At 39.9% G+C, this 72,089-nt stretch overlaps 3 protein-coding genes across 4 annotated transcripts in view; 1 reads left to right on the top strand and 2 right to left on the bottom strand.

The window, feature by feature from the left end:
- Window positions 1-10,619, bottom strand: part of zgc:112183 (uncharacterized protein LOC550410 homolog) — a 17,842-nt gene extending 7,223 nt beyond the window's left edge. Inside the window, exons 1-3 of the mRNA XM_053674311.1 lie at window positions 10,139-10,619; window positions 9,300-9,410; window positions 941-982 (exon numbers count right to left, since the gene is read on the bottom strand). Coding sequence (XP_053530286.1) covers window positions 941-982; window positions 9,300-9,410; window positions 10,139-10,249 — 264 coding nt within the window. The 5' untranslated portion in view covers window positions 10,250-10,619. The remainder of the gene's footprint in view (window positions 1-940; window positions 983-9,299; window positions 9,411-10,138) is intronic.
- Window positions 10,620-18,507: 7,888 nt separating this feature from the next.
- On the bottom strand, window positions 18,508-51,392 carry xylt2 (xylosyltransferase II). Of its 2 annotated transcripts, none has more exons than XM_017456490.3 (11): window positions 51,203-51,392; window positions 38,732-39,239; window positions 38,430-38,605; window positions 37,035-37,237; window positions 34,459-34,539; window positions 32,056-32,272; window positions 31,332-31,508; window positions 29,259-29,506; window positions 25,760-25,955; window positions 24,401-24,734; window positions 18,508-21,666 (listed from the first exon to the last, which is right to left on the bottom strand). In XM_017456490.3, exons 1-11 carry the CDS (start codon window positions 51,332-51,334, stop codon window positions 21,344-21,346), a joined length of 2,595 nt encoding a protein of 864 aa, XP_017311979.1. In that variant the 5' UTR covers window positions 51,335-51,392; the 3' UTR covers window positions 18,508-21,343. The 2 variants fall into 2 exon arrangements, with proteins under 2 accessions (XP_017311979.1, XP_053530266.1); XM_053674291.1 differs by having other exon boundaries at window positions 38,732-39,234; window positions 51,203-51,331.
- A 9,070-nt stretch (window positions 51,393-60,462) lies between these two features.
- On the top strand, window positions 60,463-69,765 carry si:ch73-364h19.1 (homeobox protein 4). Its single transcript, XM_017456513.3, has 5 exons — window positions 60,463-61,023; window positions 62,632-62,741; window positions 66,901-67,002; window positions 67,107-67,277; window positions 68,807-69,765. The coding sequence occupies exons 1-5, from the start codon at window positions 60,939-60,941 to the stop codon at window positions 69,065-69,067; spliced, it is 729 nt and encodes a 242-aa protein (XP_017312002.1). The 5' UTR covers window positions 60,463-60,938; the 3' UTR covers window positions 69,068-69,765.
- Window positions 69,766-72,089: the final 2,324 nt, after the last annotated feature.

Genomic DNA, 72,089 nt, shown 5'->3' with positions numbered 1-72,089 from the left:
TTGGATGCACAAAAGCAAAAATAATCCACTTTACAGCATTAGGGTAATAAAGCCTTGCACACGGTCTGTGTTCCTGTTCACCTCAAAGGTGTTCAGTGCGGTTGAGGTCAGGGTTCTGTGCAAGCCACTCAAGTTCTTCTAGTCTAACCTTGGCAAACCATGTCTTCATCGAGCTTGTTTTGTGTATAGGAGCATGGTCATGCCGGAACAGGTTTGGGCCATTTAGTTCCAGTGAAGGGAAATTGTACTGATACAGTACACAAAGACATCCTATACAATATTGTGCTTCCAAATTTGTCCAAATAGTTTGGTTAAGGCCTACATATGGGTGTGATGGTCAGGTGTCCATAAACTTTTGGCTGTATAGTGTAAGGCAAAAAATTCCATCAACAACAACAAAAAAATTACACCATAAACTAAATGTACGATTATTACCCATTTCTAGACATTTGTACTACTTTCAAGTTTGAAATTTTCAACTTGCCAATAATTTTGTATCAAGAAATAAATTCTTAAAATGGTAAAATGATCTACCAATAGAGCAAGATTATATCAGGTTGTAGAAATAGGATTAATAATCTTATATTTGGATCATTGTAGCCTTATAGGAAATAATGCAAACAAATTTGACTATATTCAAGATATGTTCACTTGATAAGATGTCTCTTTTTTTGTAGAGCTGGTATATCCATCACCATTTACAGTATTATTACAAATGCTAGATGTTAAAAGATGGTACTTTGAATATGGTCGTTTTTGTGTCAATACACAATGTTTATACTTGCGGAACAAATGCACAATTACACCGAATAACTAAGCAGCTGCTTTCTTTATGAAATGTTTTATATTATGCATGTTAACGATCAAGATTATGACCACATGACTACCTTGGATTATGGACAAGTGGTAGAATGATGCAAATGATGGACAACTCACTTACCTGGAGCTTGACTTTCATGTTATCCACAGTCACCACCTTGTTCTGAGAGAAAAAATAAAGATAAAGAAAAGAAAAGAGAAACAGTAGCCAGATATAAATTTGGTGAAACGCAATAAAAAGATTTGTCATTTTCCAGTCACAAGAATAAATCACATTTAACAGTTTATCAAGTGTAATATATATATATATATATATATATATATATATATATATATATATATATATATATATATATATATATATATATATATAAAATATATATACACATAAACACACACACACATGCAGTCTCACACCAATTCAGTTCCGTGTAAAGCATAGGCCCTTTAAAGTACAGCTCTCCGCTTAGACTTAATTACCCAGGGGAGAAGAAAGATGGCAATCAAAAATAACAGCCAGTCTCCCTGTTCCTTGCCTGACGACGTGTCTGGTCAGCATGTGCTGAACAAAATGTTTCAAAATTACACCTCCTGCCCTGAAAACATGACGCTTATTAAAAATCATTTCACACGTCACTGCCAAATGGCTCAATGAACTTGGGAAAAAAACAGAGAAATGCTTCACGCTGACAGGCGTTAGAAATGACAGATTCAAGCTGAGACACACTGTTAATGGTGAGGCTCAAAAACTACGGGTGGCTTGATAACATGGAGATTCGCCAAGTAAAAAACACTTCATTAAACCTCATAATATAAACCAACGTCTTTGATTTGTCTTAGACAGCATAAAACAATCTGTTTCAACAAACAACAAAACAAAAGCAAACCACGGACCATGTATGTGTGTTAGAAAAGTAAAATATGTAGGTACCTTGTGCTGCTTCTATCCAAGTGATGTCAAACTAGCTAGTAAAGTTCTTATGTTGGGAGAGAACCTTAGAAATTTATAGATGATATGGATTTCACAAGGTGTCAGAAATTCGTGCTATGAATCTTCCGTTCTTTCACATCCTAAAGGTGCTCCAATGGATTCAAATCTGGTGACTGGGGAGACGACTGATGAACACTGAGCTCATTGTCATTTCAGTTTCAGATGACTTGTAGTTTGTGACATGGTGCATTATAATGCTGGAAGTAGCCATTGTAAGATGCATGTAGTCAACAATACTGTGGCATTCAAAAAATGCTTAACTGGCATGAGGGCCAGAATGTGCCAAGAAAAAACTTTCCCTATACCGCTACACCACCACCACCACCACCCGCTGCCTGAACTTTTGGCAGGTTGGGTCCATGAAATCATCTTGTTGATGTCAAATTCTGACCCAACCATCTGTATGTCGCATCAGAAATCAAGATTCATCAGACCAGGTAACATTTTTGGAAAATTCAGCTGTCCAGTATCAGTGAGCCTCTGCTCACAGTAGCCTCAGAGTCCTGTTCTTGGATGATAGGAGTCAAACCCAGTGTGGTTTATTGGTGTTGTAGCCCATCCACCTCAAGCTTCAATGTGTTGTGCATTCTGGGCAGTGGATAATTCCACCCGCAGAACTGCTGCTCACTGGATTTTACACTATTCTGTGTAAGATCTACAGACAGTTAGGCATGAATATTAGACATTTATAACACATTTCAATCAGATATTTTGCCATTGCCAAATGACCCAAGTACCACAGAATCCATGTTGTAACCAAGTATCTGTGTTGAATTTGGTTAGTTTTCTTTCCAAGATAAAAGAGTATCACATGGGGACCCAGGGATTGAGTTAGAAATAGTACATATGATGGATTGGTCAGAATTGTCAAATGTGTCCCATTTGGCATTCTACCATGGTAAAGAGCATGGATTAAAGTTAGCTGGAACGATCTGGAAAGGTGTTCTGGCACAATCAGTAACTTAGCTGCTAGATGCACAAAAACAGCTAGCTAAATTAAAAAAAAAAAAAAAATTTATTTTTATTTGCCTTCCATGTTATCCCAGTCAATTTGTCCCAATTAATGTACCACATGAAGTCATGTGATAAAGGAAATCATTGCTTAATAAAACTGCTACTCTGGCAGATGGTATTGACTAATCTAAATTAAAATAAAATCTTTCATAAAAGAAAAATAGAAAGAAATAGGATCACATGATGCAAACCATGCCTAAAGCGATAGAAACAAAGCAGGCATCCAGAAGTAAGGTGGCAATTAGGGCAATCTAAACTGAAAACAGAACTGGCAACCAACGCACATTCTGCACCAAGAGCTTTGTATTTTAACACCCTAGTAAAGTGCTATGAGTTATTAAACATATACCAAAATACACCAAGAGAGTTCTTTTTTCCTCCAGTAAAAACAGCACACGAGCCAGTCGACAGTGGACTCTGGAATGATTGATAGGTGTTTGAACAGGTGTTTTCAACACTGATATTAACTGACTGGAAGCCCCACCCCCTTCCCCCATCTCACTTTACTAATCTTTTGGCCAGAGCACTCTGGTTTCATTTTCTCACTTGAAAAATGCCTTCATCTGGCACCTTTACTTTTTGTCAAGGTAAATGGAGAATGTTTCAAATTTACTAACGTGAAATAAAAATCGATCAACGTACACCATATGGGCAAACACTCAAATGTGCTTTTCATGGAGCTCGCTTTGTGCACGGGGCATTGTCATGCTGAAACAGGTTTGGGTCCCTTAATTCTAGTTAAATCTTAATGTTAACACATACACAGATATCCTTTAGTTTTTGGATCCACACAAGTAAATATAATCCATGTTACAGCATTAGGGTATGAAGGCCTTGCACACGGTCTGTGTTCCTATTCATCTCAAAGATGTTCAGTGAGGTTGAGTTCAGGGTTCTGTGCAAGCCACTCAAGTTCTTCTATTCTAACCTTGGCAAACCATGTCTTCATGGAGCTTGTTTTTGTGTACAGGGGCATTGTCATGCTGGAACAGGTTTGGGCCATTTAGTTCCACTGAAGGAAAATTGTACTGCTACAGTACACAAAGACATCCTATAATTGTGTGCTTCCGACTTTGTGGCAGTTTGGGGAAGAACCACATACGGGTGTGATGGTCAGGTGTCCACTTACTTTTGGCCACACAGTGTATGTTTGACTTCGTTAACATTAGTCAAATATATAGTTGAAATTAGTCAACCATCACTAAAGACAAATGCATATCCAGTTCTTCAGGCAGGAAGACATGTACTGCAATAATGCTCTCTCTCAGACATGGTTTTCCGGCACTTACATCATCACAACCTGACAAATAACTGCTTCTTTTCGAATAGTACAGCTCGTCATTACTACTGTTGACTCAATTTTATACTGCTACATATCAAGGCATTAATTTCTAAATACTTACAACAATCTCAAGCTTTTTTTTAGTGCAAACTAGTCAGTCGTGCAACCTGACAAAGTTCTCTGAGCTACACACACTGTAACCCACACTGCCTGTTAACAAAATCATTAATGTCCTTGCCTAGTGCGAAGAGTCTGACCTATAACTGCAGCAATGCACTCATGTGTACCACAAAATAGCAAGAAGTTTTCACATCTGCAGCCATACACACAACTCTGCAATAGTCATTGTCCTTCTGGGTTTAGTATAAATCATGAGCTTGACTCATACTGACACAGTGAGATTTTTAGTCACCTTTTTTTTTTTTTTTTTTTTTTAATGAGCTTGCATACATCCCTCTACCTACAGTTCTAAGAAAAAACACACACCTTCCAGACCTAATTTAGTATAATAGAAATCATGATCTGCCAAGTGAACCAGAGACAAAACCTAAAACATTTTACAACCCAATATTCATTCTAAACTCAAGTATGCCCAAATTATTTTCTTTTGATCATATACGTACAGAGCTACTTAACAGAACATAAATTTTCCAACCCAACTGAATTACTTTCTGTCAGAGTGTGTGTCAGATAGTTTGCCACTCAGTGGTGAATCATCAGTCTTGGAGGGTTGAAGGGGGACATAATTAGCTTTGGAGACATGTGATCCATGCCATCTCAAATCACCAGTGTGTCATAACCATGTGCCTCCAGAATATAACCCATACGGTGATGGCTGGTCGCATACTAGATGGGAGACCTAAAATCTTTAGCTCTACAACAAAATGATTATGATTGAACAATGAATTATATCATGAGGTCTCATTTATGGCATAAAAAGAATGATGTGTGCCACACATACACTTAAAATTAGAAATTATGTATGCAACAGTCGATCTGCTTTTAAGTCTTTTATTTAAGTTTGTAATGGTCTACTGGGTTCATGCCGTGTTTCCTACAAATACCAAAACATAGGAAATAGAAAAAGTTGGAACCTTTGCTTTCAAATAAAAAACAAAAATATACTAAACTTAAGATTTTTCATTTTGTGTAATTTATACTTTGTTTGGACAATATGTGCCTAGTCTATCTACTATCGTCTATCTAGACAGAATAACTAAATCAGCGTGTTCACTTGTGACTGTATTTAATGTTTGCTTTTTCAATCACTACTGATGATGTGATACGGCGTTGTCAGCAGCATGGGCTAATATTTTTTCAAATCTAAAGGGTCTTTCACAACTGACATGACCGTCACCATGAATCGGAGTCTGGGCTAGAATGAAATCATCCTGAGCCTCAATTCTTCATTCCATCTGGTGTATTTTTCCAACTGATGGTGCTGTTACGCTTGGTTCCATAAACATCCAAACCTATTCCACCTTACGATATTTGTTAATAGCAACTAGATAATTTATATCAGTTGTCTATGATGATGGCTGAATTCCTCCTTCGTTTGAAGTACAGCAAATTGTACTGGAATCAAGTCCAAAGCAGGAACATGACCATATATTTTAAATGAAGTGTTGGTCAACAACTATGTTAGCCAAGTATGCAAGTTGAAGCCATTGTAACAGACCACACTTTCTGCAAGATCTCATGACGCATGATGCAACTGGCTGAAATGTATGGTTGTTATTTACAACTCACCAATAAACCATGGAAGAAGTAGCAGAAGACACATGAGGAGGAGGAGAGCTCAGTGAACATCTTATTGAGTGGCAGTATTTGTGACCATCTCTGGCAGGCCACAGCTGCAGCTTGACTTCCAAACTGACCAGTTCATGCAACACCATCTATTTATTTTAGTTAAATTTAATTTTAACATTCATATTTTTCTAGTTACTCAGACAAAACTCTAACCATATTTACATCTCTACAAACATTGAGTCACCATATATGAAAAAGCACTTGTAAACCAGCCATTATTTCCACATGCACTTACCATCCACTTTATTAATAATACCTGTACATGTGCACATTAATGCAATTATCCAATCATCCAATCATGTAGCAGCAGTTCAAGGCTCAGGTCAAGTGCTTTACTTATTGTTCACAACAAACGTCAAAGAAAAGTGTGACTTTGACAATAAAATAGTTGTTGATGCCAGATGTACTGGTTTGAATATATCATAAACTTCTCTTATACTTTACTTTAATCTCCTGGAATTTTCATGCACAACAGTCTCTAAAGTTTACACAGAGTGGTGCAAAGAACATCTGATCAGCAGCCATTCTGCAGGTGGAAACACCTTGTTGATGAGAGAGGTCAGAGGAGAATGACACTCTTTACAACTGTGGTGAGCAGAAAAGTGTCTCAGAATGGAAAATCTGTCACCCTCAGGCAGCTGGGCCACAACAGCAGAAGGCCACATCACGTTCCACTTGTTTCAGAAGCCAAGAACAGGCGTCACAGCTACAGCAGGCAGAAATTCACCGAAACTGGACAGCTGAAAGCTGGCAAAAAGACCAGTCGACATTTTATTATCTTCAACTGTGCCCAATTTGCTCCGACCTCTCACATCAGCAAGGCATTTTCAGCCACAGAACTGTTCCTCAGTGGATTTTTTTTTGTACAATTCTGTGTAAACTCTAGAGACTGTTGCGATGTTTGATCTGAATATTAACTGAAGCGCTTGACCTGTATTTGCATGGTTTTATGCACCGTGTGCCAACACATGATTGGCTGATTGGACAACTGCATGATTGGGCAGGTATACAAGTGTTCCTAATAAAGTGGACCCGGAATTTATTTTGGTTCAGTGCTAATCAGTCCAGCTTGTCATGACACTGAAAGGTTAAATCATTTTAGACCTCAGTGAGCTTTCATTTCATGGTACTACTCAACTGCGTTTTCTTTGGGTGATAAAAGAAAATTCTGCTGTACTGAAACAGAACCATTTTAAAAGACTATTCACAGACATGCTCCAGCCTCCCCAATTAGTTATAATGGGTTCCTGTTTTTCTCCACCAACATTGGCCTTTAGATGGCCCTACTCTCTCTTACTCAGCATGTGGGAGTGTGGGAGGAACTGCTACAAAGATGAGGAAGTGTTCCCAAAATAAAACTGCCATGTTCCAGTGCGCTAGTGTACTTTGCCATTCAGCTACTAGCAGTAAAAGAAAAACCTCACTGCCTTATTTATAGGGAGCAAACATGGTGTTAAATTAAAACTGGTTGATGTTATAGGCTCTTTGAATTAGAATACTACAAATAAAATGAACTAATAGCAGCAGTGTGGCTTCTAGAGTGTGCAGGTTGGCACATTTATTAGAATAAACAGTATTGCTTTCAGCATGTCTAGTCCAAATGGTTCAGCAGCATACCACAAACTACTAAGTACTGAAACTAAGTTCTTAATTAGATGTTATGTGCTTATAATATGTTTAATGAGTAGTCTGTACACACTCACCCTGTCTTGCTGAATACAATGCAAAAAATGCAAAAAAGTCCTTCAGCAAATTTGAACTAAAATGAAGCATATATTTCAAGGGATGTACTAACAACATTTCTACGTGTCCTGATGCATCAAGACTGCAGGTGGAAAGTAGGTACAAACCAAAACAGCATCTAAATGATGACTGGTTAATACTGTGAAAGCAAAACATGATGGTATACTTTTATTTGGATAAAATGTGGCTTGTGATATGAACAAAATTCTGTACATTCATTTATCTTAAGATGTTTATCCCAGTCAGGGGTGTGGTGGATCTAAAGGCTATCTCAGGAACACTGAGCTTGAGGAAAAAAATACATCCTGAATGAGCACCATCACGCATACAATCATTCACACCTAGAGGCAATTCAGTCTATCAGCATGTTCTCAGGAGGTGGGAGAACTTTAAGAAAAATCAAACAGACAAAGGGAGACTGTGTGAAACTCTGCACTGACAGTAATCTGAGCTCAGACTCGAACAAAACACTAACCTTTGACTGTTTTGTCAGAGCTTGGTATGATGAGATTATACACATACACACATTATATATACACACACACACAGAAGATGGATGGATAGATAGAAATATATATATATATCCCCATCTCCTATACCACTTATCCTTTCTTCAGGGTCACAGGAAACCTGGAGCCTATCCCAGGGAGCATTGGGCACAAGGCAGGGTACACATCGCAGGGCACATTCACACACACATTCACACACACATTCACACACACATTCACTTTGGACATGCCAATCAGTCTACCATGCATGGTAGGCTCATGGTAGGCTTTGCAAGCTTTGCAGCCTCCCCTGCAACACGAGGAGAACACCGCACACACAGGGCTACCGTGGGAACCGAGCCCCCAACCCTGGAGGTGTGAGGCAAATGTGCTAACCACTAAGCCACCGTGCGCCTTTTTTATATATTATATATTATATTATATGAGAGAGAGAGAGAGAGATATATGTAAATGGTGCATAGAGTATATGTATAAATGTCTGATGCAACAAGGTTATGTTCGTTTACATTTGTTGAAAGACGTGAATTTCAGATCAATTACTAAGGTTTTTTTTTTTTCTTCTTGCAATTCCTTTTTATATATATATATATATATATATATATATATATATATATATATATATATATATATATATATATATATATATATATATATATATATATATATATTACACACACACACATATACATACATATACACACACACACTTATTTTTTCTAAAAGCAAAGCCCATACATTTAGACAATTTTCTACAGTAATGCACTGGCAGGCTGCAGCCACACACTTAAATAGTCCGCTCTTGTTAAACTTGAGAGCATCAGGTCTCTGGGGCACACTGGTAATCGTTTAGCCTGACTGAAACGTGAATGGGCATCAGGCACTCCTTTTATTGAGAGAAGCCTGAAGTGGTTTGTTAGATTTAGACAAGACAGTTGGTGGACATACTGTGCTCTCTGTACCAGCTGCTTCTGCAAGCTATGGTGTATCACAAAAAAAGGCAAGATAATAAGAATCTAAGAATCGATTAGAGAAAACAAGAACACCATCTCAGCACGTTGACCAAAATAAGAGAAGTGTGTTTGTGTACAGCATGTGTTGTGTGGAACACTGGCTTTGACCAGTTCTTGCTCACCCTAAAGTCTATTCCGACGGTGGCAATGAAGTTGCCTCCCAGAAATGCCCCATCTTTAAAACGCACCAGGACACAAGTCTTCCCAACAGCAGAGTCTCCAAGCAGCATCACCTACAGGTGTCAGGGTCAAAGAGAACCGTTAGTGCTACATTCATTTAACTTACGAGTGCATTGCAGAACATTATCCGGCCTTATGTATTACATCTGTCCGTTTGTAAAGGTCATGGGACATGAATTTAAATCTACGGAAGCTCAGTGCATCTCAGAACCTTCATGTCTTGATTGCATATTGAGACTGGATGCTAGTTCTCATGTTTGTTTAAGCTCTTTTCTAGTTCTTGTTTAGGTTCAAATTGATGCGAATTAAATGTGAAGTTGTGAAAAGACTACAAACCATTATCAGCTTACTTGAAAGTCACAGTTCTGCACAATGATGCCATGCATCACAGGATATGTATCATTATGCCTTAATTCAAGTTCAGTGGTTGAGACTGGATATCAAGGAATCCCACCTTAAGTAAACATTTACCAACTGCTGAGAGGAAAAAGTTAAACTGATCTACAGATCAATTTGAGATCCGCTGCAGCACAGACCAAACAGGAAACAGACTACTGAAACTCAGTGGTTTCATCAGGCAATAAACTTTCATATGCAAAGCAACACTGCTAGTGAAAAGAAAAAAAAAAGAAAAAAAAAAGTGTTCCATATCTGATCTTGTAAACCGTGTGTCAGAGAAAAGTGCTTGATTCCAGAAACAGCCTGACAACCAACTAGGAACAGAGTGTGCTCCCGTAATAATAATAATAATAATAATAATAATAATAATAATAATACACACCTTGAAGGAAATGTCAAAATATTCATTAACCGAGGCGCATCGTTCCAGCATGCTTCTCGACGTTCCATTTTTAACCTCATTATCCGACATGGGCGCCTTTTTAGTAGACATAATGAGCAAAAATAGCTACCAACAATGCAGATGTGTCTTCAGTATTCGTCCCAAGACACCAGTGACTGAATTGCAGGTGCCACATGCAGTGCGCCCATCAACGATCACATGCCATCGCCAGAACGCCACTGATCGGTCGCCATTAAGAGGAGGACAGGAGAACGCTAGAATACCAAACTCCCAAACGCTCCCTTGAGAATGAAAGGCTGCGTTAACGCAAACGCACAACAGGCACTTCTCCGGTCCGCCGCGCCGCCCATCCACCCCATCATCAGTGCCGCGGAAAAGCAGGAAGCGGCGTGTTCATCATCTGCATGCACAGATCATTATCAGCGACAGGACACGCACGCGCGCGCACACACACACCCATATACAAGCTCCAGATAGAGCCAAAAAGTAGCGTGAGCAACAGGCGCGAGACAAACACGCCAGGTGGGCACGCCAGAAGGAGGGGTCTGACAAACAGAACAAAAAATGGCAACGTTTACACGAAACGTCAAATATATATATATATATATATATATATATATATATATATATATATATATATATATATATATATACTGCTAAATAGTGCGCCTTAAGACTACCTCATCATATATAGGTAGTGGATAGTGTCAAAGCTTTGTGCGCGAGACTGCAGGTGTAAGCGTCGTGCTTTACTTCCGCTTTGGGTTTGTTTTTGTTTTTGTTTTACATAGCCTATCTGCTTAGAAACATATTTAAAACAGATAAAGATAAAATAGATAAGTGTTCAAAAGGTTGCTTTAAGCGATTTGTCGCTTCCTGGTCTAGAAACCCTGAACATTTGAATGTTTTCTCTGCTCTAACACACCTGAAGCAGTACAGTAGCTTCGGGTTTGAACCCCGCTTGCTTGTTTATAGGCTATTACAAGTCCTTCTACCGGTATGAATCCTGTAACTGCAGTAGCAATGTCGGACAGTGACGTCAGCGTGGCACACAAAGTGCTGACGTCTCACAGGAATAATGACAATCCAACACCAACCAGCAAATTAGCACCAGAACTGCTTAAACACATCGCCGATATTTCAACATAAGCATGTTTAATGTGGCTCAGGGAGGACGTTTTATTTAATGACGAACTGAAGAGTTCAATGAAGTGTGTTGAGGAGAGAAAAAGTAGGCTAGAGAAAACCCCAAAAGGTGAACGCTGTCGGGGAAAACAGAGCTATTAGTGAAAGTATGTCCACGTCGTCCATCATTTTGTGCGGGTTTGTCTCCACCCTCTGACCAAGAGTTTAAACAGTGCAGACTGATACACGCATTAATGCAAATCTAAACATCATTTGTTGCACAAAAAAGAGAGACTTCAGTAAATTCTACAATCCCAGAAAAAAAAATCCTTTACGAAAATCTTCCACTGCCCCTTTCTGTTAGGGAAACACTCAGTTGAATGGTTCTGTATAGAACACTTAAGGATTCCCTCCAAAGGGATATCCGAAGAACCCTTCGTTTCTAGATTTAAGAGTATACTAATGCTGATGTGATCTGTTCCCAGTATATGTTAATGTTCCGGTCTATATGCCTTTATTTTTCTTCCTTCCTACTGCCTGTGAACTGAGTGGGCAGATCTTGTTACAATGGATCATGATGTTCACACAGCATTTCAACACAGCACTGTCTCACCAGTCATTTCCTAGACCTGTTAACCGAGTATTCTTTCTGTCCACCTACAGACATGCCAGGTTTTTTGGGGGGGTTTTTTGAGAGAGAGAGAGAGAGAGAGAGAGAGAGAGAGAGAGAGAGAGAGAGAGAGAGAGAGAGAGAGAGATATTGATTTAAAGGTAGCATTCTCATTCTCACAATTTTCTTTGAAATTCTCATTAAGAGCCCCAATCATTCGAATGGAATCATTACATGAGTGTCACTGGAGTTAAGTTTATTATCATATCTCTTGTTCTTATTTCTAAACAAACTGGTGTATCTCTTCTCAACTTTGGAAAATAAAATAAGGCAACATGATGCCTATGATTATAGTCATAGGCGTTCTGGGGACTCTTATTCTGCTCTTTTACAGTCCTGGGCTTAACTCAAGGATCAGCACCATGTAATTCAAAACAATATGTGTGCAATCCATTCAAGCTCAGATGGAAGCCTGTATAATTACAATTAGAGTAAGTAGTAGCATTCTCATTATCTTATTACTGTAATCAGACACCTCAATGGTGAGTCTCTCCTGGAACATCCAAACCTGTGTTATATACATGTGTGATTGGTACAATAACAGCCCCTGAAGAAATCATCACTGAATGTTTCCTGTTGATCAGTATGATCACCATGTGGAAAAAATAGAGGCTGTTGGGATTGATCACACAAGGCAATCACTATTCATGATTTTCTGTTACGTGCATAGGCTCAGCTTTCTACACAGTGATTACATACAACCGTCAGATCAGATGGCAGATCGTTTGTCATTCCTTATCCATTTCAGACATAACGCTGAAACCCAGTAGCTGTACTTGTATGAAGCTTGTTTTTGAGTTCTCCCCAAGGTGTGAAGTTATGACATCTAGTGGTGTTTGGCTTTGACAGCCAGTAGCAGCCCACACAGTTCTGTGCTGTCAAGCTGCATACTCACTGTGAAGCCAGTGATGACAGTAGCAAGGAAGGAACCAGGGATGAATTTGCCCTGGTCAAACTGCACCAGTAGTGAAGTTTTCCCATCTCCACTACATCCATCCAGGATGGTCTATGGAAGGAGAAATAAGCCAGCCAGATTTTTATAACAATCTGAGAAAGACTGGCATATATATTACATGTTATTAGTACATAATGTTATGTTGTGCGAATAAAAAGAATGAGATTTCTGATTGTGCTGATTGTGTGAACAGATTAGCCAGTTTGCCATGTCTTGGGTGAAAATGGCTGAACATGGCAAGCAGGTTCCTCCCAGTGCTGTCATAGTAGTGACATAAATAGACACAAATTGGATGTTAACGTTTGTCATGGTCCACAGCCTACACACTCTCTCTCTCTCTCTCTCTCTCTCTCTCTCTCTCTCTCTCTCTCTCTGAGAAAGAGGTTCTCTAGATAAGCATTTCACAGCAGGTCATGGCCTGGCTCAATGGGGGAGCAGGAGCCCTACGTGGGCGTGTTCTAGCATATGTTGCCATGGTTATGCCATCCACATGCAGCACCAGTGACCGGCCTAAGGGCTGAAGACGCACTCGCTGTTCTTCTATGACCTCTGAGAGTTGAGCGTCGTCTCAACTCTTTGCAGCTTTATCTGCCAACGCTGAGACACTTTCCTCTCTCAGATTTCTGACCCGGAATCTTCTTTAATCCCTGCATAGTGTAGGAGTTTCATTTCCTTGGTGTTTCTGACCATCGCCTGCAAGGAAGATGCATTATTTTTAGCATCACTTCCGTTTTTGTTAGAACATGTGGGCACAATTCATGTGTAAACTGTAAACTGTTGAACAAGTGGGTGCAGTTCATGAATAAACTGTGATGGGGAGGGGTGTGATTAAAGGCTGGAATTGTAAGATCACGTTCAATAGCTGTAGAACCAACACAAATTAGTGTAACTGGAGCAGGGGAGAGTTGCACTGTATCTGAAAACAGAAAGTTCCTCAAAAGGACATTGACTTTGAGTTATTCAATGCCTAAGCTGGTCCTAATCACAACAGGCAAACAAGCACTATTCCCTTTTCATATGAAATGCATTGTAACACTAAATAGAAGTCCTTATCATGCACCTTGCAGGAGAACATATGATGGGGGAAGGGGAAGACGAAGTGGATGGTTACCATAGCAGCACATCAGTCTCCAGGCAAGACCTCCAGCACAGAGATTTCTGAATTTCAGCACTCCATCACATAAACATGACAAACAGGCTCCTTGAGCGGCAGATAACATGAACCATCACCCTTTTGGCTGTCTTCTATAAAAAAATATATAATTTTTGGGCTTAATGAACATCTGTCTCCCATGTAATCCTCACAGATTTAAGTAATGGCTCATTATTCAGCACTGTATTCAGAAGCCACATGGAAGCTAAACAGAAATGTTTGAAGAAAAGGCAACACTATGGACATTAACCCCCCCACCACCACCACCCCCAAATGCTGTGATCTAGCTCAGAATGCTAAAAACATAAATACTGCACAAAGAAATGTATTATATTACAGTAAAGCCCAGCAGCAATGCATTGTGCCGATTTTATAGGGCATTGCACATGCAGTTACGGATATTTATTACCCATTGCTCCGATGAAGAAAACAGGAGTGGCAGGAGGGAAAGCCCAGGGCCTTGAGCTCATCTTTATGTATTTATTTGATGTATAACTTGTAAATGATGACAGACTTCAAGACTAATATTGCGTATACAATACTATGCAAAGGTTTAGGCATATGCAAAGAAATGCTGTAGAGCAAAGATGCCTTCAAAAATAATGAAATTAAATGTTTCTACATTAAAAAAAGAAAAATACTATAAAGAGCAGTAAACAGTAGTATATGAAACAAAGTCAATATTTTGTGTGACAAAAAAAATACAAATAAAAATAGTAGTCTCAGGTACACTTAGTGCAGTTTTATAAGGAAATGAGCTTTAATAACTTTTATTGAGCATCTTGCAGATCCAGTCACGCTTGTTCTGGACACTTTGACTGTTGCACTTGCTTCTTATTTTTACACCAAAACCCTGCAGCCTTCATTGTGTCTTTTGTCTTAAAAGTGGTCTCAACATTTTTCTGTAACATTTCATTTTGTGCTAGAAAACTAATCTTTGGGAATCTAAAATGTTTTTTGTACTGAAATGTACTGATATTGTAGAAGTCATTCAATAAAAAAATCTATAACAAAGTTTGTGCTAAAAAATAGGGTGGCTAAAACTTTTGCACAGTACTGTATGTATATGTAAAATCAGTCCAAACCTGAAGGACACAGTAGTACATTAGAATTTGTGTAACATTATATCAGCAGATGGCACTGCAGTCTCTCAAGGCTAATAAAGCATAACAACAGTGCTGAATAGCTTGGAAGCATGTGGTGGCTGTGCCTGGTCATTTACTCTGTTATAGTAAACATGGTAGTATGTTTGCCTTGCACCTCTGGGTTTTGGGGCTCGAATACTGCCTCTGCCGTATGTGTGCAGAGTCTGCATGTTAAATTTGGAAATGCTGATTGGCATTTCCAAATTGTCCGTAGTGTGTGAATGGGTGTGTGATTGTGCCCTGTGATGGGTTGGAACTCGGTACCTTGAGTTCGATAGAGTTCTGAGTGGGATAGGCTCCAGGCTCCTTCATGACCCTGTGGTAGGATAAGTGGTTTGGAAAATGGATGGATGGATGGCTTCCATATTGCTGGACCAGTAATATACTGTATAACTATCCTCCCCATGTTGGCTGTAATAACACTGTCATTGTTTGTTTCACATGGTAACGGTTACAGTAGTGTGCAGTACTGTTACAGGTGCACCTCCACTTTACCTTTTTTGGGATTATCTCATCTGTATTTAAGCTCCAGGGTCTTATCAACTCCAGGGTCCCTGGTTTGTTTTGTATGTTATCCACATGTCCATCTGGGTTTTCCCCAGCTTCTCTAGTTTCCTCCCATCTCTGAAAAATATGCCAGTAGGTCAGGTGTGTCCAAAGGGCTGGTGTGGATGCAGGTTTTCATTCTAATCAAGCAGGAGCTACACCTGATTCCACCTGTTTAATGAGGTGATATTGACTTTCAGTAGACTATCAGGTGTAGTTTCAGTTTGGATGGAATGAAAACCAGCTTTTGCTGGATAAGATTGGACACCCCTGAATGTGGTGGAGTGGCTACAATAAATTGCACCTGTGGTGGAATGGTGACCCATCCAGGATGCATTCCCTCCTTGTGCTCAGTGTTCCTGGGATAGGCTCCGGATCCACTACTAACCTGACTAGGATAAACTTCACTTACCTTTACCCTAACCCTAAGATGAATGAATGAATACCCCTACCCCATAAATAAAAGACAAACAAACAAACAAACAAAACAAAACAAAAAAACCCCACATTTGCCTAGGATTGACCCTCGCCTTGCTCTGCTGAGAAATCACTGATATTGTAGGACTGATGTTAGCTGACTTTTCAGCTATTATTTCTAGTAGTGCTTTTGACTTCTTCTCTTTTATTTCCTGAGGTTCAGAGTCATTTAACATTTCCAGAGTTCCCCCTACAAGCCAAATGGAATGGCTTCAATTAATTAGGAAAGACAGTTCTCAAATATTTCCTTCAAACTGCTCAATTAAATCCTTTGACAGTGGCCTGATATATAACAACTTTTACCTACTACTCTTACTGTCATTTGTCTTGTTTGAGCATCCCATACATCCACAGGCAACAATCCAACAGGAAAGAAAGAAAAACTCTACACCAATAGCTGTCTTGGTGTATGGCTTTCAAAATTCAAATATACAACTTTGGTAAACATTCACAAACAAGCTGCTCCCTCGCTTACACCTTACTCACCTGTGCTTTAAATTCCACTAGAAAGCAATATGATTAGGATACAGCATGCAGAACTCCACAGAGAGAGAAACCCATGCTGAGATCAAACTGGTAACCCTGGGTCTGTAAGGCGGTAATGCTATCTGTGCACCCAGGAATAAGCAAGAAAAACTGTATTTGCCAAATTCTGACTAAAGCATCTCAGGCAAAAATGTTAAGGGATCAGGGATAACAGTGGAGAAGGAGGATGGTCGCATTGGATGCATGTTCATATATTCTTTTCCCTCAAACACTAGGTTCAAACAATTTTTCAGCTTGGAATCAGTGATCACCACATAACTGCCAAAAAAAAAAATTGGTGCATGTCAAGATTAAAGCTCATGTTCTAGTGTCTTCATTTGTGATTTTTCATTTAACACAATGCAATATATCAAGATCAATATATGCACAGACTATTTTTTATTGAGACCAAACCTATTATGTGAGAATATACAACAAATGGTCTTTATCAAAGTAAATGGGGCACATACACAGAAAAGCACTTATTCCAGATAAATCAATTTATATCTCATTAGATTATGTTGACACTCTAAAGTTCTACACAGAGTGAAGAACCCAGAGTGTTACTCTCTTCAGAGACAGATAGCAGCCTTTAAGTGTGGTATAATGCTTCATTAATGTAAGCTGCTTTGGCAGAGAATCTTACTTTAGTGGCTAAATGCACTCTGTGACTGCTGTTTGTTCCTCCTCCACTCTATGCACTTTGATGGGTTTTGTACCTAAAACTGCCCCTTGACCTTTTCTTTTTGTGTGTTGGTTATTGAATCCGTTTTCAAACCAATACCAGAATTTTTACATACCAAAACACTCATCATTGGCTTACTAAAACTGGACTACTGAAGACTGGAAAAACACCAGGTGATAACTCCAGTTTCCTGATCCTGTGCCTAGTGTAGCCTCAGATTCCTGTTCTTGGCTGACAGGACTGGAACCTGATGTGGTGTTCTGCTTTTGTAGCCGATCCATCTCAAGGTTTGATGTGATCAGAGATGCTTTTCTGTCCACCACAGTTCTAAAGAATGGTTCTTTGAGTTACCATAGCCTTTAGCCATAACCTCCATTAAGATATTTCTCCCCTCACTGAATATTATTTTGGTTTTTCACACCAATCTTTGTAAACTCTAGACCATGTACGTACGTGCGTGCGTGCGTGCGTGCGTGCGTAGATCACAGGAGCTCAGCAATTTCTGAAATGATCAAACCAGCCGATCTGACACCAACAAGCACGGCACAGTCCCTAAGATTGTGCTACCTGAAATAACAGCTCAATGTGTTATTATTGCACTTTTTTCCATGGTCGATAATTTCTGCCTGTTCATCTAAATCCAGGTTATACAATACAAAGAATGAAGAAAGGTTTATATGTTTTCTAGGTACAGCAGGGACTTATTGCAGTGATCTATTACACAACAATTTCAATAGAGAACTTGAGACCTTTTCAGTTAACATCTAGAGACTCTGCATATAAATAAAATGATCTTGGCTTTATTAGGTTAGATTAGTGTAAAAGACCAGTGTGTCTTAGCCTAGGCGTACTTGCGTTCTTTGTCATTGTAGACACGTTACCGTGACAAATGCTTTCACAATGGAACAAAAGTGTAGATGCATATTCAGAAAAGATATTTACATCTTTACTGCAAGTCGTAAATCAAAGTATTTCCAAGTCGTTCAGACACAAACGTTAAAATGAAAACACTGAAATCTGGAGCAAGGGATAGTTGAGGCAATAACGGCAAACAAACAATCACAGTGTACCATTGAGTTCATATTTATTGTGCCTGGAACAGAAACATCTCTGCTCTTCAACTTCACCATATTTCTCCAAACACTTGAATTGACAGTGAAGCGATCTCTGCCACTCAACACAATGTCTTTTAAAACTCTAGAAAACAACTCCAATCGAGGTCCCATTTCATGACACACAGATAATGCACAACAAGGTTCATGAAACATTAGAGTGAAGCAGCGATCCTGACATGACTAACACAAAAATATGACCTCCCTCTCCAGGAGGAATTATAAATACAAAAATAATCCATTGATTCGGACAATGCACCACTTTATATAGATATGTATGTATACATTTACACACACAGACCATTTATTGTTCTAAAACAATAGGCTTCTCTGAAGCAAGTGTGTAAAGACAGAAAGTCACAACCAATTGAAATATTAGTCTAGAAGAAGAAGAAGAAAAAAAAAAAAACTATTATTAGCATTATTGGCTTGGCAAAAAAAGCCAGTTAGACCCATTCAGTAATGCATCTCATAGGTGGACAAATCACAAGCCTGTGTTCCCAGAAGATGATGATTATGATGACGTGTAGGCTATTAGTTTTTGTTCATACCGGCCACTAGTGTTTTTTTTTTCCCCTTCTCATTCCAACAACTAGAGGAAAAAATCCAAAACAAAAACACTTGATTTTCGCAAAACAAATGTTTTTATTTGGTATGTTTATTTAAACAAAATGTAATCGGTGGCATGAAGTTAGTAGTTGAATAAATTAGTATACATGGATGATATACGGATGGTCTCTTCAGAACCAGAAACGTGCAGATCTGTGGAAACCCTGATAAAATCATTCAAATAGAAAAATGCAGCATAACTCTCCTGCTTACTACACGCAGTCGAGTCTCAAATAATATCTTTTATGTGCGACATGAAGAGAAAACACTGACCAAACAACTTGCTGACTTTTTGATGTGCCTCTTCAGACATAATTACCAGGATAAGGATGATTACTATGGGCGAGTTGGAGTTTATATATTCTCGTTTGTGTTTGGATTAATGCACTTAACTAGTTGGCCATACTTTATTAGATTACGTTGGCTACCTATTTTTAGCAGTGTCATTCACACAATTGGACCAAATCATAGGTCTATTCATCACATTAGAACTTTCACTTGCCTGCTGGGCTAGCTAAAGGATTTATGATTTGTCCACCACTGGATTCCCATCTCAGAACCAAAAGCTTGTGCAAACATTGAAGAAAATTAAAATACCATATGACACGATAGGACAAATGAACAATGCCATACTTCATTGATATGCTTAACTGTGAACCATGAGGATGCACTGCATTGCAGGCTGAAACAGAAACCTATATGCACATAACTAAGATTTAGAAACAGTAATAAACTGTGTTACTCAGGAGCCTCCTTTTATAACTCTGCAATAAAACGGGCACATACCAAGGCGCCGGTGTGATCGTCCGTGTCTAGGACAATGTGACCTTTAGGAATTACAGATGAGATGGCCAACGATCATGAAGTAGTGGAAGATCTGGCCTTCATGGCATTTACATCTAGAGGGCAAGACAATGAAAAAGCTGTCTTTCCACTAATCATCAGAAGGGTCAGCTCATTCAGCTGCTAGTGATGCCACCCGTGTGCTTGTGCGGCACCTTTAGCTTTTAAACGAGAAAAAAAAATTCTAACAATAATAAAACACAACGCAGTGGTAAACTATATAAAATCTATACAGCATCGTTTCAAAAGAAGCCATACCAAAACACACATAGGAGTCAGTCACAGCATTACCAAACACATACACGCAACAGTTTTTTTTTCTTCTGATGGACGGATATTTGGTGGTGTTTGTTCGCTTTGCTCATTTCCCAAACTACATGATCCACATAGTGAAAGTGTGACTCTATGAGCAGCACTTGAAATATCCTTAAATGGAGCCACTGATCATTTGATCTCCAGAGTGACTGCATAAGCTCCACCTAGTCTGTAATTCAGACAGTTCTCTTACAGTAAAGTGCACTTAATCAGTCGGCATCTGAAGTTTGGATATCAAAACAATTAAAAAAAATAATAAAAAAATTACAGGCTAGAATTTTTGCAGCCAGGGAACCCTGTAACACACATTAGGTCTTTGCTAACATTAGGTATAGACCTACTTGTTTTTGAGTTCTTGAGAATGGATTAAAACCTACTTAATTAATCTAACCAATCAAACTGGCTAAGAACAATAAGAACACAGTTATAATGTATACAAACAGCTTTCATAATGCTGGGTTGTGATTTCCAACACAAAATAAAACAAAATAATAGAAGTGACTCACTGACCCCCTGGCTACGCTTCACACACCTTAACTATGAGAACCACTGGGCTGCACGACTCCATACATTGACCTTCAACAGGTAGTAAAACTTACATTTAAAAAAGGCGACAATTACTGTATACATAGAAGAAAATGTGCACTTTTCTGATTTTTTTTTCTGAAAATAGGAGAAAAAAAAATAATAAAGAAAGAAGAAAAAAAAAAAAGAAAAAGAAAAATTAAGAAGTTGAGGTTAAGGGCTTTGTATCATCAATCCAGTCAAATCAAGACTGCCTATGGACACACGTTTATGAACAATGATTCTCTAAAATTATAAAAAAGTTCTCATGTGCAAATGTCAATTAATTCTTCTCTTAGATTGTCTCCAACACCAATCCTCAAGACAAAGGTGCCTTGAGCAGAAAACAGTGGGATGATCCGAGAGACCCATATTCCGTAAACATCACTCCCAGGGGCTCCTCCTCTCCCCTGTGATTCACTTTAGTGTTCTCACCCTTGTTCAGTCCAAATCTTTCGGGCTACCTGATGCGGCCGTTGCTTTTGACCGCACCAAGTTCAGATTTAGGATCTGGGGACAAAGAGCTCCAGCTAGTCTTGGCACACAGCTGTACGCTGGGACAGAGGGAGGTCTGAGTGGAACACATACCTCCAGTTACCCAGAAGGCACCCACTAAGCTGTCCACCCAACCCTCCAGAGCCTTGCCCACCAGAGAGGCCTTCTTCTGAGACTCTTCCAGGGCAGACTCCATGGAAGGCAGCTTCAGAACTTGAGCAAGCTGCTGGAAGCCCTGGTCCAGGTAAATGTTGCCTGCAGGACCTGCGTGCAGCCAGCTGTGTTCCTCTAACAGAGAGACAACAACCAGGAAAAGAGGTTATATGAAGTTGTGAGATGGAGAAAAAAAAATAGAACACAACTCAAAAGCACATATCTTGACAAACTTTTAAAAACATCAGTATATATCTGCTTGCCTGGGAAAAACTCACACATGGACAATTTTGAAAACTACAAGGTTTCCAGAACTGAAACCTCTCTTTTTTGCATGCATTTCAAACACATGTCAAATTAATTTAAAATATGATTTACCCCAAAAGTGAAATGGGAGAAAATCACATTTGATGATTACCCCGAGTTTCACAATCTACTTACAGAAGTTTTTTATTTTTTTTTTATTTTTACAGAATTCCAAATTAACAATGGGAAACAAAACATAATTCATCATCATCATCATCATCATCATTATAATCCACCACCTGGGGTCAAAGTCATTCACAGCATTTAAACACAAGCCATACTGTTGTTTCTTCTGATTACAAACTGATTAGGACTATTGTCTGTTTCACTAAGGCACATATTTGTCCAACAACTTAATCAAATCGAGACATTCACTGGCTGAGAAAAGCATACTTAACCAGCAAGGTTTTAGACATTTCTTAGGCAGATTGGCTGCATTTATCGATGTGTTTTTTGTAAACTGGCTTCTTCATATCCATCATAATCTTTGTGGGCAGATAGTCAAGATTAGAAAGTAGCCCAAAGCCTAAAAAGTAACCTTGTCATTTTTTTCTTAAAGTATAGATGCCAAAGCATACTAGGCTGCATTCACATTACAAGCTCCATTACACAAATCTGATTTTGTGCTCAAATAGGATCAGTCTACCTTTAACGGCTTATAACTGTAACTGTCCATATCAGTCTTTTAATGTAGATGCACCTGTCCCCTGAAACACCGTGTGCGCGCACGTGGATTTTGCACGACTCACATGCGTCACGAACTACAATAAACATTTATGAGACAATCCATCATAGTAACATCAAAGCAACAAGTGAATGCAATATTAGCTCAAGTCTGCATTGCAGTTTGCTTTGGAGGTGGGCGAACAGCTCGTTAGTCGTACTCGATCAGGTCGAGAAGGCGAAAAATGGCCAGATGGCTAGCTTTTGCAGATATATGTTGGCAATACTGCACCGAATGATGTGTGGGTACAGGAGAGGAGGCAGCAATGGTAGGACTGCACTGTGGAAGAATTCACTATTTACACCTAAGAGTATGTCATTGGCATCGTATCCACATTGGTTTTTGGCCACGCTTTGCCATTTGTTTCAAACAGTATAATAAGTTTCCGCAGCAATCAATTCATTTCTTTAAATATCAAGTAAATCACCAATTTCCCCATGCTTCCACTGAATATAGTCACTGATGCTGCAGTTCCTGTCCTCCATTGTTGTTTTGCTGTGTGCTTCTGACACAGAACGATGACAATGACAGTGAAATGCACATTCTGCTGCAATCGACTAAAAATAATAACTTTCCAACCCCCGACTAAGGGGGGGGGGAGGGGGGGAAGAAAGAAAAGAAAACCAATCAGAATTCCTTCGGGGTGGTACCCTCAACCCTGAGTTCAACAAGTGATGTCAAATCAACATGGCAGCTTATAGCATGAACAGTATTCAAATTAACACTTCTTTCCTTTAAATCAGTTGTGATGTATACAGTATTCTAATGTTTTCTTCAGATCAAATCAACATACAGACATATCTGCTTATCAGATATGTACAATACCACATGCAAAAGTGGCTCAGGTCTGATTTGAGAAGATGTGTCCACACAGTCCAGAAACATCAGATGTCAAACCCATTAGGGCAGAATATCAGATTTGGGTGATGTCAATCTGGTAATATGAACGTAGACTTACTGCCAGAATTCCAAAATCTGTTTTTTTTGTCGTCATTGTGGGCTGTTTTTACCTGCAGCAACATCCAACAGGTTTCCCCAGACCACCATACATATGTGCTTGTTGAATATCCCATTCCAAATTTATTCGCCACTTGATGTTAACGTCCAATTCTCTGGGAAGGCCTTCCACAAGATTTTGGAGCGTGGCTGTGGGGATTTGCCCCTTCAGCTACAAGAACATCCCAAAACTGTTCAGTGGGTTGAGGTCAGAGCACTTGAGCTCAGCCACTCCAACCTTGGCAAACCATGTCTTTATGGATGTGCATAGGGGCATTGTCATGCTGGAACATGTTTCAACCACTTCGTTTGTGTGAAGGGAAATCTTAATGCTACAGCTTACAAAGACATTCTAGACAGTTGTGTGCTTCCAATGTTGTGGCAACAGTTTAGGGAAGGCCCACAAGTGTGTGTGAAGGTCAGGTGTCCACAAATTTTTGACTAAAGTGTGTATCAGTGAAGCTCATTTTTATAATGAGCCCATATCTTTCATACATTAGGAATCTCAAGAGTTCTCGATGAAAAACATAAAATATTGAAATGTTTATCCAAAACATTTTTCTGTATGTGACAGACTATTTGAGATTTTTTTTGTATTTTACATTCATTCTAATAAGTCCTTATAATTGACTGATTCACCACTTTTTAAAATGCATACAAGAGAGATCTTATACAGTATAGGAGACTAACGGTATCAACAGTGGTGATGGACCCACCAACAGTAAACAGCAAAGACAATGTGGACTTATATCATGCCACACCTAATTACCTCAACATTACTTCAATATATACTGGCATTTAAACCGCTTTATTGTACAAGTTCTTTAACCTGAGCCCTCTCACCTTTGCGAAACGGCTCCTTTCCTTTAAAAGCCAGAGGCATGACCAGAAAGTGAGCTTCGGCCACACGCTCCCATAGCTTCAGCACACGGACCGTCCATGCTCCCGGCCTGAGAGGACGCTGCAGCGGCGGCTTGTACTGTGTAAACTCCGCCTCTACATCCACGCTGATGTCGTAAGACGCTGCTACCACCTGAGCAGGATCAATCCACACTATGGTGGCTGTGAGGTTGGGGCCACGAGCCCATTTCTGCACCGCCACTGGCTCGTCCAAAGGGCCCATCACGCCACCAAAGTTCCGGAAAATTCTCTCCTTGGGATCCCACTCTGTTCCCACCTGAGGGACGACAAGGTACAAAGCAGGCTTAACTTCCCCCCTACTATACTCCGAAACAAATACTTGTTTAAAACCTATCTTCTTTTTTTAAAGGGAACATTTATGACTATAACTGTGAAATGTTTGACAGAATTCAGTATTTAATGCAATATTGCATTAAAAAAAAAAAAAAAACATGTTTAACAAACTGAGTGACATTTTAAGCAAAAACGAACCGTGGCATTAAAATGAAAATGTTAATAAAGCTAAAAATGTTAACTACAAGAGACAATATTCTCCAATGTTTTACCTTCCAGTACACAGAATTATGGGATTGCTGTGGATCTGGAGCAGGATGTAATTCAATCCTACCTGGCCAAAATAAAATTTAGAAACTGCAGCGTTCTAAACGGGGCGGCCTGTTTCTCAGTAGTGCGCAAATTATGTAAACCCAGGCCGCTGTGCATCAAATGCAAGTCAGGCATAGAGACGATATTTGAAAATCTCACAGTAACGATATTTATGGGTCTATTTAAGTCAGACTGGAGCTGTCATGGACGCCCAAGGATGTTTGTGGTCAGTTCATGTTCACTGGGAAGGTAATGCTAAACTCAGTCTTCCACAGATTTACCTGGGACCTGTGGAAACACTGATCTTGCACATAATAATAAAACACTAAGGATTTTTTTTTTAAAAAAACAGCACTGTTGAATTCTCAAAATCTGATCGGTCAGAAGGTTCTATAACAGCATTTCTGTCTGTCTTATTAGATGCAGATGTTATCGTTTCTACACAGGGACTCTACAATACAAGAGTTACAAAGCATGCACAATTGTTTATTTAGCATTTTTGCAAAAAGTCCTCAATGTCAGTCAGAGGAAAAGCTGTTCCTTTACATTTTCAAACAAAAGAAAGTCTAAGGATGGGTAGTGTTGAGTGATAGGAAACAGACAAAGATACACCAGGGTATAGATAGTTCTGGCTTTGGAATAGTGCTAGAACAGATTGTATACTCCCATGCAGGTTTAATTACTGCCTTCTCTCACCTCAAGGTTCTTTAGCCTCTCAAACTCATTCAGGTTGCTCTCTAGCTGTAGTGTGGCCTGAGGTACAACCCACACCTCCAGCATTTCCTTCTTCCCAGATGCCATGCTCTTCGCCTCCTGGCGCACCAGGTAACCCTGGAAACGGTCATCATAGAAATAGAGGAGGACAGATACGGGGTATCCAACAGGCACAAACCTGTGGGAAATTTTAAAAAAGGAGCACATTTAAGGTCGGATCATGTCATTTTGGGTAACTAAAGGAAACTCGTATCAAGAATTGAGGCTGGTTTCAAACAGCTACACGAACTATGTCACTGTAGGATGCGTGCAGGTTCGCACCAGTGCACCACACCGCAACTAGGCCCGCCATGTAATTACGTTATCGACTTAATGTACGACTTTGATAATTTTTGCTGACCTCAATATTGCCCATTGTGTTTACATAAGGATGAATGTCACCAGCATTTTAGCCCTTCACACTGCTTGTCCCTGGTCTCATCTGCTCTATGGCTGTCAAATTAAAATTCGAACTTCGAACATTTGCAAGCACTAGCACCGATTTTAACTAAAACATACTGCTGAAAAAATTACACGCAAGATATTAACAATGCATTACTGTTTTCTAAAGAAGAAAAATCTAGAAAGAATAGTTCTAGTGTGAAACAATTCAGTCATAGACGATAACGTCGGAGATTCAGCCGCTTAATCTGAAGCTGAAGAATGAATGAACACCGTTAAACTGAAGTGCTTTACTAGCGGGTTAATTAACTCACGCAAACGCATACACACCTATACACACACACACGAGTAATCAGACATATACACTACATAAAGCTAATAATAAAATTGCTTCTGCACAAAATGACACGAAAGCACAAGTGAACTTAAACGCAAGTAAGACGCTGGGTAGAATGGTAAGTCATGTTGTGAATACGCTCTTTCCATAACAACGCACTACAACATGAACAAAAAAAAAACAACTAAAGCATAAAGAATTCACATTACTGTACTTGTTGTATTGTTATTTCAGGAGATCAAGTTTTCACATGTTTTGTCGATACAAGTTTAGTATAGAAAACGTGAGAAAATTTGGTTTAATTTTTGCATTTTCTCATCTACTAAAATGTGGCTAATTGTTAGACGTTCCAATTCCAATAAGTGAATTTTAGGACAAAAAGGATAAGAAGTTCATTTCTCGTTTAAAGGATGTACTTGTATTATTATGCCATTATATTATCATTCTATCAGTGGCATAAAATGGTCTTTAAATGACAATCAAAATGACATTTTTGCAATTATTTCTGGGAAAATATATTGTTCGACAAAAGTAGTTACCGTGACAGCCCTAACCAGAACCTCTGCAACATGCAAAATGTTGTTGTGATTGAGTCAGCAGTAGTCACCCGTGATGCGTCAGAGAATGCTGTATAATCTTGGTCAGAGACGAGGGACCTCAATATTGCATTCTCTGACTCGCACTGACTCAACTATAACAAAGCATGGCATGAAGTTTTTATTAGCATATTTTACTTATTTGAAACCCGAATTGGAAAGAACGTTCAGTCCTGTACGCTCTGAGGTACTGAAACTCGAATAACACATTTATATTAATGGTAAATCAGTTCACAACCAAATTTATTTTTTACAATTAGTTTTTTATGCATTTTTTGAGGAAAATGACTTGAATTGGCAAAAGTACAATTGCACAAAATTATTTTGCACAATCTTTCGCAGTGATGTTTGTTGGTAAATGGGACTTTTAGATGTACTCATGTTCGATGACCGTGAATCGAAGAGGGTTTTGACTGAATGTTTGTTGTAATGATGTCACATGATGCATCTTCTCCCAAATATGCAGTAATTTTGAAAAATGGCAAACTTCTCCGAATATTGCGGAGTTTGCTTGATTTTGCGCTCATTTCTGCAATTGCAAAATCCCGAAATCCTGGAGGGACTGGGTATCATCTTGAAATATGGGCAAGAGCAGCTTCAATTTGAATACTTATGTAATAACCTATTCAATTAAAACAAAAAAGCTTGAAATTTTGCTAAATTATTTGCTTTGGCATAATGCAAAAATAAACAGAATTTAAAGAAAATTACACATAAGCCTGTTTGGATCAAAGTATGAATTGATGCTGTGGCACTGTTGTTCATCTACAGAACTAACTCACGAGGCTGCTGGATTGCAAAAGTTGAACATGCTACTGTGTGTGTTCAATCGCTCAATTTTCTTTCCTGAGAGGAAAGCATTACTGTGGATGAATAAATAAAAACAAAGCTGAAACATTAAACTTCATAATTATTCATCAATTTTATGATTTATTTTTTAACAGAGTTAAAGCTTTACCAAGGCTTAGTGTTATGAATGCATAAGGTAGCACTACTGCTAGTGTTTGCTCCATCTGAGGCAGTGTAGCTTGCACATCAATATTAAATTGAATTTACAGCATTTATTCAATAAGCGGTCTAGTTTTAGTTAAAAAGTAAAATGTCTGCTCTGACTATGGCCGGAAAAAAAAAAGAAGTTATAGACTCCATGAAATAGTTTCTTAGCTGTTACTTGATTCCATATATTGACATAGAGCAAACAGAAATACACTGGAGAATATAACACTGTGCCATTTGTGTGTCTATGTCGGAGCCTACTGTATGCGTCACATTCCGGCTTGCCACTGGATGATCACATCTTGTCCACGCCTGCTCCAGCCTTGTGCAATAGGATTGGTTGGCTGCATGTATCAAAAGTGTACTTAAGCCTCGTCACTCTCCATCCCGTGGCAGCCCATTGCCGTTGCTTTGTGTAGTGAGAAGTGCTTTTCGTATGTTGATTTTGCCTATGTATGACCATCTGCCTGTTATTGACTTTATGCTCTGCCCCATTAAGAATCGAGTGGTACACTTGTGTATAAATGTACATATTTTTTTGGTTAACTAACACACTAATAGTCACCTTTGTAAATAGTTATTGTGTGTTGTGGCCCGATCTAGACTGGGTAGTAACACATAGTTCCTTCTGAAACAGAAAGTAAGAGTGAAGAACTGTCGTTTTGAACCGCTTGCCTGGCTTACACAACAGCCAATAGCATTCGAGAAGCTAAACAAACCTGACGGCACCTTAGAGAGCTAGCTACATATGGAGAACAGTGAAAAGAATAATGAGAACCTTTTACTTATTCTGTACGAGTATAATATTGTGCAGGAAGGCACACAGCCAAAAACACACCAACAATCCATGGGCTGAATACAAGCTACTACTGTAGAGCAAGACCCACCTCAGGGGGGTCTGAACATACAGGATAGTACTAGAGAGCATTGATTTGGACAATCATGCCTAGGTATAAATAATTTTTTGGTTTCCCCCGAAGTGATCAAACAAAAGGACTACAAAATTTTTTTTAAAAGCTATACAACCGTATGGATGTCCATAACACTAAACACCAATTTTGATTTCAGGAGCACTTTAAGTAGCTCGGAGTTCGTTGTCTGGGAGTCTCACCTGCAGGCCTCATGCATGATTTTCTGACTGATGAGACCAAGTCTGAAGAAAGACATATAGGCTGTGAGTGCCACGTCGCTGAGAGTACCCACACCTTCCTCCCGCTCAAACAGGCTTTCCCAATAGGCCTTGAGTGCCGCAGTGCCTGGAGGGTAGTGCCCATACAGGTGGCTATCAAGAATATCAATGGCCTCCTGGTTGACTGTGGATTCAAATTTGCGGGCGAAGAACGTGGGCCGTGTCAGCTGCTGCAGGGGGGAAAAGACAGCAGTGTGCGATCGACAACATTTCACTACTAAATGGAATCTTAGATACATAATAGGGGTGTAACGATTCGATTCATGATACTGGCTTCATGTTTCGAATTCTCCGCATATTTTCAACAAAATTTAAATGAAGAAAAATGATTGACTGAAAAAAACTCCTTTTATTATGATTAAATCTCTGATTTATCATCCCTGATCATTAAACACAGATTTAATATTGTAAACAAAATGCAGTACAGGTTCATATATCCTAAAAATAAATATCTATAAATTCTTCCAGAAATTGGACTGAATAAGCAAAGTCTCAGACCTGCGGAAAATGATCGATTAAAAACACAACGAACTCTGTAGCATCGTCCGAGGTGTGCAGAATGGGACCTCTGGTGTTCAAACAGCATAATTGCATTAGATGCATAATTACTAGAATGCTGATTCCCCTGATGTGAATTGCACATTCCCACTACATCAAATTTTTGCATTACAACCCTATTAAATAATCTAATAAAAAAAAAAAACAGCATGCACACCCTACAATTGTACATGTACGATGTTTACTATCAAGTTATAGTTGCTATGTGCTTTTCCGCCAGAAAGTACAAGTCGGATGGGCAAAATTAACCGTGATATTTTACACTAGCGTGCAAGCTATGCCATAATTAAATACCTGTGGGGAACTCGGTGACCTTTCTTGCCCCTGTACCATGTGAGCCACTGCCTTCTCAAGCACAATCATTATAGAATCATCCTGATTCAAGTGTCTAGCAATTTAAGTAGTAATATTGATTGCCAAGTTACATTCTTGAAAAAATTTGGCCACATAAAATTTCAAACTGTTCACTGTGTTTGCATCGCTCTGGATAAAGACATCGCAAATGTTCCCTACACAGGGTATAACAACATTTAAAAAAGTGCACCCTACCTTACCTACGTTTAGCCACAAACACAAATGCACGGCTATTTTTGTTCCAGATTAATGTCATCTGAAAGTTTTCACACTTTCTGCCTTTTTAACTAAGATCAAATTATTGGCAGGCTTGGCTTCCTTTGGGCCGCTTGCCGCCAGTAAAACTGTCACATCTTCAATAGTGCATGCTGTGAGAGGGACACGTGGTGATTATAGGATGCATGAGGGAAGGGAAGAAAGAGGAGTACAGGAGTGTGATGGACAGCTTTGTTGGCTGGGGTAAAGATAATCACGTCCAGCTTAATGTCAGTTAGACAAAAGCGGATGGTGAACTCCTCCCCCCCCCCCCCCCCCCACCCCAAAAAAAAAAAAAATCCACCACCACCCATTTCCATCTATGGAACAGATGCAGAGTGCACGTATGTGACATAATTCAGAGATGCTCCTCCAGCTGTTCCAGCAGACCACAGTAGCCAGTGTGCTGTTCTTCATAGCTTCATACTGGGGTGCGAGCTTAACTGATGAATCTTGTCATGATGGCAGCACATAGCAAGACAACAGTTGCACTCTATGGAGATGCTAATGGAGAAGAGGATGATGGACTGGACTTTAATTCTTGCTAATGTTAGTCCACTACAGATATTACTGGAACAGCTCAGGACCACTTTTCATCCCACGGTGCATTAGTCCAAAAAGCTCTCAGCTATTCTCATTCTTGATGCCACTGTTACTACCCCGGTTGGCTAATATACATCTATCCACTGTTGCAGTTTGTAACATTTTCAATGCTTATGAAAGTGCAATATAAAATACTTAATTGTACACCATAGTGCCATATTTTTGTGATGCTTTCTTCATTCAACAAGCACAATACTAATGGTATTCTACTTTCACCACACTGACCTGAATTCGGATGAGATCGGCAGGTTTGAAGTCATTGGGAGAGCATCCGCACCAGTCCACTATATGCTTGTACTGGCACTTGCAGCCCAGCTTGCGGTTCCAGTTAGTAACTCGCAGGTTGTTGTCCACTAGCGTGTCGCACATGTGGCTGTTGCCCAACACTGTGTGAAAGAAAGACTGAAAAACCAAAGAGGCAAGATTGGAAAGGGTTAGCTTTGGCTAGTTGCACTCTAGCCTATAAAATGAATTTGAAAATACACAGAGAAAGAAACTTGGAGCCAGATATGGAATTGCTATCAGGACGAATGCATACCTTCTCTATACTAGCACAAGACCTCAGTAAATTTGTGATTTCTCATTTTCTTCTGTAACAAACTATAATATAAAGCAAGCTTTACCACACCGTGTTCTGCATAAAATCTACTACTTGCTGTGGCATTATTGCATGTAAATGCTACAACTTTAAGCTGAATGTTAAACAATGAATACTGATGTATTTAAAGTCTATACTGAGAAGTCACACTACTGTAGCTTGTATACAAATAACTGTGGTGCAACAGGAATGACAAACAGTCAGGTTACTGAATGTAGCACGCAGCTTAAGATGAAAATGTTGCACTGGTAGTGCATTTCTCGAGCACCCAGTTCAACAGACTGCACTTTTTAAACCAAAACAGTAGTTGAGTTTTTAGTTTTATTTTTTCAGTACGAAAGACTAAAGCACCTCAGCAGGGAGCAGGGCGTAGGTGTAGAACTGCTTCAGCCCAGTGACCAGCTCGTCCTTGGAGCTGACCACATACTCCACAAAGCGGCGCGTGAGTGAAAACCAGTCGGAGCCACCAGACACCTCCAGGCCCTCTGGGATGGTGCGCTCGCCCAGCCGCCACATGTGATTATCACACTCGTGGAAGAGTCTGTCCAGCCCCTGTTTCTTAATGAACCTTGTGAACAAGCAGAGATGATACAGATTAACAGAGCCGCGTTTCGCTGTACTGAGAAAAGAACAGAAAACATGCTGACTTCAAACTTGCTTACAATGGAAGTCTATAGGCAGTAGTTGAGCTGAATAAATGATTAAAATATGGCAGAATGTAACAGGAAATCTAAAACATTACAACTATACGCTCACAGGGAACTGTGTACACTCACAGGGAACACCTGTACCCCTGCTAATTCATGCAACTATCCATTCGATCAATCACACGGCAGCAGTGCAACACATCCAACCATGAAGACCAGGTGACGTTTTCCCATCTTCAACGGTGCGATTTTGTTGATTCCTCAGATTCCTGTTCTTGACTATCAGGAGTGGATTCTGATCAGGAGTGGATTCTGATCAGGAATGGTCTTCTGCTGTTGTAGGTTTGACGTTTTGAGCATTTGGACATGATTTTCTGCTCACCATGGATGTAAAAGATGGGTTATTTAAGTTACCATAGACTTCCTGACAGCTCGAAGCAGTCTGGCCATTCTCCTTTGACCTCTCTCATCATCAAGGTGTTTCCACTCACAGGTGTTTTTGGACCGTTCTGTATAAACTCTAGAGACTGTTGTGTGTGTGAAAATCCCAGGAGCTCAGCAGTTTCTAATATACTCAACCCAGACCTTCTGTCATTGTCAAAGTCACTCTAATCACATTATTTTCCATATTCTGATGTTCGATGAACTCTGAAACCGGAGCTCTTGACCTGTATATGTATGATTTTATGTATTGCACTGCTGCCACATGATTAGCTGATGAGGAGTAGTAGACCCTACTTCCAAACAGTGGAACAACAGAGTAAAAGGTAATTTGATTACTTATGCCGTACCAGAGGTTTTGTAGTATCCACACACCATCAGACCCGCACTACATTAGTATCACATAACCACTCTCTATAAAAATGCAGTCCCACCTCTAAAATTTCAACTTAGACGAACTTGAAGCTTCATTAACAGACACCTTTAACTGAAGAATTCATGAAAGCACTTAAACATTTTGCATTAAAGTTTAGCGACTTCCCTAACAGCTCCCCTTAGACTTTCGAATACATTGGTTCCCTTTTCTATTTCCTGTTTTTCTGTCAAGGGAAATTTTTTTCCTCCCCATGGAGATTCTTGACCAGGGTAATCATGATCACAATAGAGTAACAGAGATTAGGTCATAAAACACTGATTTACTGTTTAAAATCAGAGTTTCCAATCATGATTATAAACTTTTTATCCAATGGTTACTGTCATAGTTGCAATGAACTACTTTTTCTGTTAACTTTATGTTACTATATTACAGTAGCATAAAATGCACCAGCATATCCGCATATGAAAATTACATTTCTATAACACAGAGAGGACCTAAATGTTTATAAATACAGTATATAAAAGCTATTACTGAAAAAAAGTAAGCTACTGGACAGGAAACTATGTGCAAGAGCAATATATATATATATATATATATATATATATATATATATATATTTTTAAACTATTCTGAAGTAATGCAAGTGTTGACAATTCATGTTGACTAAGAATGATTGAAATGTGATGATTCAGCAATTATATCCAGAAATTAACTGAGAACTAATGGTGTGTTTACTGATTAGCAGTATTTATATGGAAACATAATTGTGGCTCCTGAGTGACGCAACAGAAAAGCATTCACCCCATCACCTACTGGATCCCGAGTTTGAGTCCCGAGCCCAGCATCCGTGGCTGGGACTCCAAGAGAGTCAAACTGGCCTTGCCCTCAGGGAGGGAGGGTGGCATCTCTCTCCCCATCAATCACAGTGGCCATGTGAACTCATGCATGCGGAAGTTAGCAGATAACGCTTTACTCCGAATATGTTACACCGCTGCATGAGCAGCAGTTCGAAAAGATGCGATCAAGTGGCTTCACGTGCCTCGGAAGATGCACGCGATAGCCTTCTCCCTCCCTAGTTGGTAGCTGATGGGGTGTGACGTGTGACAAGCTGAGCTTCCTGATGGGTGGGAATTGGCCATACATAAATTATGGAGAAAATCTGGGAAGAATGTGACATCCCTAGCTTTGGGATTCTAGCTTCTAACAGAATCTAGTACATGGTTTTATACAGATAGTATCTGCATGTTTGAGAGGAAAGAAATAAAAAATTTTAAAAAAAGAAGCAGATACCTTGCATTCTCTCTGCCATGAGACTTCAAGAAGTTCTTGTCACGGTTCTGTGAGAGGAAAGCCACCAGCTCATCGTTGGTCCTGTTTCACAGCGATATGAGAAAAGAAAGAGGGATGGAAGGTAAGAGAGCTGACTAGAAGGTGAATATGATGACTTCCCCTAAATGGATTTATCTTCTGCTGACAGGATTTAGTGCTCATCAATGTCTCTGTGTGCATCGAGCTAGAAAATTTTTTATTTTTTTTTGGAACAGCAGTCGGCTGTGGGGATTATATCACGCTCCGGAAAGCCTCTGATGGGTCCGGGGGGGGGGATAACTACACCCAAAGTCACTTCACAAATACAACATGCAAATACAATTCACAAAACACAAACATTATTATAAAAACACACACACACACACACACACACACACACACACACAACACTATATTATACATAAAACACATTATAATTAAGTATTATTATGTAACAATGTTATAGAAAATATGCAGGCCTGAAGAGGTGAGATTTTAAAGAATCTTGAAATGGATTCACAGTTGCGATGTGACGGGGAAGTGAATTCCAGCGCTTAGGAGCAATGTGACTAAAGGTTCTTCCAGCCATGGTGGTAAAGTTCATGTCCGGTATTGCTAGTAGACCTGCTGAGGAGGATGGCATTTCTCCAAGAGGTTAGTGAGGTAAGTGGAAGCATAATTATGTAGGGCCTTAAAACGTGAGAAGCAGAAATTTGAATTTAATTCGATAGGCAACAGGAAGTCAGTGAAGCTGGATGAGTAGAGGTGTTACATGGCTGGTTGATTTGGAGCATATAATGACCCTTGCTGCAGAGGTTTGGATTATTTGGAGCCGGTCGAGTAGTTTATTAGGGATGCCACGACAGGATGGAATTGCAGTAGTCAATGCGGGATGAACGTGGAGATGATCGGTGAAATGTGAACTAGGGAGAGATCTGCCAGCTTCACTGCACAACAGCACAAAGACAGCTTTCACACCAATGCATCTCATGGCCAAGAGCTTCAGCCATAAAATACCCCTGCGCTTCCTTTTCAGAAATATGCCGCACCTGTCTAAAGAAAACTTCCGCTCACTGAATTCCAGTGGAGTCCGTAAGGACTGTCTACGCTACTTAAACGCCTATTATATACAATATAAATCATAGAAAATGTTTGGGTGAATTCCTTAAACTCACTCTAAACCTTGGTAATTGTTGTTTTAAGAAACAAGGGAGCTGAAAATCCCATTAGAAAATGTGACCTGCGGGTACAAGCGTTGCAAAATAAAAGAGCCAATCATGTTCCAGTATTTTTTTCCAGGGTTTTTTTTTTTTCCTTTCTGAAATTCGCATAGAAGATGTTTGTTTTTGTTTGATGAGAATCTGCTGTTTACATTTAGGCCATTTAAGCTTTTAAGTTTAAAAAAAGTTTGTTTTTGTGTTGTTTTAGTATTTAATATAACATTTATTGTTAAAATATAACATACCAACAAGGTGCCATTTCTGGACCAATGGATTAACATTATTAACATTTTGTTAGCTAGCATTAACATTGTGGCACTTTTTTTGTTATTTATTTAGTTTGTGGCAATGGACATAATGATATATAAAAAATATATATAACACATAATATATAACCTCCACATTAAAGATGTAGTCAGTGATAGTGTGCAATATGTTCCCTGATCGCGATTTTAAAATATCGAAATAAACAATGTCCACAGCCTGAAAACAGAAGGAAAAGGAGTGGCTACCGGTACTGTTTTACTATAGTGAACTAAAGAACAACAACAACAACAACAGCGGACAATATAGAGTAGATTAGTGACAAGCCAGCCAGCAGATAATAGCGAGCAGCTTAGCAACAAGCTAGCTGGCTAGCGTTAGTGATAACGATAATGTTGATGATTAACTTCTCAAAACAGTGATTATGGTCAGTGTTATAGATTTAACCAAGTACTGTGTCTGTATATTAACTGATCTAAAGCCAATACTGCTATAAACTCATTTGAAAGTGGTTTTTACACTGCTCACAGTGTGAGCGACAATGTTGATTTAAAGTCACTCTGTAAATGGGGAAGGCACTGGTAGCAGAGAGGACAACCCTAAGTTGACGAGTAGAAGTGTCAGTGTTTTTTCTTTTAAATCAGTTATACATGAGGAATTACAAGTTCTTTGTAACTGCAACTTCGCCGCAAATGCAGTTCGAGCACTTCAAAGCTACACTACACTCATTTGGGGAGGGGGGGGGGGGGGGGGTTAACGCACCCATAATTCCCACCTTCTGATTGGGAAAAGCAGTTTACACCAACCTCTGAGCTGCAATTATGAGTTTGGTTTTTTGGGAGTTTTCCAATAGCCCCAATTTATCCCATTTAACATAGCCTGGGGCACCACAGACACCAGCGCTTTATCTCTGAGCACATATTTGATTGACAGCTTCCAGAAAGTTAGGTGAACTTTGCAAAAAAGTACAAAATGTGTCAAATGTCAGATGTCAAAACAAAATCAATTACGGATTACAACTTTCGAATAATCTAATCCTTAAAACATTTGTGCAGTGTGTGCTTGGTGACTGACCTGGTGGGGAAGTCTGTGGCACTGAGGTTGATGAAGTAGTCCCATTTCCAGTCGAGCATGGACAGCAGGTCCTGCATGCAGCGCAAGTAGGCCTTTAGCAGACTGGCCCCACCCCAGATAGTGACCATGCGCCAGGGGGTGGCCCTCACGTTGGAGTAAAGCTCAGCCATGTGCACAACTTCACGATGCAGGTAGTTGGAGCGCTGTAGGAGATACGGTGGTTAGACATGGTTGCGTAGTGCACTAGGCATGCAGCGGTGCTTACATCTGCTTTAACTTTTCTGCGGTTTCAGAACATGCAGCCCACTCCAACACTGCTTTTTTTCTGCTGCCAGAAAGTAGTCAGCTATCACTTGCTATCTAACAGCCTTATTCAAAAAATTCTACAAAGCAGCAGCCACTGATACTCAGATTGAAAACTGTATAGTTAGATCTGTATCATTAGAAGCCTATATACTTTACACTACAAAAGGTAGGCATAGTTTGGTCCTTGCTGAAAAAAAGAAAAAAAAAAACCCCCACAGATCTTAATACAGCCGTCCTACTAGCTACATGTTAATGGTGTAGAAACAGTAGGCCTCATTTATCAAGCGGGATATGAACTGATTTTATTCGTAAAATTGTTCGTACGAGCATTTCATTACATTTTGAAAACCTATCCTTTTCATGCTCCTGAGTGTGTGTAAGTTTAAGCATAAGAAAACCAACTAATGTAAACCTCGACATGATGACTGACTTCAAATCATATAATTTGCATGGATTACTGCTCTTTCATAAATATGGAATACACTGTCGCTTAATTTTGTTCCATTTACATCATTTAGCAGACTCACAGAAGTGCTTTGTCATGCTGTCACAAGACTACCACTGAGAATATTTTGTGAAAACCAGTCATTTTATATTATTGACAATAATTGAAAATTGAATTTTTTTTTTTTTTTTTTTTTTTTAAATAAACAAGCCGAGCCAATGCAAACCCATAAGCTATAACCAAATGCCTCAGCTAACTGAAGAGTTGGTGTTTTTCAGGTTTCATCCTGATCTCCCTAGAACCACGAGAACTTTGAAAAAGCAGCTGGCAGACAACAGTATACCAAGGTGCAAAAAACAGACGTCTCCATAGCGATGAACCAGGAACTCCTAGACCCGAAACTATTGCACATCTATTTCTCTCTGTGAGAACCGCAGATTTTCTCTGACACTAACTTTTCAACTGGGAGGTGCTCTGAAAGAACCCTTACATCCATTCAGGTACATATAAACACTAACGTCTAATTCACAATTTTATTGCCTATCTATCTCAGGTATCTCAGTGTAGCAATGAAGACAGCTGTTCTGATTTCAAGCAACAACTTCTTCAAAACAGAAAGTGGGGAATAGAATCGGAGAACTTACTTTATCCACATGGATGTAGTAGAAATGGTCTTTGTGATAAATGGCTTTGAGGAGCCGTTTCAGCTGCCGCACGGCGCGACCGTGAACCATCAGCACGAATGCCACCCTTACTGGGTTCTCCACTTTGGACAAATCGCTGTCTATAATGTCAGCTTGCTGGCCGGCACTGGACAGGACTATAAGACACAGAATCCAACAGAAAACTATTGTATCTGCCTATTTTTTTATATTAGTCTATAAACTTTTATTTTATTTTTCTCTTCCATTTAGCCTTTAAAACAACTGATTATTATTACTAATACCATGCTGTGTGCAGTACTGAGGTAAAGCCTGTGGCATTAGCTCTCCAGCCTGGTGTTTGCACACGATGTTGGCGATCTCCTGCCGGCACTGGCGTGATCCAGCACGGTGCAGCGCCGACAAAGCGTCCTTCCCAACGATCTCACAGCTGGGCACAAAGTCATTGCTTGGGACCTGGGGTGCGCCATCGACGCTCCCTGGTTCTCCTTGAGCACCGGGTGGAAATTTTCCTCCTTCCTGCCCCTTCGTATCAGTGAAGTTACGGCTGCTGGATGGATCGTACGGGGCGACGGCATCTACAGCTCCAACGCCCTGCGTTTCTATCCTGGAGGGCTTCGGTCTTCGCTTTCCCCCTTTCCTGAGGGGACGAGTGACAACAGACCGCTCCATGTCATGCTTCCTCCCCCAGCCATGGTAACCACCAGACAGGGCGTTCTGCCCCCTGGCTTCTGAGTCTCTCCTCACATCCTGGTTGTTGTGATCAGGCAGCTTAGATCGCCGCTCCCTGCGCTAGAGGCAAAGCAAGAACAAGAAGAAAAGTGAAAGAATCCATTTGTCTAGAATCATGAAAGAAACTAAATCATCACCCACATCCTTCACATCCACCCAAGAGCAGGGTTAGGAGGGTTACTTTAAAAATGCATTCCGTTACGGTTACAAATTGCTTCATAAAAAATGTAAATCAGTAAATTAATCCAAGTATCACAATATGAAAGTAATATAATCTGATTACTTTAGGATTACTTCAAGGCCATATATGTAAATAAAGTCATGAGAAAAGCAATGTGATCCAAAATACTTATTTAGAGCTTAAATACATGTTCAATGTTTGGATTTGTTTAAATTAATTAAATAAATAAAAGATCACTGTCCCCGATGCGGCTAACCATATTCTTGGGGGAGCTTAATAGTGTTCAAAACAGTATTACATTACTATGAATGCAGACTTTAAAACACTGAAAAAGACACACTATTAGCATCACAAATATATATCAATAAATTTTCCTATATTCTTTTGAATGTCCATGGAATAAAATAAAATATTAGATGCCACGAGTATACCTTATGTCCCGTCTGCCATCCTTCACACATTTGAATGGTCATGCAATACGAAGCAATGTGATAACATGAAATTAAAAATGACCTTATATGGCCATGGGCATCGTTTTGACTCAAGACAGCTGTCATTTGCTGCTACTGTCAAGCAACTGTTCGATGCCATACACAACAGTGCTTAACGTTCTCTGAGAGTAGGCTAATGGTTGAGAGGCAGGAATTTGGTCAATAATTGCTGCAAGCCTTTTAGAATCGACCAGCTGGTGTGTGAGAAGGTGGGAATTACAGAGAGGGGTTAAAGCAATGCAAACATGCGCACACATGTTGCAGTATTAGACCATAAGCACATCATAATGAAACTAAAGACGAATCCCAGACATTTTCTCAAATTTAGACTCGTTTTAAGGTCTGAAAAAAAAGGACATGTCCAGGAAAAAAGGAGGATGTAAGATCACGATGACAAAAGCATTTCAGAAAACAATGTGTGTTAATTTCTATCAAATTAACTTTGCACAGAATTTATTTGCGCAAACACCAGGAGGTTGCTCACATGAGTCACAACTGGCAAGAGAGAACGAGAACTATAATCAAGCAGCTGTCTATAGTGTTATATCAAAAGATTAAGTTCTTACAAAAATGTAATCCTGATAGTGTTCCCATTTTTTACAAAATGTACTTGCATTCTGATTACTTTGTTTTTTGATGTAACTGGAACGGATTATAGTTACCAGTTTTTTTTTTTGTATACCGTTACGCCCCAAGCCTGCCCGAGAGACATTTTCGAACGGAGTCAAATGATTCAGCAAACCCACTGAAATGGTGGGCAGCCTTGAGGCACAGCATGTTTACTTTGAGTTGTTTCTTTTTTATAGCTCCGACCAGAACTACGTTGGACACGCCAACCTCATTTTCTGTAGGAAACAACTGAGAGGTCTAATGAGATGATTGAATAATGCTGTATTCTTACCAGGAACACAAACAAGAACTCAAAATTTAGCATCTGCATAGAATGACAAGTAGTCTACAGCCCTTAGACTGACATACACAATCTTACAAGGACAGAGGCACAAGCTACTGTTCAAATGAGTGTTAAAGAAAGGGGGGGGGGGAGACAGATAGCTCCGTAAACCTGACAGATTGCAAACAGAAGATGAGATGAGCTGAAGGGCTGTCGCACACTAAGCTGCCCCACAGGATCAGTGCGGGACCAAGCGGCCTTATCAGCACCCTTTCCAGTAGTTCCAGTAAGACTAAACTGTTAATTAGATCTGTGACTCTCTCAGGCTCTAGCCAGCCGGAGTCTGCCATTACAAGATCACCAGTGCAATAAGCGCAATAACTTCTAAGTGTAAAATTGGAATGTGAGCAGGGGTGTCGTGAGCTCAAATCTGAGAATCAAAACTGGACATGAATCAGTCAAATGAATAAAAGTAATGCAAATAAATATGTAAATACAGCTCGAGCAGTACAGCACTTACACCATTATAAATGACCAGGCAAGCAGAAAAAGCATGTTAGCTCTTGCCCCTGAATGCTGCGATTTGTTCTGATGCTCTCTCTCTCTCAGTCTCTATGATTGATGGAGGAGCATTACATCTCATTATGGTAGACAAGTAAAGTTCTCACATCAGCTTCCACTTAGGGGAGGTTTTCAGGAGACTTTTTAGGAGAACTGATGCAAATGCTGATTGGTTTCTGACTGATGGAACTGGTAGACCTACAGTTGTAATCAAAATTATTCAACCCAAATTGCAAATCAGGTTTACTGTCAAAATGTACAGACTTACAGCTGTTTGCAATGAACAAATCAAACAAAAGCAACTAAAATAGTTCAACACAACAAATACTTCAAATGGTTTCCCCAAATTCAACTGAAAATGCAACTTATAATGACTTCTCCAGTTTCAAAATTATTCAACACCTATATGGCAAGCATCTTTGTACTTAGTAGAGCACCCTTTTGCGGTTACAGTGAGGGAAAAAAGTATTTGATCCCCTGCTGATTTTGTACGTTTGCCCACTGACAAAGATATGATCAGTCTATAATTTTAATGGTAGATTTATTTGAACAGTGAGAGACAGAATAACAACAAAAAAATCCAGAAAAACGCACGTCAAAAATGTTATAAATTGATTTGCATTTTAATGAGGGAAATAAGTATTTGACCCCTCTGCAAAACATGACTTAATACTTGGCGGCAAAACCCTTGTTGGCAATCACAGAGGTCAGACGTTTCCTGTAGTTGGCCACCAGGGTTGCACACATCTCAGGAGGGATTTTGTCCCACTCCTCTTTGCAGATCTTCTCCAAGTCATTAAGGTTTCGAGGCTGACGTTTGGCAACTCGAACCTTCAGCTCTCTCCACAGATTTTCTATGGGATTTAGGTCTGGAGACTGCCTAGGTCACTCCAGGACCTTAATGTGCTTCTTCTTGAGCCACTCCTTTGTTGCCTTGGCCGTGTGTTTTGGGTCATTGTCATGCTGGAATATCCATCCACGACCCATTTTCAATGCCCTGTCTGAGGGAAGGAGGTTTTCACCCAAGATTTGACGGTACATGGCCCCGTCCATCGTCCCTTTGATGCGGTGAAGTTGTCCTGTCCCCTTAGCAGAAAAACACCCCCAAAGCATAATGTTTCCACCTCCATGTTTGACGGTGGGGATGGTGTTCCAGGGGTCATAGGCAGCATTCCTCCTCCTCCAAACACGGCGAGTTGAGTTGATGCCAAAGAGCTCCACTTTGGTCTCATCTGACCTCAACACTTTCACCCAGTTGTCCTCTGAATCATTCAGATGTTCATTGGCAAACTTCAGACGGGCATGTATATGTGCTTTCTTGAGAAGCGGACCTTGCGCGCGCTGCAGGATTTCAGTCCTTCACAGCGTAGTGTGTTACCAATTGTTTTCTTCGTGACTATGGTCCCAGCTGCCTTGAGATCATTGACAAGATCCTCCCGTGTAGTTCTGGGCTGATTCCTCACTGTTCTCATGATCATTGCAACTCCACGAGGTGAGATCTTGCATGGAGCCCCAGGCCGAGGGAGATTGACAGTTCTTTTGTGTTTCTTCCATTTGCGAATAATCGCACCAACTGTTGTCCCCTTCTCACCAAGCTGCTTGGCAATGGTCTTGTAGCCCATTCCAGACTTGTGTAGGTCTACAATCCTGTCCCTGACATCCTTGGAGAGCTCTTTGGTCTTGGCCATGGTGGAGAGTTTGGAATCTGATTGATTGATTGCTTCTGTGGACAGGTGTCTTTTATACAGGTAACAAACTGATATTAGGAGCACTCCCTTTAAGAGTGTGCTCCTAATCTCAGCTCGTTACCTGTATAAAAGACACCTGGGAGCCAGAAATCTTTCTGATTGAGAGGGGGTCAAATACTTTTTTCCCTCATTAAAATGCAAATTAATTTATAAAATTTTTGACATCCGTTTTTCTGATTTTTTTGTTGTTATTCTGTCTCTCACTGTTCAAATACAACTACCATTAAAATTATAGACTGATCATTTCTTTGTCAGTGGGCAAACGTACAAAATCAGCAGGGGATCAAATACTTTTTTCCCTCACTGTATAACCTGCTGCAAATGAGATGGATAGCTTCTGGAAGTGTTCCTGAGGAATCTTAGCCCATTCCTCATGAGCAATGGCCTCCAGTTCAGTAATATTCTTGGGTTTGCATGCTGCAACTGCCTTCTTCAAATCCCACCAGAGATTTTCTATGGGGTTCAAGTCAGGTGACTGTACCTGTAGAATCTAACAGGACTTATTCAGCAACTAAGCCTTGGTGGAATTTGAGGTATGCTTGAGATCAGTGTCCTGTGACAATGCCTCACAGACGACATGACGTTTTCTCCTAGGATTTCCTGATATTTCACTGAATCCATGTTGCCTTCCACACGGCTTGGAGTTCTGGCATGGAAACCTTCTGCGTTTAGTACGCGCCTTACTGTGTTCACTGAAACCTCAGTGCATGTGACCACCAAGCCTTGCTGCAGGTTTTTTGCAGTCACTCGATGGTTTTTCAAAACCTGCCTTCTCAGAAATCTGGTTGCAGCTGTTGATAGCTTCTTTTTTCTGCCCTGCCCAGGTATTTCATATTTTTTCTGCCACTAGCCAGTTCAGGTATTTCATGTGTTCCAGCTTAAGCACAACTGGTGCAACTAATGAAGCCCTCGATTAGTTGCATCACTTGTGCTTGAGACAACACCTGTTTTGCATATTTGTGCTGTTGTGAGGGATTCTATTCAGGGGGTTGGATAATTTTGATACTGGAGAAATCATTATAAGTTGCATTTTTACTTGAATTTGGGGAAACCACTTGGAGCATTCGTTGTGTTGAACTATTTCAGTTGATTTTGTTTTGATTTGCAAACAGCTGAAAGTATGAAAATTTTGACAATAAACCTGATTTGCAATTGGGGTTAAATCATTTTGATTGCAACTGTACCTGCATGTGCACTTGATAAAAATGAATACAAGTTACTACCTGCTTCCTATGATGGAAAAAATGAGGGACAAAAAAAAATACATTTCTTTTATACTGGCACACACTGTGATTGCAATTTTGACAGGAAAAAAAGTGCATGTTGCCATTGTCTAGATTCATGAAAGACACCCACAGAAATGTCTGGAATATTGGAGATGGGTCAGAAAGCTCAGAGAACACAATAGAGTTTGCACATTGCAGGCTTTTTTTTTTTTTTCAAATCCCCACTGTTTCCCATTTATAGCCTACCAATAAACCTCCCACCACAATCTGACCTCTAAAACTGTACATTTAGAAAGTCTGGCTTTCACCGTTTATTACTATTAACTAGCCGGTTGCAGGTAGACGAGTGGGTTTGTGTTGCCTATTTAAGCACGAAGATACATTCTGACAGAGCATGCAGACAACACAGTTCTCGTCTTGGAACAGAGACAAGCTGATCTTATTAAAGTTAACCATGTGGAAAATAACCACCGCAAACACTCCGTCCCCCAACAGGTGCATTCAGACAACACACCACAACAGCCACATTTCTATGACAAAAAAAAACAAACAAAAAAAACACAACAAGTCAATACTTGGTACAATAAATGCGGTGTAATGTAGGATCATGTTTAAAAGTTCGATTATGATCATGTGTAGGAATAATAGTGTCCTGATATTTGCCTGAAATAAAATCAATAAATCTTTTTTTTTTAAACCAGCAATAAACACTTTACTGTCACTGGATGTTGTTAGAGCACGAACCATGAGACCTACTCGTGTCGAAGGTCAAATTTGTTTAATAAAATATCCTAATAACAGACCACTACTTTTGCTTGTTGGAAATAATCAATATGAGACAGTACAGTTCCACTGTACAGGTTCACTGGGATTTGTCTTTTTAAGTCCCTAACCTTCAGGCTGGATTGTGCATTCTGCAGCATTTGGGTAAAAAGCACCTGCGAAATGATAATGTACAACAATGAAAGATTTGGTCCATGTGCCTTCCAAGCCCAACCAGCATGAACATGCAACAGCATCACTCTTCGGTCTTGGAAACTGTGACTCATATGTCCATGTGCAGAACAAAAGTGCTACACCCCAACTGACGAGGAACAAATAATGAAGCTTAATTAGCAACAATAGCTTGGGATTGTTTGATCAAATATGTTTTACCACAGTTAAGGGCACTGAACGCCAACGCAGCCTGCCTTGAACTCATGTTCAAATGCGCTGTAAAAGTATACATCACACAAGCTTATTTTCACTGGCTTTCACACTCCGCGGAGTTTATATCCCTCCTGGTGGTACATCATCTGTGGGGGCAGAACAGTGCCTCCTGGCCCGGCAGACAGACTGCACAGAATGTAAAAGCAAACCAGAAAAACACACAAAGCATAACAGAAAATTGGCCTTTGAAAACCACCTCGGTGAAGAAGGCTTCCCACAAGGACTGCTGATGTTGGCCTGCAAGTATGTAGGGAGAGAGGGTAGAATAACATCGTCACAACCCACCACTTCCTGCCACAAGGCAAAGTCAAGTCTGGACTACTGGTACACATCAACACATGGGAGGTCACATGCTCCCGTTCAGCGTTAGAGCACGAGGCCGTGGGTGTCTTAATTCAATACTCCAGAATACAGCTGCCACAAAACTCTTTAATCGCATTAAAGTGGGAATCTGTGTGACATAAAGGTGCATTAGTCAAGATTAATCAAGATTGTTGCTCTAGCCATTAAGTAGGTGAACAACAACTATTCATACTCCTTGAACTCACCTTCCATTCCCACCCGTGTACACAAAGCCACCCCCCACCCCCCACCCCCCACAGTCTATTGAGGCCAGAAGAGTTTAGGTACAAAATATGGCCAAAAGTATGTGGACACTTGACCATCACATCCATACGTGCTTGTTGAACATCCCATTCCAGATTTATACCATTATAACAACCTCCTTGGGAAGGCTTTGTACAAGATTTTGGAGTGTGGCTGTGGGGATTTGTGCTCATTCAGCCACAAGTGCATTAGTGAGGTCAGGCAATGAGGTCATCCGAGGAGGCCTGGGGCTCAGTCAGCGTCCCAAAGGTGCTCAGTGGGGTTGAGGTCAGTGCTCTGTGCAGGTCACTCGAGTTCTTCCACAACAACCTTGTCCTCAGTGGAACAGGTTTGGGCCCCTTAGTTCCAAGGATGGGAAATTTTAACGTGTACAACATACATTCTATACAATTGTGTGCGTCCAACTTTGTGGCAACAGTTTGGGGAAGACCTACAGATTTTGTTTGGACATCTAGTGTAGAAAGTTGATGGTGAGTAGCATTGCACCCTCACCTGTGGGTTTATCCAATAAACTGCTTGAACTAAATTATCTGAAAATGGTCAAGAGTGCCTCTGAGCTCCAATGATTTTTCACCAGAGCAATGTTAGCTACTTCACATCCCTACTTGCACAGGAGTTAGCGAGCATTACATCCATTTCTATGAAGGCAGTTCATCCATTTCCTTGCCTGGCTTGCTATACGACAAAAATGTAATTACTGCATTATGTAAACGAGGCCATTCAAACAGTTCAATGCTTTATATAAATTGTGTTTGGATACCAGCCTTGGAGAAATATTACTAACTGCACATCCAACTTCATCCCCTTCACAAGTAATACATTTCCCCATCTTGGAAATGAGCTGCCAGTGTTTATTCTGGTTTTACTACATTATAATGACATTTTTTGGAGGCACATAGTCTGGCTGTGCTTGAAGCTTAAGCTCCATCTGGTTTTCAAGTCAAGCTGTAATGTACGACAATGTTAAAAAGAACGACGAGCTACATTTCTCTTCGAAACATTTCTCATCTCAAATCGATAACCTTCACTTAGGCTATACATATTACAGCTACTCTAGAAATTTCATAGGACTGGTACTCAAAACAGACCTTTCAGTAGGTTCAAGGGTTTTTAAAAAAAAATTCAAACACTAACCGTAATAGGAAAACCGTTAGTGTTAGTATTCAAGAACGATCTAGATTAGTACAGAAGCACATGATTTGAGACATTTGTTGGTTTGTGCAGGTGGGGACACAGTGTCACATGGTACGACACTGCCTCCGCTATTTACGCCGGTAGTCCACCACACGGACACGGCGTGTTAATTTCTGAGGATGTGCACACATGACGCAGTAGTATGTGCGCCGCCACCATCCTCTGTACGTGTAGTTATCAGCAAGAATTTCAGCCTTTACTGGATTCCTGCCATGTTTTCCATTCCCAACACACTGAAACGGGGTGAACAGGTGTTGGGGAGCGTCTATAAAAGACGGACAGAAAGCCCATGTAAACACAGACAAGCAGTTCGCTCAGTTCGGACCACAGTTTTCCCAAATGGTTTCTCAAATACTTAATACATTTGGGCCCACTGCCATTACTTAAACAAGTGTTTTTTGTGTTCTACATATTTTCCAGGTTATTTGTAAACACTGTCAAACTGACTATTTAAAAACAGGCAACGCTGATTCGTTCATGCATACGTGCTATACTTTTACCACATGCATCTTTGAGCACATAGGTAATAAGGGTCACCATGGCAATGTGCAGTATTTCATCCTTTCTGTGTTCTCAAGCTGCGAATCAATGGCCTCTTTCATCACCTCGCCATCGTGCTGGGTGTAATTGCCCAGCGAGAGCTGGAGTCGTAACCTACACTCTGGTGGGAAAGCTTCGCCAGCGCTCCTTGCACAAGCAGAGCAAACGACAGCGTATGAAAAACAGCTTCCCCCCCATGAGCCTGTGGCTTTAACTCCTGTCAGGACCATTACGTTCTGCAGCATCCTACCAGTTTGGCCGAGGACAACAGCTCACAGCTGTCACGCAATTCCCCTGCAGCTACGCCTCATCGTGGATGACATCACATTTCACTGAACGTTACACAAGGGCTCACACCAAGCCAGGGCTGCGTCTCAGCCAGCACAACTTGCTTAAAACAGCAAAATTCTTACCATTAGAAAGAGGCCTGGCTGCGTCCTGAACCACGGCTTCACCCTTATAGCACAGAATACATTTACGGCTTGTGTGCAGGCAGGACGTGCGGTAGCATTTTCCTCAGGGTTTCCGATACGATCAAGCTGCTTACCTTGAGTCCCTGCTGCTATTTGAAGAGAGAGAAGAGTGACAGGAGTGTGCACCCATGAGGGCTAATTACGAGGAAAGCTGTCGAAAAAGTTTGGAGAGAGAATGCAAGCTCTGGAGTTTTCATTAAATAAAAGTTGGGTTCACAATGTACGGACCTAACTTTGCTGTCGTAGACAAAACCTGCAAATCATAAAAATATTTGTTTTTTGGTCATGAGTTGAGCTCTCCCGTCATCACCGGCACCTGATTAAGTGCCAAAGTGACAAAAGGTACCCAGTGATAGTCGTGGAAGGCTCAGAAATGTTTTATTAAAATTCATTTTTGATTAAAATCTGTGATCGCTGCTCTGACACTGTAATATATAGAGACGCCATAGGAAACTCACAGGACAGCTACAAAAACTGAAGTGACACTGGAGAAGTGTAAACAAGACTTCACAAGAACAGGAGAATTTTCTTTAAAAGTAAGTCGATTGTTAGATCATACAATTTCAAACAGAGAGCACATATTATTGCAAAGAATCCCTCCAAGATGATCCGGGATCCCTCCGGGATCATCTCGGTGAAAGTCGCACAGTGTAAAACCTGCTTTGAAGGAATTTTTGCTGTCAGGGATAGTGATGACGCAGGTGAAAGTCTCCATGAGCATGCGCCGGTTTTGCATAAAGCTAAAAACCACCCTTCGGCTCAGACTCAAACGTTCACAACGTCAGCATAAACCACTTATATTCTCCAAAAAATCTACACAGAACAACTGCCATTTCATTTGCGAGAGCTGCGTGTCGTATATATCAGGCTTCACCGTACAGACCTTCGGCATCTCGCTTTGAGCCACACATTCCGATGTCATCTCAGCAGATCTGTGCCTGTAAACGTAAATGATGAACATCTAGAAACAGGTTCAGACTACGCTAAAGAATATAACGTGCTACTGGAATATTTTCCCCTTGTTTGCTCAATTCTGTCCTACGCGAGATGCAAACATGAAGCATATAGTAAACACACGAGGCACATTCAGTTCAACCTAGTTATGTTACTGTTAATGGGGACATCATGACGTCTCAGCGCAATCAGTTTCACTCCGATCACTAAGTGTAAGTAAGTCTTACTACAGTCAGTCAACATTCAAACATGTTCACAGATTTTATGCCATGGGTCTTGAACACGCTTTCGATGTGGTTAGCTGCATAACAGACAAAGCAGAAGTTAAACACTTTCATAACCCTCACACATTTCCGTTTATCGTCATCTACCCGGGGATCTGGTTCCTTACTCTAGTGGCAGCTCAGTGTTTAAGACATTGGACTTCTGATCGGAAGGGTGAGAGCTCAAATCCCAGCACCACCAAGCCCTTGGGCAATGCCGTTAATCCTCAACTGCAACCCTCAGCTGCATAAATGAGATAAATGTAAGTTGCTCTGCATAAGGGCATCTGCCTAATGCATTACATAAATGTAAATGTAGTGCAATCAAGTGTGATCATTACACTTACAGTATTTGTTCCCTGAATGAGACCCGAACTGAGCGTGTTACCCCTGTAGTTCAGGGGTGTCCAATCCCGCTCCTGGAAGGCCACTGTCCTGCACAGTTTAGCTCCTTAAGGGGGATAGAGCTTTTTCAGTTGCTGCCCCTCGCTTATGGAATCAATTGCCACTGGACATCCAGCTTGCACCTTCAATTACCAATTTTAAAAAGAGGCTGAAAACATCTTTTCTCCCAGGCATTTTAATCTCATTTTTTCACTCTTGTCTATCTTTTACTTTTCTTTACACTGTTCAGCACTTTGGTCAGCTTTGCTGTGTTAAATGTTTATAAATAAAATTTACTTACTTACTCACTAAACCCAATTAAATCTGAAACTGCCAATCAAGGTCTTGCTACGCATACTAGAAACTTCCAGGCTGGTGTGGAGACAAGTTGAAGCTAATCTCTTGTGGCCCTCCAGGACCAGGTTTGGACACCTCTGATGTAGTGGCTCTCATTCCTTTTGTGCCCAACTGCAACCCCCCCCCACCCCACCCCACCCAATAAATAAATAAATAAAAATATATAAAATCACAACATTACTTAAAGACATGTCCAGAAACCTTATCCAGTTTGAACAGTACTTAAGAAAGAACAATAATTCAGCATGTTGATCTTTTTTTTTCTTTTATTATATATACAAAAGCAACCCCACCCCCACCCACCCTTCCTTCTTTAATAATTTTCACTACCAGCCTATGTGTATTCCAGTGAATGATTAATACCAATGCTGTGAAACCGTGATATTAAGGTCATCACACCGCTTAGATACTGTACTGTAGATACTATCTGGTTACCGGGAAGATAAATGAACGTGCTCAGCGCTACAAATAGTGCTCAAAATCTATCAACACACTAACGAATTGAAGAATTATTCGTAGCATTACTTCTAAATTGTTGTTGCTGCTGTTAATAATAATAATAATAATAATAATAATAATAATAATAATATCATCATGATGATGCCATGCCTCATACCCCGGCATTTAACATCCGTCTCCATTTACATACATCCAGCTGCATACACAAATGTTAGTGTATAGACAGTTAGCCAGCTAGCATGCCAGCACTTCACCACTCTTTATTAATAAGGAGTTGTCAATAAAAATCCAGTTTTGGCTTATTATTCCCACTACCAGCAAAACAAACCAACTGAATCCCCAGCTTGGCTTCTAGGTGCTAAATTTAGCTAGCTAGCTAGCTAACGAACTAACTAACTAACTAACTACGGATTGGAGTCTCAGCCTCCTCGCTAGCTTACACACAGCAGCATCGTTTCTGATTGAGCTAATAATAAACATCTCACCTCGGCCTCTCCTTCCTCCAGACTCCGGAGACTCCATACCACCAAACCTTGGATCAGGAGAATTGTTAAAGCGGCGGCGATGGCGAGTTTGTATCGACGGAGCAGCTTTTGTACACGAGTGCTCGCCACCATTTTCCTCCCCGCGGTTTACATTTAGCAGTGAATCGTGCTGTCTGAATGACTCGGTGCGAAGAATCGCTTACTAAATCGAGCACGATTCTGAATCATGTGATTCAGTGTTCGGCCTCCGTGTTGTGACAGACATGCAATCCCAAAACCTGCCACCAAAACTCCCCCCGAAAACAATCGCTTCACAGGTGTATTGCTCTGATAGTCAGTACGTTTACGTGGACAATAATATTCCGATATTAACCGGATTAAGACAATACTCTGTTTAAGAAACTAGTATGTAAACCGCAATTTTTGATGACCTTAATCCGGCTAAAGTCATACTCGAATTAAACACAAATCGAATTAAGACATGTGGAGTATTCCTATTTTAGTCGCATTATCGACGTGCATTACAGACATGTACACACCTTAATCACACTATTAACGTCGTGTGGGAGTTTTCACCGCAGTTTGCGACAGGACACGATCACACACGGCAGTGCTCAACCGTTTGACGGCAAACAACAGAGCACGGCTACGTCCCAAACCGCGTACTTACCTACACGTATTTCAGCTACTATATAGTAGGTAAGTCTGCGGTTTCGGACGCAGCCCATGGCTTCAAGTAGTCGTCTATTAGCATGTATAGCATGATAAATAATTAACTGCACTTGAAACTTTCGGAAAATTAAAAATGAAACACCCAAAACTGTATACGGTACCATAACAAAAATGAACTGTATGTCGATACATGAAATTCTGTAGGGAACATCGGACGACATGGTGTGGGGACGTAATGACGTGTGCTGTTAATCGATCTATGTTCTATAACATGTAAAACGGGAACATGAAAGGAGTATTCTAAAAGCAACTCATCAAAACACCTTAATCACAATATTGTCTTATTCAGAGTAAGGTCAATAATTAGATTACTGCTGTCCATGTAAAATTACTCAGTGCAACTTAAATCGAGTTTAGGGATAATCAGTTATTCGTGGATCTTTTGAGTTGTGCTGCCCTTCTTCATTTCAAACAGAGCTTAACAAATCAATGATTCAGAAAAATCTTTAACCTCTAAATTAAAATCTTAATTCATTCTGATTGTCCACCAAGCTGGATTCACGAGTATACAAAAGTAAACAGTAACATTTCTGCAACTACATGAATACAATAGTCCTCTGACCACCATTCATCTTTTCCCCCAGTGTCAAAAATGACTAGTTCAATGATCTTTTCTAAAGGATTCCTTCTAAACTCCTTTCAGAGAGCATACACTGCTCTGATTGGTCAGATGTCCCAGTCTGTTGTGATTGGTCTACCGCTTTCAGTGAGCAGCCAATGAAGACCAGAGGTGTGGCTTTTTGTTTCACACCTAAGCAGGTTAGTATACAGGAAGTAAGTCTGGAATTACTAATGACTCATTTCAGTTGTTCAGAATCGGTTCCTTCTTTTAGGAGTCAAAGTTGTCCAATGTTGTCCGTTTGTCCTGCGCATTGATTTTTGAAACTTTGCAGACGTTTTTACATTCACAAACAGCTCCATAACACACTACATGAAAGGTAATATTTTAAAAACCATTATAAGGTGCACTTTAATATTAAGTAATTTTTAGATTATTTGTTACTTCACATAATATTTTTCTGTTAATTTTTTCGCATTTTGTAAATTTTTGTAATTTTTTTTGAAAGTTATCTACTTTTTTCAGGTTTTTTGACGTTCTATATTTTTCTACATCAGTTTTTCTCCTCCGCAGTCAGTATGAGCTGTTTTCTGAGGAGGAAAAAAACAGCACTCCAATCCATCCATCCATCCATCCATCCATCCATGCCTAGCTCAGCTGCGGACATTCAGACTGTTTTCCAGGGGGACTTGGAGGGTGGGGGCTTGGGACCCGGAGTACAAATTAGCCAGGGGGCCCACAAACCCTAGTGGCACCCCTGCTTGCTCTTTGGAGACGGTGGAGAGACATGGAGGGTGGGGCAAGGACATCTTGGACGAGAGGTCAACAGGCATGGACATGTCAAATGCACTGCTGAAGAGGAGCACTCATTGTGGGCAGAAAATAATGCCCTTTTCATACCAACCTCACTTGGGGACAGGCAGACACCTGTTCAGCATGACTTTAAGGAACGGCCTCTCCCTAGTCTACAGCCCCTACTCAGCCCAATGTAGCCTGACAAAGATGAGGTTTGTCAGGATTGCGCTGCATATGAAGGAGAGTGCTCTTCTGATGATGGAGATTCTCCCCCGCAAGGTCGTTTCTAGGCATAGGCAAACTAGGGTGCCACCAGCTTGAGCACCTCAATGTCCCCGCCCCACTCACACACCTAACCAGTGTAGACCTGCCAAACAACTGCAGTCTGAACAGAAAAAAGTATCAAAGTTATTGTACATGAATTATTTAAATAATTTTCTTATGCTGTAAATGTATAACTAATTGCAGTTACAGACAGACAGGCTTTGTGATATGGATGTGTCATGTGGATGAGAGTCTGTTCATTTATGCTGTAGAGTTTTATATTTATTGTACATACAATCATGGCAGATTGGTAATTTGGGAGGTTGGGCACCAATAGGAATCTCACCTAGGGCGCCAAATTGACCAGAAAAAGCCCTGCTCCCCGGGGGACCGATGGCTTGGTTTTTGCACATAATTTTAAAGCCTGTAAAAAGGTCTTGGGATTGTGCATATAAATGCCAGGAGCCTTATAGCAAAGATTGATACCTTAAGAATTTGGATTAGTAACTCAGACCCTGACAAAATTGTAAGCTCAGAATCATGGTTAAATAGCAATGTTCCTGATTCAGATATTAGTCCATACAGTTAGAACATTTTCAGAGAAGACAGAGCTAAATGAGGTGTTGGTGTGGCTATTTATGCTAGAAACAATTAAAGTTTATCTGTAAACTTCTCCACCTCTGTCCCAGGTCAGTTTGAGCTATTAGGCATTAGAGTTAATCTTGGTTATGATGGCTGTCCTCTGGTTATTGTGGGCGTATACTGTGGGCGTATACTGTGGGGTTATTGTGGGCGTATATATATTGCACTAAATAGTTTATCAGAGCTATTCTCTGATCAGTTCTCAAGCTGTCATTTTAGATTTTCACCTAGATTGGATATCTCATGCTGATGACTTGACAATGAGTTAAATCTTACCTAAATGATTACAGAACCCACATGACCTAATTTGAACATTCCCATTTGTCATTCCTCCCTGATAGATCTCATTCTTACTAATAGGCCACATCATTACGTGCATAGCTATGTGTTCCCAATAGATTTTACCGATCACTGTCCAGTGGGCTGTATTAGAGACATTAGAATGAAAAGATCAGGACCTCAGTGTGTCTGTAAGAGGTCTTTTAAAAACTTTGTTGAGCAGGCATTTTTACATGAGCTATATGACAGTGATCTCTCCTTTATAGATCTCATCACAGATGCTGAACTAGCCCTGCAATACTTTCTGTCTGTTTTTAAATCCTTAGCAGATAAACATACCCCATTTAAGAGAGAAAGATTAAAAACAGATGTAACCCTTGGTTTACTCATGAATTAGGTGAGGCTAAGTGAGGCAAAGAAACAAAGCTGGCTAGATCCACAGGTAGTGTATTGGACAGTCAAACTTTCAGACGTCTTAGAAATACATTAATACATACATGAAATACATACAATGTTGAAAAGGGCTAAATCGATCTACTATTTGAACAATTTGTCTGACTGTGGTAACAAAATTCTGGACAGTGGTTAAATCACTTAAAGGCATTACTTCATCTGCCCACCCTCAACAGATTATACTGGACACTAAAGTTGTGAATGATAAAAAGGAGATCTGTAATGCTTTTAATGATCATTTTGATTAAATCAGACTCTTTTGTTTGATCAATTCAATAGCGTGAATGAGACACTAGAGGCTCAAGAAAATGTCAGTATCACTATTACAGAGGAATAGGGGGTCCTCTAACCAAGAAAAGTTTCTTCCTTCTCATTCAGACCAATTAACCGTCATGAAGTTTTACATGCTTTGTGTAATTCCAAATGCATGAAAAGCTCTTTGGGCGCAAACCAGTTAGACCCTTATCTCTAAAAGCTCGCTGCACCCATCTTTGCTGAGCCTTTGACACAAATTTTTAATTTAACGCTCTTCTCTGATTCAGATACAAAAGTTTGGAAATCAGCCTTAGTGATTCCTCTACATAAAGGAGGAAATTCAAGGGATCTGAATAACTATAGACCTATCTCCAAACTCCCATGTCTAGCAAAGATGTTGGAATCTTTTGTAAACAAAGTTTCCATAGTTTCTTGTCCACAAATGCTATTCTAAGTCCTTATCAATCTGGTTTCAGAGCTGGCTATAGTACCATTACAGCAGTGACTGTTGTTGTAAATGATGTAATTTCTGCTCTTGATAGCAGGAAACATTGGGCAGCTTTGTTTATTGATTTAGTTGGTTTATTGGTTTATTGATAAATTGGCCTCTCTGGGTTTCGATGAAGCATCCTTTAAATGGCTTCAAGACTACCTCTCTGACAGAACATTGTGCATAGATGTTACAGGCTTGAATTCAGAGGTTTTAAAATTAGAAAATGGTGTGCCTCAGGTTTCAGTTTTAGGCCCAATGTTGTTTACATTGTATATTAATGATATCTGTGCCTCAGTAGACAACTGCAAAGTACATTTCTATGCAGATGATACTATTCTTTATGTTTATGCGCCATCTGCAGAGCAAGCCGTGTCAAACCTTCAACATGCAATTGATTGTGTGCAGAAATCCCTGAAGAATCTCAGATTAATTCTAAATGAGTCAAAGACTAAATATATGCTATTTACAAGGTCCAGAAAGTGTGATCATAACACTTATAGTATTTGTTCCCTGAGTGGGACCCGAACTGAGCGTGTTACAACTTACAAATATCTGGGAATTTGGCTAGATCATTTAAAACACATGTGCTTGAGCTCACAAAGAAGGTGAGAATTAAACTGGGTCACTGTACAGGATTAGGTCATGCTTTTCTTTAGAAAACAGAGTGACAGTTGTTCAGTCAACTACAATGTCGGTCCTAGATTATGGTGATATTGTATATGTACGCAGACCCATCCACTCTGAGATAACTTGATGCAGCTTACCACGGTTCTCTATGTTTTTATTACTGTGGATAGTTTTAGAACTCATCACTGTGAACTCAGTCAGGATGTGGGACGGTCTTCTCTCAGTGATAGAAGGAAAAGACACTGCCTCCTTTTTATTTACAAGGCATTTTTAAGCAAGTTACCCTTCTTACTTACATCTCTCTTAAAAGTCAAATCCATTTGACATAAAACACGCTCACAGGAATTTATATCTCTTGAAACTCCTCAGATTAACACTGAGCTTAGAAAATTAGCTTTTGATTTGTTTTTTTGCACCAAATACATGGAACAAATTATAATAAGTATTGAAATTAGACCAGTGTGTGTCAGTAGATCAGTTTAAGTGTATGATACATGATATGGTTGTAGTACAGTGTTCCTGCTTTGGTTGATTTGCAGACATGTATGTTATTTATTTGTTTTTATTTGGACGTTTTCTTCATTTTACTGTTAGTATTGTTGTTTTATTATATATGGTATATGCATCTTTTTCTGAATGTAGACTAGTATGAATGTGAACTCAGGGCATTGCTGTAAAAGAGCTTTATGCTCAGTCAATTATCCCTGAATAAACAAAATGGTAATAATAATATTGCGTGTACAGTATATGAATGGTTTCTCTAACAGACTCAGTGATGGTAGACTTTATTTTATAATGAAGTTACAATGCTCAAATAAAGGCGATTAATCTCCAAAACAGGATGGATGTAGTGTACTGCTTCTCAAATTGTTGACTGCAGATTCTTGTTTTATTCCTTCATTAAATCCATTTAACTCTCATTGATCTAAGCTGAAGATCAATGAGAGTTAAATGGTTTTAATCAATTTATACAAGTATGACCGGAGAACAACTTTATACTCAGGTTCAAGTACTTTTTGTGACTCAAAATGTATTCAATCTAATAATCCAGTTGCACCAAACTTTATTTAAAATAATTATGACTGCATGTAAACCACGTGTAAAAGTAAAATCAGATGAAGTTTAAACATGTTGCTTCAGCACTTTTAACGTGACTTGAAATTTCAGATACAGATTCATTGTAATTCATCATTCATTCCTCTTTTATATTTAGTCATTTTATGATTTCCTTCATGGTTGAGATGATAGCAGACTTTCTCTTCTAATCAAAACTATAATACTCAGAGAAAATGGAGGTCCATGACATCCATAATTTCATTTTATTTTTCCAAACATTTCTATGATATTACTGTGGAGGAGATCACTGTAAAATAGGTTTACTATAAAAATAACAGTTATTTCAATTAATAACTTCAACCTTCCTTCCCCTCTTCAGCTGGCCCTGCTCAACTTTAGACATCAATTTTACCTCACTCCACATCTGAGATAATAATTTAGTATCCTTTTCTCACTCTCCTTATTCTGCTTGACATCAAATATTCATAGCTCTCCCTCACTAACTGCAGACCCTACTCTATCACTCCTTCCTCCACAGCTTCCAGCATCCTATCGACCGGTCCAGACTCAAACTCCTTTTCCTCTCTACTGCTTGAATTAACCAACACTTTCCTCTCTTTACTTTCCTAATCCGTGGACCTCCTCTGCCCTCTATCTTCTAAACCTAGGAAGTCTTCTCACGCTGCTCAGATGTGTTGCGCAGCAATCAGAAAGAATTAAGAGCAGCTGAGTGTAGGAAATCAAAATTTGACACTGATCTCCTCTCTTAACGCATAAGTTCTCATCCGATGTGACAACTGCCTTGTGACAGAAGACCTCCTTCTACGAGGGAAAGCTAGAATCCTCTGCCCATGATTCTTGCATCTTTTCTTCAGTTCTTAAACCACCTCCTTCACCATCCTCCCTGACAGCTGATGACTTTGCCACTTTCTTAGACAAGAAGATTGGAAAAATCCACTTCTACCTCTTTGAACCACATGTTCAGGATTCCCCTCCTTAATCTTTGGCATATTTTTCTCCTCTATTAACAAAAGAGATCATTCAGCAGTCTCTGTCTTTCAGCGGTTGTTGTCACTCCTGTCCATTCTAATTAGTTTTGATATTTGTGACACAGTATTACAGTGATTTGCTTCTTACCAGGTCGTATGGAGGGGATCAAAATCCACTCTATGCAGACTCTCCACTGGTGTCCCACAAGGCTCAGTACTGGGTCCTCTTCTGTTCTCTATACCTGCTCTCTTGGTGAGGTCACATCTTAAAATGGGGTTTCATACCACTGCTATGCTGATGACCCTTTATATGCCAAAAAGGCTCTATAGTGACAACAAAGAATCCTTTTGGCACAGAGAGTTCTTTAGGCTAAACTTTGCTTTATGCATGTATTTACATTATTCTACTAAATTTTGTAATTGTCTTTTACAATGCTTGATTATAATTTTTTCATTCAGTGTGTTGTATTCAATATGTTTCAATGCATTCAATGTTAGCCAAGAAGGCCTAGCGCAGGTCAGGACTCTCTGTTTCTTCGATGCCAGCCTTGGCAGATCATCTTTATGGATCTTGCTTCAGACTGTCATGTCTGAAGAGGTTTATACCCCTTACTTCCAGTTAAGGGAAATCTAAAAGCTACAGTATACAAAGACATCCTTTTGCAATTTGTGTCAACAGTTTGGGGAAGGCCCACACATGGGTGTGATGGTCAGGTGTGCACAAACTTTTGGCCATATAGTGATTGTCCAGTGTGGAGACTTACAAAGAAATATGATAGAGCAGGAACATTAGAGATATGGGAGCCTAAGGGCATGTATGTTCTAATCTGAGATACGACTTAAAGCTCTTTCTTATAGTTAGAACTCAATTAAAAGATCTTGTATGGTAGCACTACTTGTATTGTTCTCCATTTGATATATCGCTTTGCTTGTATTTCCTCATTTGTAAGTCGCTTTGGATAAAAGCATCTGCTAACTGAATAAATGTAAACGTAATGTAGGTATACATTTTCAATATTTGCAAAACACATACACATATACAGTATTTCAACACCTTTAATGAGTACAATAAATGTCAGCACCTAATAGTCCATAGAGTTGAATAGTTTCTGTAAACCCCTCTTTTTCCTACATACTCTTCACTCTACTTTCAGAGCCTAAGTAATGAGTGATAATTGATAGAACCGATTATGCTAGGTTAAAAATACTAACTTTAGTTCATGGCCCTTCAGAAGCTCACAAAAATGCTGATGTGGCCTGGGCAGAATTTGAGTTTGACACTCCTGTTTTAAAGGGTAAACTGAAAACCATTAAGGGTTCTTGATCATATGAAGCCATTCCACAGCCGGGGTGAGGACAAACATAGAAATGTTTACCAGCCTTATGCAAATGTATCCCTGGCATGCAGAAAAGCCTGGTATTGTGGACGAGTGCACTAGCACAACAGAAGCCTACCCCGCTGAAAGAAAGAAAAAACAACAATAAAAACAACAGAAACCATCACAGACATTCTAATGGTTTCCACTACAACCCATTAGCTAACCATTAAAACAAGTACCATTATCATTATTGGTCCTTAGACCAATAGACAGAAAAGTGCAAACGTGCAGACTATAGACTTGGTCCTTATCATTATTCGTCACTAGATATAACATGCCATCAATAGTAGGCAACAAATGAAAAGTAGAGACCCACAAGGAATCATTACAGTTTCCATTAAAACCAATACAATTCCCATTATAACCATTTACAAATTCTGTGAGGGTTTCTATTGTTTGTTTGTTTTTAGCAGAGTAATCACACACACACACACACACACACACACACACTACACAGCAAAATCCCTGACTGACTGAATAATTTCTTCAAGTTGCCTAACATAAAGTATTACTGAGTTAATATACCACATGTCCAAGCAGAAATAGTGGAATAGTTTGTGTAACACAGCAGGCAGGAAGCCCTGAGCAGCATTTGTGTGTTTTGTTCTCACGAGCTTTTGGTGTCTGACGCACGAGGACGCGCGTCAGTTGTAAATCATCTTGTAAATCACCTTACGCTGAGGAAAACTTCCTCACAGCCCAGCTCGTGAAAAAAACAAAACCCCAGTGCTTGTAGTTAGGAGGTCGGAGGTGAACACACCACACACACTTTTCTTCCCAAGACTGTAGTAGTCTGACGCCGCGCTTTATTTGGTTGCCAACAGGCGGCCCAGTTTAAAAGCGCGAGGTTCCCCCTGGTCTCCAGGACAACCAGCAAACGCTAGCGGAATTTATCACGACTTCACCAGCACGCACACGAGATCACCGCTCCTGCTCTCGAGCTGTCCTGAGACAGGAGTTTCCATCCTTCCTAAAGGCTTCACACAGGATACTGCTTCCAGTCAGAAAAGCCGGACTTCTCGTTTAACGCTTTCCTGCTTCCGTTCACGCGACGTCACGAGTTTAACACACCGGCGCTGTGTCGTGACATGACGCGCAGAGTAACCGCTTCTGGCTGCTTATGGCGCAGGAGAGAGTGAAATCTATATAACCTGGGCGATTCTGTGCAATGAGACAGCCTGATCCGAGTTAAAGGAGCCCGCACTGATCAGAGATGTTCACCACAGCTTCTCTAAATGTCTCCTCTATTTCCCCGACTGCTTCCCCGACGGATCAGCTCTCAGAAGTTATGATTGCATGTAAGTGAAAAATGAATTAATTGAGTGTTATATGCTTCTTCTTTTTTTTTTTTTTTTTTTTTTTTTTTTTTTTAAATTAGTCTTTATAAGTCTGGGTATATGAACTGTGTAGCTATAGTTATTCATTACTCTTTCTTTTTCTTTTCTGTTTTTTACTGTTGTTGCTGTTCTCTCTCAAATATTATCAGTCAACACAAAAAGTACTAATTTTCTTTTGTCATTGGTGTGGTACCCTCTAGATCTGTGGGTCTCAAAGTGGATCCTCAAAGTGGATCCTAGGGATCCTTGAAGCATAGCCAGGGAGTTAATGATCGTTGTTGTTGGTGGTGTTGTTGTTGTTGTTGTTGCATGTCCCACCATTATCAAGATTTTTCTGTTTATTAAAGAGTTTTGAATTGAACAGATTTAATCCAAAACTCAATAACTCAAAAACAAGCCAGCCAAGAAATTAATGTCAACTTAGACCTAACGAATGGGTGTGTGGAAAGTTCAGGAATAAAAAGCTTTATGATGCCAATAAACAGGGAAAATATTACTTTAGTTACTTACGCCTAAATAATGAGCTTAATTTGTATAGTTTAGGTTTATGTTATGAGTTTGGCAAGTTTGACAATCCAGGTAAAAGGTACACACTATAGGTACAAAAGATGTACACACTATACACACTATACACAACTATAGGTACAAAAGATGTACACACTATACACACTATACACTATACACACTACACGTACAAAAGATGTACACACTATACACAGTATACACACTACAGGTACATAAGATGTACACACTATACACACTATACACACTACAGGTACAAAAGATGTATCATTAACAGAACCATCCCGGTAACAAGAAAAGGTACAGCTTAGTATCCCTTTTTGTAAGTGTAAAACGCTGTATAAATTACATGATTACACAATGAGGACAATGACCTGATGTCCTATTCTAATAATTCAATCCTATTTTTCAAGTTTTGTTCAAATGAAATGTCTAGGTATTATAATGTCCAAAAAATGCAATGATATACAATCTCTGAAATAAAGGCACCAAACTTTGTCTTTGGGGTACCATCAAGTGTAGCTTTAGTAGCTTTTGGAGCTTTAGTATGTAGCCTGTCATTCATCTGGAAAACTGGGAATATTGTATACCATTAAAAAAATAGTTTAAGGTAAATTGGACCTTAAATAAAACTGATGTACTTTAAGTCTAGGAGCTCATTAAAGTAACACCACATGCACATTCGAAGGAAAAAGATACACACTGTAGGTACAAAAGGATACAAAAGTACCCTTGAAACGTACAGTGTGTATCTTTCTCCTGAGAATGTGCATGTGGTGTTACTTTACCTTAAATAAAACTGATGTACTTTCAGTCTAGGAGCTCATTAAAGTAACACCACATGCACATTCACAGGAAAAAGACACACACTGTAGGTACAAAACGATACAAAAGTAACCTTGAAACGTACAGTAAGGTACCTACATTTCTGAGAATGTACAAAGTTTTCAGCTTTCTCAGTAAAGCAGCTGATGAATGGTGGTTAACACGACCATCAACAACACATTTAACACTGATTGATGAGCCAACTTTCTTTTCTCTTCTCAGTATCTTGTCTGGTGGTTGTTGTCCTGGTTATTCTGGTGGGGTCTGCCATCTACCGTAGGGAAACATTCTGCTGTAAATCCCGGGCTTATCAAGACTCACATGCTGACTTGGTAAGACTCACTGCATCCTACTCACACTCCTGAAACCACAGAAGAAGAAAAAAGAAAGCCAAATCAGCCCCATTGTGTGCATTTTGAGAAAATATTGTACTGGCAGATTTCTCAGAAGCTCCATTTGCTGGTCTGCTGGACGATATCTCTATTCTAGGTCAGCTTAGAGATATCTCGCTTTTCCTGAGATATCCCCGCTGTAACCTAGAATTGTTATTATAGGAACAATTCCAAATGGAGGAGTTCTGTGCCAGGAACATCAGATAGGTTCCTCCACATACTGCACGTTATTATTTGTATTGTTTATTTTTTTAAAAGAGTGAGTCATTGGAACTGCGTCTGAAGACCACGTTCTGCCTCTAACAACATACATCATCTACTGATTAATGCTATACAATTTATTCTGTCTGTTTTGGTCCAAAGAGTTAGCAGAGAGAAAGTTTTCACTGACTGAATTTATTCTAATTTCAGTTTGCAATTCAAATCAACACTCAACATTCAACTGCTTAGACTATTTTTGATCATGGCTTAATAAAGCAATAAGCCATTAGAGGGCATGTGTTACAGTGACTTTATCATGGGTTGGCATGATTTTTAATGTGCTACAACAGGCCAAGGTGTAGTATAACTGCTTTATTGAATTAAAACCTGCCACATAAATACAGAATTCAATTATTGTGATGCAGTCACAGGCGTGTAGTATACTGAAGATTACTCCTGCTTCGAATGTGTCTCAGCCAATCAGATTTTAGATCCGAATATCCGTTTTCTAATGCTGATTTATGTATGAATGCAGCACCACTGCAGATCTTGTAGCACTGAAAATTCAATATCTGGAAGTCTGAAGTTCTCTTGTCCACGTCATGAGTTTTGAGAGTAGAGTCATACTGTGCGCAATAAAATGAGCATCACGTTGCAGGGGCTGTGGAATTGGTGCGGCAATGTTTATTTCAAAAGTGTGCCATCCTGTGCCACCCTGTGCCACCATATCTCTGGTGCAAGAGAAAGTGATATGTGTCATGAGATATCTCTACAAATAGAACTCCACTAAACAGGACAGAATGGCTTGATTGTCCCCAAAGGCCTATTGACTCACAGTGTACTGTATCTTGGCAAACTTTACACAGTAATCGAATATGTGAGCTTGTGGAGGAGGGAATCTCCCCGTACACTGCTGGTGGGAGCTGAGCTCTGCTCGCTGATATATCAGATGACCTCTTGCCCCGTTTGGCTTCGCACATGCTCTAGCATAGGTGGGCTTTCTGACCTCAGAGCACTGTGGGTAGAGAAGCAACTCCCATCTAGTTCACTACTGCATTTTAATTACTAATGTCAAAAAATAACCAGTTATTATTATGTAGTAAAGTGTTCAATCTTTATTTCTTCCTTCCTTCCTTCCTTCCTTCCTTCCTTCCTTCCTTCCTTCTTTCTTTCTTTAAGTGTATCATTATGTAGAAAAGTGTTCAATTGTTCTTTCTTTTTCTGTGTCAGTCTATTATTATGTAGAAAAGTGTCCATCATTTCTTCCTTCCTTTCTTCCTTCCTTCCTTCCTTATTTCTTTCTTTCAGTATATTATTATGTAGAAAAGCGTTCAATTGTTCTTTCTTTCTTTCTTTTTCTGTGTCAGTCTATTATTATGTAGAAAAGCGTTAATCATTTCTTCCTTGCTTTCTTCCTTTCTTTTTTCTGTGTCGGTATATCCATCCATCCATTTTTTGTACCGCTTATCCTACACAGGGTTGTGGGGAGTCTGGAGCCCATCCCAGGGAACTCGGATGGGGTGCCAACCCAACGCAGGGCACAATCGCACACAGAGTCACACACCCATTCACACATTACAGACAATTTAGAGATGCCAATCAGCCTACAACGCATGTCTTGTGACTGGGGGAGGAAACCTGAGTATCCAGAGTACTCTGCATACAGGGTGGAGGCGGAAATCGAACCCCCAACCGTGGGGGCAAACGTGCTAGTGTCTGTATATCATTATGTAGAAAAGTGTTCAATCTTTCTTTCTTGTGTCAGTATTTTTTCCTGCTCTGAAACATCAGTTAGTGAACCTTCCTAATTAACTCATGAATGAAATCCACTTTGTTGGTGGAGGAAAATACCTGCTTGTGCGGTACAGAAATGTGACAAAACAAGATTTCTGGATGTTTTCTGGATTTTTAAGATGGCCGGTTTGATGATCACTATACTTGGCCCTTCAGCGGTTGTTGATTTAAAAAAAAAATCCATCTTTCACAATTGTATTATTTTGTTTAAACAATGTATTTAGAGGAACGTCACAGAGCATGTTCAACTGACAGCTTTTACCTCTGCTGTTGTTGGACAGGACAGCCCACAGCTTAGCAATAACATCTTTAGAGTTTCCTCTTCCTGCTTAGTGTTAATCTTGTGCAGGTCCAGGAGGAACTTAGAGCTTATCTTAGTAGAACACAGATAGTCTTTCCCCAATCTTACTCTAACCCAGAGGAAACATATGGCCACTTCCCTCTATGTGTATGAATAGACAAATGCTAAGGTTACATGTCAGGAAGAAGCAGAGGTGAACCACTTTGTCACTACATTATTACACGAATAGGAAATGGCTCCTAACACCTATCCTGACACCTACATAAAACAGTTCATAACACTGTAATGACAAACTGAAGATGAAACTTGAACCATTCCTTAATTTCTGAACCCAACTGATTCATTATATATCATTCCATTCAATTTTATATATATATATATATATATATATATATATATATATATATATATATATATATATATATATATATTTTTTTTTATTATTTTTTATTTTTTTTACATACTTAAACTTTACTTATTTAGTTTTTCCATGAATGGTAGCTAGACCTTCCTGTGGGTGAGGGGGAGGATTGTGGAGACAAAAGCTCGATTTTAGTTTGGGCTCTGAAAAAAGCACACCACTGAAGAGATTGTCCCCCGACTTCGGTCTTGATTTTGCACGCTTCTGCTTTTTCACACTGCCTGAATCAGGGTGCCAAACAAAAGGATCTCTCTCTTTTTTCCTCAAAACAGCTAAGACTCTTGAAAATGTGAACCAATGAGGGAAAGTAACCCCTGACCCTGCTTTTACCAAATGCGTCTCTCTTAGTTCTTGTTGGGGGAGTAGTGGGAAAGGTCAAAGCACGTCATAGTGAGTGACGTCACTGTTGAAGGCAGCGTTGTGATGCAGCTCATTACGTGTTTTAATGGACTGTAGAGCAGCTATGGCCACCTTGGGGGCAACAGAGCTCACATTATACCTCAGACCACCTCCCATGATCCAGTTCTGAATGCATTTGTATGCTGCATTAGCTGAGAAACGACTGCTACTTGAGTGACATACGGGGCTATAAAACAGAGCACGCTCGTTAAGTGGTACCTGCTGGAGAAACAAGCAAGGAACAGTGCAAAGCCTTTAAAAGGCTAGTCTTTGGGGTTGGTTACTAAGGGTCCTGGATGACACAGTGTGACGCTGCATTGTTTCTGGACACAAAGGCTCCAATTTAGACGCGGGGTAATCACCTAATGTCCGGCTGAGACGGAAGGATCCCCCAGCAGCATAGCGTGGTGGCCAGCCCTAATCACATTTGGCATGGGGGCGGGTGGCTGCGAGGGAGTCGCTTGGTGGTCCAGTCAGTGGCACTATAATTTATGGCTGAGCAAAGGTCCGTAATGGGGTCTAAGCTTCACTTTGTCGAAGTGACAATGGGAGAGTACACAGTGACAACACCAAGAAGAGGACAGGAATTTATAGTCATGTTCTGTCATTCGTACACGAGACATAGTAACCTCTTAAATATTGTCTTATACTGGGTTTTTACTATACGATTTTCAATCTGTTTTAGTAAATATTTATTTGGTTGTGAGTGCATATCTTGGTCTTAGAGGGCATTATGTGACGTGCCCACCAATTTGGTGCCATAGTGACCAAAGACATTTGTCAATACATCTGGCAGTGTGAGACATTTTTTGATTAAAAAAAAAGAATTCTCAGAGCGTGAGTCGTGCTACAATGCCCGTCTAAATGAAACCAATATGAGGACAGCTCAGGATTACACAAAACTCATGGGACAGCTACGGATACATGGCAGTGGCAATGGCAAAAGTCTTGCTAATGTTTAAGTGTAAATGTGTTCTTTGCAGGAGCCTTCCTCTCAGCACTACAGCAGCCGGCAGACTTTGGTGGGCTCACCTTGCACTGATTTAACCCAAGACCTTGAAAGCCTTGATAGCATCAACCCTCAGGTAAAAACATCTTGAACAGTGATACATTCCCTTGTTGAGCTAGTGTTATAATATTTTGCATTTGCTATCATTCTGTTTCACTCAGAAATCTTTCCATGTGTCAGTCAGGGCAGTTGTTCTACGTGGGCATGCCCAGCACATATTGCCTCCCACCTATGGACTCGTCCCTGCCTCATCTGCCTTCCTATGAGAGCGTGCGTAAGAAGGACAGACAGCGGCAGATTCACATGATGATTGCAGACCGCTTTGGTCTGAGTGGACCCGTCGTAGCAGAGGTGAGACTCTTTCTCCAGACGTGTTTGCGAAAGCTCAATTCACCTATTATAATATTATAATAATAGAATTATAATAATTGAATCACTAGAGTTTGTGCCCTCATGTTGACCCGGAGTTAATTGATAAATGATAATGGATTTTGTTGTGGGAATTATCCTTAGTTTTGTCTGCCCTGTTATGAGCATGTCGCAGTGACGGAGATGTAAACAGCTGCTCACCTGCTCTGTTGCCATGGTGTTCATTTCAATAGCCTTTGATGTCAGGTTTGTGGAGCTCTCTATGACTTGGGAGTTACACATAAGTGCATGAACTAATGGAGGGGGAAAAAAGGCCTGTCAACACAATGAATGCTGAAAAGTAAACAGCAGAATAGAATGTGCTTTATTGTCCTTTCCTATACTCCTCCCTGTAACCCTGTCAATAGGTGGACCAATCCGCCCCCTCGTTTCATCACTTACGGCATGCAAGCTATAGTATGACTCAACAGAGAGAAAAGAAAGAAAATATCAGCTGTAACTCCAAGCAGGAGCTGACCAGTGAGCTAAAATAGCCATGCAAATGTACTAGGTTTTGTTTGTTTTTTACTTTTGGCCATGTGGTAGTTCACTAACAGACATGGCAGCAACGATATTAAAAACATGCCTGACACTGACTAAAATATATATATAAAAAAAATCTCTTCCCAAGTGACAGCTGATCATGATATTGAATGGCAGGGCCAAAATATTTCGAGTACTTACCAGTAATATTTTTACTATTATTATGCTGTTATGATTGAGCCATATAGCATGGGCTCTCATCAAACCTAAGAATACACACACACACGCACACACACACTCACACACACACATACACACACACTTATTGAAAGACCGAAATTTTTTAAGTCACATCCATAATCATGCCACGACTCTACCAAATAGTAAGTCTATGCTTACTGTTAGCCAGCTCTTTCAATCAAACCACACAAAACACATGTTTTCATCATCACTTGCCCCTTTATGTAATTTATACTTTGATTGGACAAGGCTTGCTTAGTCTATTTACTTCTAGATTCTCTTCCAGAGGCATTTTGTCCTGGCATGTGTGTGAATCTATGATCTGGTCTAGAAAAAAAATCAGCCTCAGCCTCAATTTCATATTTCATACCATTCTTTATATTTACAATCACTGGTGGTGCTTTTGTTCTTGGTTGCACAAATATATATATATATATATATATATATATATATATATATATATATATATATATATATATATAATCCACTTCAAACCTGTTGTTAACAGCAAATGAGATGGTATAGATACCAAAAATGGATTTTTATATTTAATATATATTGTCCTTGAAAGTGAGGCAGGGCTTAGCCATGCTGTCCCATTTATCCCAGCTGGCCCTGGTCTTCCCAAATAGGCAAACTCCAGAGAAATGCCTGAGTCCATTTTATTAAACGACCGTTAATGCAGGTTTTTTAAATAATATATTTTTGTATTTTACAAATTAACTTCTTGCCATGTTTGTGTCTCACAGGATCCACCCACATATGAGGAGAGCGTTCGCCAATCTCTTCAGTCACTTCATTCCTTAGACCCCCCTTCTGACACCATACCACCATTGCCGATGCCACAAGTTGTTCTCTCTCAGCCTATGGATGCCTTGCCTCAATATGAGGAACTACCTCACACTACTACCTCACCAGTTAATAATAATAATAATAATAACAACAACAACAACAACAACAACAACAACAATAACAGTAGTAATGACCCACATCACAGGGATTCGGATTAATGGAGGAGAATTACACTGTTCTAGTCTCTCCAGTGACACTGATGAACAATAGAAAAATCATTGTTGTTTTCAAAAAAAAGTCTACGCGGACTATGGCAATATTTGATTAAGCTGGTGCAGCTCAAAGGCCAAAGAAGTGAAGAAGAAGAAGAAGCCTTTACACAAGAACAGTAACACAAACACAGAGCCACGAGGAAAATTCCACCAGTATTCAGGAAAAACCATTCAAGCACACTAAACATGTCTGTGTGTTTGAAGCACACCCTACAGACTAGAGCATTGTTTATCAATGACTCCTGACACCTTGTCATGAGAAAACAAGGGATTTAATTGCAGCTTCTTGCAGACTTAAGAGAAACAGACAGACAATGACAGACAACCATGATTCAGCCTTAATAAACGTGACTATACTTTCTCAGGTAACTTTTAGATGGAGATTTATTAGAGAGAGACGATTGATATTGTTTCTTTTTCATTGTTTCTTTGTATATTGTCTTTTTATATGTGTATATATTCTAACTTTTTTCCTGACTCCTTGTAATGGTAGTTGTCTTCTATTTCTTTTTTTTACATTACTGCTGACTTAGTACTATGACATACACATGCACTACTGTTGTGCCCTCTTAAATAAGAGCTAGATGTTTTCAGGGAACATGTCTTAGCTCAAGAAATTGAGTAAATAAAACAAGATGTGCTGATCTGTTATTTTTATATTATGCTACATTTTACAAACCATGACTGAAACCATGTAAAACTAATAATTAGGTCTGAGAATGTTGTGTGGGTTTTTTTTCTGAGAATGGATCAAACACGTTATAGGGTTTGCATAGCTTTGGAACAGGAGCAGTGGTATGCAGATTTTAAATCATTTTCAAGGACAAATCTCCAGTGGCATTGTACTTCGAGGTTAGCAGGTTTGCAGTTTTGCCTCGCACCTCTGGGGTTGGAGGTTCAAATCCCGCCTCTTCCCTGTGTACACAGAGTTTGCATGTTCTCCCCATGCTTCAGGGGTTTCCTTCAGGTACTCTGGTTTCCTCCTCCAGGCCAAAGACATGCGTTGTAGGCTGATTGGCGTTTCTAAGTGGTCCGTAGTGTGTGAATGTTTGTGAGATTGTGCCCTGTGATGGGTTGGCACCCCATCCAGGGTGTCCCCTGCCCTGTGCCCCGAGTTCCCTGGGATAGGCTCCAGGTCTCCTCTGTGACCTTGTGTAGGATAAGCGGTATGGAAAATGGATGGATGGGTGGACAGTCAATTAGGAATTACAACCCCAATTCCGAAAAAGTTGGGACAGTATGGAAAATGCTAACAAAAACAAAGAGGGGTGATTTGTAAATTTACTTCGACTTGCATTTAAACAAAAAAAACGTATAAAGACAAGGTATTTGATGTTTTACCTAATCAACTGCTTAATTTGAAATTGATGCATGCAACACAGTCCAAATGTTGGGACAAGGGCAATTTAGGACTAATAGTGATGTGACAGTTTGAAATAAGAAGGTGATGTGAAACAGGTGAGGCAATTGTCTAATCATAGTATATAAGGAGCCTCCAAAAAAGGCTTAGTCCTTCAAGAGCAAGGATGGGTCGAGGATTGCCAATCTTCAAACAGATGCATTAGTGAATAATCCAACACTTTGAGAACAACCTTCCCCAAAGACAAATTGGTAGTATTTTGGGCATTTCACCTTCTACAGTGCACAATATAATTAAAAGATTCAAGGGTCAAATCTCGGGGCGTAAAGGGCAAGGCTGAAAATCCCTTCTGAATGCACGTGATCTCCGATCCCTCAGACATCACTGTCTTAAAACTGTCATGAGTCTGTAATGCGTATCCTGACCTGGGCTCGGGAATGCTTTGGTAAACCTTTGTTGTTCAACACCATTCACCGCTGCATCCACAGATGTAAGTTAAGGCTTTACTATGCAAAGCAGAAGCTATAACTCAACACTGTCCAGATGCGCCGGCAACTTCTCTGGGCTTGGTCTCATCTGAGATGGACAGCAGCACAGTGGAATCGTGTTTTGTGGTCCGACGAGACAACATTTCAAATAGTTTTTGGACAAAACAGCCGTTGTGTTCTCCGGTCCAAAGAGGAAAAGGACCATCTGTTATCAGCGTCAGGTCCAAAAGCCAGCGTCTGTCATGGTATGGGGGTGTGTCAGTGTCCATGGCATGGGTAACTTGCACATCTGTGACGGCACCATTAATGCAGAAAGATATGTACACATTTTGGAGCAAGATATGCTGCCACCCAGAGCAGGACAACACCAAATCACATTCTGTTTGGATCACAAGCGCATGGTTGCGTAAGTAGAGAGTGTGGGTGCTAGCATGGCCTGCCTCCAATTGAGAATGTGAGATGCATTATGAAGTTCAAAATAAGGAAATAAAGGTGTGAAGTCCTTATTGATCCAGCATATGTGAATTATTCTCAGGTGACACCATCAAAAATTTTCCTCTCTGACTGAAACCCCAAGGCTGAACACACTTTTTTTTTGTGTTTTTGTCTCTCTTTGCATTTAACAAATTCTGCTTTATTTGCAATTCAAATTCATTTGAATTTGCTTGGCAGCCAGTGGGTGGAGTGGTACAGTAGACATCATTTGAACACCTTTTGAAGGTGTTGGATGTGTTACGAAAGCTTCTTATTTGATGATGAGTGAAGCGATGTGATTCCATGTACAAATGTTATTCCCATTATTCTGTATATATAACTGGAAGTCAACAATAGTTAATTGGGCACAATATGGCTGGGGTGTGTGTAGAAGTAATAAATGTTATAAAATGTGAAAAACATTTAATTCCTGAACTTGCTACTTCACTTATTTTTCCTGCCCACTGGAGTTCTCCATAAAGCCTTTTTGGTGGCTGCTCTTTGTAGACCTGAAGCTGCTGAGTCCATGTTTGTTAAATTGCGACTCCTAGAGGGCATGTGCAGAAACACTCTGCCTTGCCATAGTGCGTAACTTCTTGAATGAGCTTTTGAGAATGTTCTAGATCTATAAATGCTCTTAAAGCTT

The sequence above is a fragment of the Ictalurus punctatus genome, chromosome 2 (assembly GCF_001660625.3).
Source record: "Ictalurus punctatus breed USDA103 chromosome 2, Coco_2.0, whole genome shotgun sequence".
Taxonomy (NCBI): domain Eukaryota; kingdom Metazoa; phylum Chordata; class Actinopteri; order Siluriformes; family Ictaluridae; genus Ictalurus; species Ictalurus punctatus.
The sequence above is the reverse complement of the archived record's forward strand: the minus strand, read 5'-3'. Positions and strand labels throughout refer to the sequence as shown.

Coding starts and splice junctions, on each gene's coding strand:
- si:ch73-364h19.1 (XM_017456513.3), top strand. CDS start 60,939: ATGTTCACCACAGCTTCTCTAAATGTCTCCTCTATTTCCCCGACTGCT. Junction 67,003..67,106: donor TTGATAGCATCAACCCTCAG/GTAAAAACATCT, acceptor TCCATGTGTCAG/TCAGGGCAGTTGTTCTACGT. Junction 67,278..68,806: donor GTGGACCCGTCGTAGCAGAG/GTGAGACTCTTT, acceptor TGTGTCTCACAG/GATCCACCCACATATGAGGA.
- xylt2 (XM_017456490.3), bottom strand. CDS start 51,334: ATGGTGGCGAGCACTCGTGTACAAAAGCTGCTCCGTCGATACAAACTC. Junction 37,238..38,429: donor ACTACATCCATGTGGATAAA/GTAAGTTCTCCG, acceptor TATCTCCTACAG/CGCTCCAACTACCTGCATCG. Junction 29,507..31,331: donor CCGATCTCATCCGAATTCAG/GTCAGTGTGGTG, acceptor TCCCCCCTGCAG/CAGCTGACACGGCCCACGTT.